Genomic DNA, 71,570 nt, shown 5'->3' with positions numbered 1-71,570 from the left:
GGGAAAGGAAAAGAGGGATCGGGAGAAGGGAAGAAAGAAAGAGAGAGAGAGAGAGAGAGAGAGGAAAAGAGAGGGAGTGACCGAGAGGGAGGGGAAGGCCACAGATCTGGCCGGAGGAGAAGAAGGGGAGCCAGAGGAGAGGGCCGGGAGGCACGGGCTTCGGTGGAGACGAAGGAGAAAAGAGAGGAGAGAGAGGAGAGCGGGAGATGAAGAGGCGGAAGCCTCTGGAAGGGGGGAGAAAAACCCTGATAACGGGTTCGCGGGTCGGATCCGAATCCGAACCCGCAACCCGTTAAGCCCAAAGAAAAAAGAAAAAAAAAAAGAAAAAGAAAAAGAAAAAGAAAAAGGGAAAGGGTTTAGCCAAATTTGACTAAACCCGAGCCCAATCAAATTGGGCTAAGTCTGGACAAGCCAGACTATAAATTTAACCAAAATTAAGCCCAAAGGGAATGAGGCCCAAACCCAATTCGGCTGGAATTGGTCCTAACAGACCAAACTAATGGAAATCGGCCCAATTAAAGCCCAATTCAAGCCAATGTAATTAATTTGGGGGGCAAATTGATCCCGGATTGACCCTGACTCAGGCCCAAACGGGTCACAGTGACCCTAAACCCGAAATTAAACCCAATTAAGCTGGGAAATTAAGCTTAGTGGCCAATCGGAAGGCCAATTAAGACTTATGAGCCCAGCCAAGACCCCAATACAGAGGAATTAGGCTTGGGCTAAATTTCAGGTAGAAAAGGAAATAACATATTGTTATTATGACATGATTGTAGGTGACTTAGGACTCGTCACCAGGACGCAGGAGACCTAGGAGAAAGGCAAATTACTGTAAGTAACTTGTTTTAATCTTGTTGTGAATCGTGTATGTAAGTAGCCTGCCCTAATCTTTATGGATCATACATGAAATTTAACATGTTATGCATGTACTGTAGGCTAAGAGCGATATGTGTATCTGACATGCTCTAGTTACACAAGATATGATGATATATGCTTTATATTCCGTTATGCCTACAAAATACTGGGATTACATTACATGCTAAGATATGAGTTATGAAATATGAACATGAGTGGCACATGTCATTCACATAATTCATAGTGGTGCACATATTATGTTTTCATAACTCTTGTGATATATGCAAAATGAATTGAATTCCTTATTATGATTAGCATGAGTGTAAAGAATGGTAATGATTTGCTCTAGCTGCATATTGCATTGTAAAAGGGTACCTAAGAACTCCTATTGCTACGGGCCGAATGCAACTGAGCCGGCCTTGCCAGTGGCCGATAATGACTGAGCCAGCCCCGCCAGTGGCCGACTAATAACTGAGCAGGCCCCGCCAGTGACCATTAATGAATTCGCCGTAGCATCTATGAGGTACTACCTATACGGAGCATTATTTATGAACTCTTAAGAGCTACTGACCTAATGTAACTGAGCCGGCCTTGCCAGTGGCCGAGAATGACTGAGCCAGCCCCGCCAGTGGCCGCCTAATAACTGAGCCGGTCCCGCCAGTGGCCAAGAAAGACTTCGCAGTAGCATTTAAGAGCATGACCACGGCAATGCCGGTGGCACGATTTTTCCTACATGTGCATATTACATGATTTCTTGACATTGTAGGATACTGTTTTATTTACTCAGCATGGATATTTTATTATGACGATTGATTTAGTAGCATACATGTCAGCTTCTCAAACTCTAATAAGCATGGTTAGCATTTTTAGTCGATTCGACAAGATTATGCAGGATTACTTACTGAGCCGTGTAGCTCATGCCTGTTCATTTACGTTTTTTTTTAGATCACCACCAGTGACAGCTGCCAGAAGCATTTTTCTTTTGCAACAGGGCTTCTTTATTTTTGGGGATGATATAAATAAACTTTTGTGTATATAAACTATGTAGAAGCTCTGTACTTTATATGAACCAGTGGGTTGTAATACCTCATTTTGATATATACAAGTTACACTGCTTTTGACTACCTGTTGACCATGTACGAGGCTGCGTGCTATTGTGGGCAGTAGTCGGCAATAGCACGGCCGTGTCACGGATCCGGATCCGGGGCGTGACATCTCGTGGTATCAGAGCAATAGGTTAATCATGAGTAAAAATTTTAAGTTTTAATAAGGGAATGGGTAGTTAAGTCTCATTCGGTGAGATTCCGCATAATTGGAAAGCAAGAAAAGATTTTATTAGTCGTATCATCGGTCAATCACGAAAATTGTTTGACACAAATATTTTGATAGGTGACAATGAGCAACAAAAAGAGAGAAGTTAGGGCTAATACACAACCATTCTAGGGGTATGATTGTGACTGGTATGGTATTAGAATTCAAGATTTAAGACTACTAAGGATTTTGGTGTTTTGAATCAGAATGCTAACGAGCCATGCCAAAATAAGAAAAAGCTATTTTGGAGATTTCTCGACGGAGTAATTTGTATTTTGGATTATGATTAAATTAGATTTTGACTGATGTTAAGTGGAATACTAGCCATGGAATATTAAAGTACATTGTGATTATTTATGTATCAGTATATAGGTGATATTGGAAGTTTAACCTGGTACTGGGTACTGTGGATGATACTTCTAGTTTGAAGTTAATTATTTTGATGACAAGATAGGGTTTATTCATAAGTTGTTTAAGGCTTGGACAAGGAAAGATATTTTTTTAATATTCTTCGAGGATAAAATCTGTATGACAATTATGCAGGCAACTATTATATAGAAAGAAAGTATATTTGAGAAATGAGATTTAAGAATTTCTCCTTTGTTTACTTGGAATGTGAAATATTAGATCTTTGCAAATTATAATGCAAGATTAATATTTCGATTGGAAGTCATTTAGTAAATTCTGAGAATAATTTTCAATGTTGAAGAATATTTTAGGCTCAAATGTTCTACTATGGATAAAGTGCAGTAGTTTGTGATCCTGTGATAAATCAATTAAACGAATATTAGTTGATGTTTTGACAAAAAAAAAAAAAAAAAAGAAGAAGAGAGAATGATGATCACATGGGGTCATTAGGAAATGCGAGCGGAATCAGCAATAGAGTTGATATGGGAACAGGCCCAATAGCACATGATGTTTCAGGGGTTTGTACTTAGTGACCCTGCTTCTAAGATTTGAAGTAAACTATTTCATCTCTAATAGAAGGGCAATTACTAAATGCCTTCGTTTATCATTGAGAAGCAAGTTTAAATTGTTTCATGAGGAAGGTGAAAGTAATGGATGATAATTTTACATATCATCGTCTAGTGGAAGGAGCACAAAAGAAGAAGATTTTTAAATAAAGATCTTACGACAAAAGTATGCATCTCTTTCTTTTAACGGATATGTGAGATCGAGAATCACCTTCTAGCAATGCTAAAATAGGGCAGATTATTGTTCATGCAATTTAAGGATACCTAATATAAGAGATTGGGATACTAAGGAATAATTTTCAGAAGTTTACATAATTTCGAGCTTAAAATGTTCTAAGATGGCTTGAGGGCTAATCTCTTATTAGGAAAGAAGGCTTATTTTCAATAAATGAAGTTGTTGAAAATGTAAAATTCATTTAAAGCGTTGTCGCTTATTTAAGAGGATCTTATGTTGGGATACCCTTTCTTTACTCGCTCATGGAAAAGTAAAAAGAAGTTTTGGCTAAGTAACATTCGATCAAGATGGAGGAAAGATTTGAAATGCAAATACAGATGAGGAATTAAATAGTTTTGTTTGTAGGCAAATAGTATGTTGATCAAAAGTTATTTGTGAATTCAAAGGAATTTGATCAGAATGCGCAGCGAAAACATAGTGATCTGAATTATTTATCTAAGTTGGCCAGAAGTATTATTCTTTTGATTCGGAAAGTTTTAATAACAAAAGATTTGATCTGTTTTCTTGTGTAGTAAGATTTTTCTGGATAAATAAAAGGAGAATGTTCTGATTTTTGGATAGCACTGTGCTATCCTAGATTCTCCAGTTTTATGTCATGCTAAGAAACTTCTTAGCATCTTTTGACATGAATTAATAGATCATCGATTTTGATCTTGGATCTAGAATACGTTGGTATGAACCTTCTCCCTCCTAAATTTGAAGCTTGAATTTTTTTTAATTAATATCCATCCTTTATTCGATTGAAAGAAATTGAGGTTGTCAATTGACTTTGATGAATATCTATCAAGGGTGGATTGAAGTTGTTTATGATCTAATCTTGTGATAGATCGGGTAATCGAGAGCAGTTGATACTTTGACAAAGAAACTCGAAGTTCTTATTCAGAATTGAGATGTAGATTTTTGTGTATAAGAGAAAAGTTTGATTTAGATCACCTACCAAAAGAATCAAATCTGAAAATGTTAGACCTTATTCTTTTGATAAGATCTAATGATGAAACTGTATTGATAAATAGAATTATTGAAAAATTTGAATTAGAATTCTAATGGAGAAAAGTGTTGTTGATTCTCTGAATAATCTGGAGACAGCTATATAATTTCACCAGTGAGTTTTTCTATTGTGGCAATTCCTGGAAGATTTTGAGCATCTTAAATTTAGTATTAACGGATTGATGGTTCCTTAGGGCTTAGACCTGGAATGGCCCCTACACCTAGCTATAACATTTTCAATCTTTCTCTTCGAAAAGGGGTTTGAGGTTTTGCTAGGATAAAGGTTGATCATTAAATTGTAAGCAAAGTTAAGAGAAGAAAGAGGATTATAGATTATGAAAAGTATTTGATGCTAATGCTCTCACCTATTTCTATTAACCCGATTACGACCGTTGTGTGGACTTAATCGAGAGCAATTAATTTCTTGGGCCAAGAATCATAGCATTTAAAATTTAAGGTTGGAAGATTAGTCTTCTTTTGAAAGAGATCAAAGAACTCCTATATCATAAATAGAAGGGATCAAGTTTTGAGATGCCATGATTTTGCCAAAATCTTATCAGCAAGCATTTTAAGAGGGAGACTAACCGAGAACTAGAGGGTGACTCGATGGTTGAATACTTTTAAAGCTTGAACCTTAAGGTATGACTAATTTCGAGGACGAAATTTATTTTAAGGGGGGTAGGATGTAATGTCCGGGCCCACAACCTACTAGGCCCAATAAGAAATGGGCCCAGTTAAGGGTTTGGGCCCAAATTTCACTGTGGGCAGTGCTGTTATAATGTTTAAAAAAAAAAAAAAAAACGAAGGGATAAGACCGACAGGGAAGGGTGACCCTCTCCCCTGCTGGCAGCCGATGCCGGCGCACCGGAGACAGGGGGGGCGGCGGCCAGTCCCGGAGTATGGAGGAAAGGAGAGGATGGGACCTCTCAGAGGGGGGTTTCATCCTCTAAACAATTATTTAAGCCTCTGCCGGCAACCCCAAGTCACAGACTCCCTAAACTTTGAACGAGAGAGAGAGCCGAAGCCCTGGAGCCTAAGGCCAAGGAGCCCTGAAGCTCTGAGAAAGGGGGGACTACCAGGGAGGAAGCACTGCCCGACTACACCCGGCTAAAACCAGGTATGGACCCCCTGTTAATAAAATTTTAAAGCATGGAGAAACCCTCTGTGGGGGATTCTCCCCTCTGTTTCAACCATGAAACAGAGAGGAGGAGACCGGCAGAAGGGAAAAGGGTCACGGGCCGGACCCATAGACCTCGGACCGGCCTGAGAATGGCCGCGGCCCAAGACCAGGCCCGATGACCACTCGGGCCGAGCCGCCTGCAGGGCACCGCAGCCTCGGCTGCGGCTACCCTAGGGCTCGGGGGGCAGCCCCGGGCCGCCGGTCAGGCCGAGCCGGCAACCGGCGTGGCCACAAGGCCGCCAGCCCCGGACGGACCACCGCCTCCTCTCCGGCAAGAGGTGGTGGTGCGGAGGGAAGGACCAAAGAAAAGAAAAAGAAAAAAAAGAAAGAAAAGAAGAAAAAGAAGAGGGGAGCCTACCGGTGTTTCGACCGTGGATCCGGCGCGGTGACCTTGGCCGCAGTCGTGGTCGCAGCATCGACGGCCGGAGGCCCTTCCTCCCCTCCCTCGGGCACGGTGAGCTCGACCGCCGCCTTCCTTGGTCGCGGCGAGTTCGACCGCAGCCATGGTCGCGGTGGTGGGTTTCTTTCCCCACCATAGTGGGAACGAGGGAGCCGTCGGCTCCGACCACGGGCTCAGCCGGGGACGCTGTGGGCTCGGCCTCGGGCATCGGCCGCAGGTACCGCCGGCCGTGGCTCGGCCCCTCCGGAGAGCACCTTCCTCCCTTCGCAGGAGAAGAAAGGGGGAAGGAAAAGAGGGATCGGGAGAAGGGAAGAAAGAAAGAGAGAGAGAGAGAGAGAGAGGAAAAGAGAGGGAGTGACCGAGAGGGAGGGGAAGGCCACAGATCTGGCCGGAGGAGAAGAAGGGGAGCCGGAGGAGAGGGCCGGGAGGCATGGGCTTCGGTGGAGACGAAGGAGAAAAGAGAGGAGAGAGAGGAGAGCGGGAGATGAAGAGGCGGAAGCCTCTGGAAGGGGGGAGAAAAACCCTGATAACGGGTTCGCGGGTCGGATCCGAATCCGAACCCGCAACCCGTTAAGCCCAAAGAAAAAAGAAAAAAAAAAGAAAAAGAAAAAGAAAAAGAAAAAGGGAAAGGGTTTAGCCAAATTTGACTAAACCCGAGCCCAATCAAATTGGGCTAAGTCTGGACAAGCCAGACTATAAATTTAACCAAAATTAAGCCCAAAGGGAATGAGGCCCAAACCCAATTCGGCTGGAATTGGTCCTAACAGACCAAACTAATGGAAATCGGCCCAATTAAAGCCCAATTCAAGCCAATGTAATTAATTTGGGGGCCAAATTGATCCCGGATTGACCCTGACTCAGGCCCAAACGGGTCACAGTGACCCTAAACCCGAAATTAAACCCAATTAAGCTGGGAATTAAGCTTAGTGGCCAATCGGAAGGCCAATTAAGACTTATGAGCCCAGCCAAGACCCCAATACAGAGGAATTAGGCTTGGGCTAAATTTCAGGTAGAAAAGGAAATAACATATTGTTATTATGACATGATTGTAGGTGACTTAGGACTCGTCACCAGGACGCAGGAGACCTAGGAGAAAGACAAATTACTGTAAGTAACTTGTTTTAATCTTGTTGTGAATCGTGTATGTAAGTAGCCTGCCCTAATCTTTATGGATCATACATGAAATTTAACATGTTATGCATGTACTGTAGGCTAAGAGCGATATGTGTATCTGACATGCTCTAGTTACACAAGATATGATGATATATGCTTTATATTCCGTTATGCCTACAAAATACTGGGATTACATTACATGCTAAGATATGAGTTATGAAATATGAACATGAGTGGCACATGTCATTCACATAATTCATAGTGGTGCACATATTATGTTTTCATAACTCTTGTGATATATGCAAAATGAATTGAATTCCTTATTATGATTAGCATGAGTGTAAAGAATGGTAATGATTTGCTCTAGCTGCATATTGCATTGTAAAAGGGTACCTAAGAACTCCTATTGCTACGGGCCGAATGCAACTGAGCCGGCCTTGCCAGTGGCCGATAATGACTGAGCCAGCCCCGCCAGTGGCCGACTAATAACTGAGCAGGCCCCGCCAGTGACCATTAATGAATTCGCCGTAGCATCTATGAGGTACTACCTATACGGAGCATTATTTATGAACTCTTAAGAGCTACTGACCTAATGTAACTGAGCCGGCCTTGCCAGTGGCCGAGAATGACTGAGCCAGCCCCGCCAGTGGCCGCCTAATAACTGAGCCGGTCCCGCCAGTGGCCAAGAAAGACTTCGCAGTAGCATTTAAGAGCATGACCACGGCAATGCCGGTGGCACGATTTTTCCTACATGTGCATATTACATGATTTCTTGACATTGTAGGATACTGTTTTATTTACTCAGCATGGATATTTTATTATGACGATTGATTTAGTAGCATACATGTCAGCTTCTCAAACTCTAATAAGCATGGTTAGCATTTTTAGTCGATTCGACAAGATTATGCAGGATTACTTACTGAGCCGTGTAGCTCATGCCTGTTCATTTACGTTTTTTTTAGATCACCACCAGTGACAGCTGCCAGAAGCATTTTTCTTTTGCAACAGGGCTTCTTTATTTTTGGGGATGATATAAATAAACTTTTGTGTATATAAACTATGTAGAAGCTCTGTACTTTATATGAACCAGTGGGTTGTAATACCTCATTTTGATATATACAAGTTACACTGCTTTTGACTACCTGTTGACCATGTACGAGGCTGCGTGCTATTGTGGGCAGTAGTCGGCAATAGCACGGCCGTGTCACGGATCCGGATCCGGGGCGTGACATCATACATCTTGTAAGTTTGGAAAATCTATTACACATCTTAAATTACACTTTTTTTTCAAATCTAGCATGTATAAACCTAAATGTAATACCTTAAATTTAAGCTATAAACTAGTGTTTAGAGCATTATAAATTCAATGAAGATACATATTACTAATGTGTGTGTGTGTATATATATATATATCAAAAGTTGGCAATTCAAACTTGAGGAACCAGCGACATTCCAATCTTAATCAGAACAAACCCAACTAGTTGTCCTCCTCTCAAATTCTAGACCACGGACCACCACAAATGTAATCTTGGAGGGATTCAACTCCATTCTAAAGCTTTTCACCAGCGACATGTACTGTCACGCCCCCGCCTCTGCGAGGCACGTGAGGCACCTAGTGCCCACGTGGGGGCCACATGAGGGGGGAACACGGGGCTCCCCTGCCAGATATTGTCCGGTTCTGGGGCTTCACGCAAGCGTCCTTCACCCCTCCCCGGTTTTGTTTTCCACCCAAAACGCGTCTGCAGGATTAGGAGACACCCGCCTCATATGCCCAGGCTTTGGAACGAGTCTTTCCGATGTGGAACTATTGGGCCTCACACCCTTCCCACCATCGGACAAGAGCCGTCCTCGGCTCTGATACCAAATGTCACGCCCCCGCCTCTGCGAGGCACGTGAGGCACCTAGTGCCCACGTGGGGGCCACATGAGGGGGGAACACGGGGCTCCCCTGCCAGATATTGTCCGGTTCTGGGGCTTCACGCAAGCGTCCTTCACCCCTCCCCGGTTTTGTTTTCCACCCAAAACGCGTCTGCAGGATTAGGAGACACCCGCCTCATATGCCCAGGCTTTGGAACGAGTCTTTCCGATGTGGGACTATTGGGCCTCACATGTACAAATTCCTTAATAACGGCAGAGTTAAACCACTTCTTCTTGTTTCTCTTTGGAAAGCCAATGACATTCCAGAAAGCTAAGATCTTCCTCAAGGATAGACTCATTCCTGTTGTCTCAAATTATAGTATGCAACATTCCAAAACTGGCTACCTTCGAACCTATCTATTATACCTTTTTCTTTTGTTGGTGACCTTTTAAAAGGCTTAAACCGGTTAACCAGCAATATATTAATGGGTTTTGCTCTTAATAAAATTTGAGCAGGGATAAAAGCAAAATGATGTAGTTGCGCATATCCATTCATTGTTCATATCTCAAGACTCTTTGGTGCAAGTGGCCGTAGAGTGATATTGCATTGAGATTGTCAATAAGTTATTAACAACCAAAATTCAAATGGGTTGGTCGGATCGGGTCGGGTTTGAATTCAGTAAACTCAAATCTGATTTGAAAAATGGAATTGGTCCAATTTTAGAACCCAATCTAACCTCGTGGGTCCTCCAAAATGGATCGAGTTGGGTCTAACCAGGTCGGGTCTGGGTCTGGGTCCTCTAAAATAGGCCGGAAATCTTGACCTATTTGTAGCCTTAGGGGTGGGCGATACATAGCCCCAGTCCACCAGCGCCGATTAGCATCCTTGACCCGCTTACGCTGGTTTTCCAACCGATTCCCAAGCCGACTTGGCACTGGTGGATCGGATAGGATACCAGTTTCGTCTTCACCTGATCGCTCTCTGCTCGTCAAGCGATGACGAAAGCCTCCTGTTGTTTTGGTAAAGCTGAAGCCTTCCTTTTGAAGATGCCAGGAGACGGTGGTCCTCAATCCTGATGCCAGGTGTCTCACGCTTTGGTCCTCGAGAGATGGAGATAGGCGAGCCAAGCGAGTCGGCCAGCATCTCTTTCCGAGAAGGAGGGAGTGGGTTGTTCAGGTCTCCCACTACCCACTAAGGAAGTAGCCGAGAGAATCCTACAGAAATGAATTTCCAAGCGAAGTTGGGGACCTTCCTCGACCTCTTGTGGAACCTGATAGGTGTTAAACCCAAAAATAATTCATTTGCGATGGAAAAGGCTCTAGGCAGAGGAACCCCAAAGAGGTAGAGTTCTCTCTTGAATGATCCTTGAACCCAGTCTTCAAAATCTTTGATTCCCAACTTCTATGCATTGTAGGATTGCAGTAGTGACAGGGGCCAACAAAGGAATTGGACTGGAGATATGCAGGCAGCTATCATCCAACGGAGTCCAGGTGCTGTTGACGGCACGAGATGAAGAGCGGGGGACTGCAGCTGTTGAGAAGCTTCGGGCTTCCGGAGCATCTGATGTGGTGTTCCATCAGCTGGATGTTACTGACTCAGTTAATGCTTCTTCCTTGGCGGATTTTGTCAGGAATCAGTTTGGCAGGCTTGATATATTGGTAAGATTGGAGATTATATCTCATGATCCGGGCCTTAAGCTATTGAATTTATTTGCTTATTGCTTGTCCATGCCGCCCTCCCTTTTTTCCCCTTTTTTTGGTACATGTCCATGGCCATTTTAGTACATATTAGAAGGGCACAAAAACTTCCAAGTTTCAATTGCCTATACGAATCATATATTCTCTTATTTTTGCATGAGAACTAATTCTCTTCCTGCATATGTTTGTATTTTGTTAGTTCTAATGATGAATGTTCCTCAACTAGGGGCTATTCTTCTTGTCCCTCTACTGTGATACCTTCTTACAGGTTGAATGGAATTACCTTACATTTTTCCGTCAAAGAAAAGAAGAAGAGAAAGGAACAATATCTTCTGATCATGCTATAGCTAATCAAGCTTGTCTATCCATCACCAGAGCGTTTTATTCCACAATATCAACAGACAGTTGTATTAGACTTGGCTAAAAGCCATTAAGAAGACAACTAAGATGTAAAGGTACTTGGACAAATATCTATTTTGTTGAGCACTATTTTATAAAAGAAACTGTGTGTATGTGGTTAGATGAAGTCAAATAGACATTTATAATGCTTTGGTAGGAATATGTGACATATCAATTCTGTGTTACTATTAGTTTGCCTCTCAACCTTCTTTTCTATCTCCATTTTGCTGAGATGATCAAGATATTACAAGTAACTCATATCTGTCTTTCATGCTTGGTTCTTGTTATGCTGATGAATGAAGGGATCGGTAATCATAAAATAAAAGAAAATCATACATGTAAAAAAAGGAAATCTAGGCTTCCTTGTTTTCCCAAGTAGCATTGCCTCACCTCTTGCTTATTCTGCCACCCAAAACATGAAATATGCTGCTCCATTTCTTTTGCTATCTGCTAGTTAATTTTGTGAGGCCCACATAGTATCATCGGTACTAGAAGATCATTTGGCATGGCAACAAGGCATGGATATATATAAGGATGGCAGGACATGGTAGGACAGAATTTATAAACAATGTATTAAATAGTTCAAATGATTGAGTTTCTTCTTGATCTCCTTTACCAAAGTTTTGTGCCTAAACAATGTATTTTTTGCTCTACTCCCTCAGGTAAACAATGCAGGGATTCTTGGAACAGAATCAGACTCTCAAAGAGTAAGTGCAGTCAATTTCTTTGGCATCACTTTTAAAACTCCTTAAAACTATGATTTGGCTAGTATAATAATAATAATACCTACTCTAGTATATTATGGTGTTTCCTGTATAAAATTGATGCCACGAGGTGTTGAACTTAGCTTGAAAATAAATGAAACGAAGAGGATGTTGACAGAGCCAATTGTAGCGAGGTAGAAACTCCATTACGGCGATGTCAAAGCCTAAATGGCAGGAGTGGTGAATCCACGCACCTATTAGCTTCCGATGACAATGGGTGACTGTTGAGGAGGCACAGTGGTCTCTCTCTTCTGAGGCCAAATCACCACCTAAGACGGCCACACCAAGGATAAAAATCTCACGAACAATCACTTACAAATCCTAGGAATCTACCAAAAGGAAGGAGAGAGAGAGAGAGAGAGTAGAGAGAAGAGGTGGCAATAATTCACCAATTCAATAACTCAATTACTCCAGAATGGGGGTATTTTTAATACAATAGAACCTTAGGAATCCTTTCCAAGTTGGGCTTTCTCCAAGTTTAGTATAACTTTAACTATTAAAATTTTATAATTATATCAAAAGTTCTCTAAAGAAAAGTTTACTAATATCAAAACTTCCTAAATTTTACTAACATAAAATTTTCCAAATAGATAATTGGCGCCCAATGTGGGGTAGCGCCTAATGTGGAACTAAAACCCGTGCAACCCCAGGTTAACCTTAGATGCTTCGGCGGCAATAATGGTTGTGGTTTTGATTCAATAATGTAAATATTGTCTTAATGATCTAATGGAGCAGCTTATATTATGTTTGTCACTGATAAATATTTCTTTTTATTTTTATTTGTTTTTGCCAGTGTTCATATCTGCATGTATTAATTGCGAATAAAGTATTAATTGCTTTGTTTTCACATAGAGCAGCGTGGTGGAGGTTCAAGCTTCTTTATGTCTCGAGAGACTTATAAGAAGGCAGAAGAATGTCTAAACACAAACTATTATGGAGCCAAGAAAGTCACAGAGGCTCTGCTACCTCTTCTTCAGTTATCACAATCTCCACGGATAGTGAATGTTTCTTCAGTTTATGGGAAGCTACAGGTATGAATACAACATGAGATTCTTTTCATTTAATGATAGCCATGATAAATGCATGTATAATGAAATATTCACCATTATAGTCTATAGCCTACTCTACCTTGATGGAAGGAATGAAACCAGAGTTCTAATCATATGATATGACATGGCATGGAACTGGATAAGTTTTTTGTTAGAGTTTCCTAATCAGAATTCTATCTATATCTATGAACTTCATAGCTTCATGGGATTTGAGGGTTTCTAAAGCACTTCTATTTGTCATATGGTATAGCCATTCATAGGAGAGAATGGAGGATTCGTGAGGCCAAGACATAATATATGGGATAACTGTTAAACTACTTTAAGCTTAGGATAATTGATGTAAGCTAGGCCTGAGAAATCAATTTGGATCCACTTGCACATGAACGTTATGCCATAAAGTAGCTGCAACTATTTTTTGTCAAGGTATCATCACCTATATGACGTTAAACTAATTATTTTCTAATAATCTAGGTTTAAGGAAAGACCAAACTAAGATATGAAAGAGATAATTTTTTAATTTTCTTGCAATTTTTGCAGTCATAAATATCTGGTACAAGGTTGACTGAACTGGTACTGGTGCCGATACCGGTCAACCACTGGTTCAGTATGGTATTGCTTTGGTATCGTACCGACACACGGTACGCTGTGGACCAGCACTCTTTTTTTTATTCTTTATTTTTTTTATTTTTTTAAATTTAATGAAGTGTAATCATTTTTTTTGGTTTTTTGAATAATTAACTCTAATTTGATATTTCTTGATGCCGTTTGATGTTTTTGTTAGGGTCAACATCCTAATTTAATGATTTACGATTTGGTATATCTTAAATGATGCTTTTGATCCTAAATAGACTATAATTATATCATGAAATTCAATTAAAGTAGATCAAGCAGTATATTTGTAAAAAAAATTAATGAAATACAAAATATACAATGATACAATGAATTAGATGTATTTAAGTGTAGCATACATACCCGTATCTAAAATTTGATGGAGTGTCGATGTCTCATAAATGTCAGGATCATTAACGTAATCAAAAGGTACATCAGTTCATCCCTCTATCTACATGGCATTGTAGTCCTATACGCCCAACCCCATAAGGTACGTGCCCTAGGTTATAATTGGTGTAGAATTTCTCACTAAAGCTTTGGCTCTGTGAAATATCATCTATCTAATAATACGACCGTGGAGAGACCATTGAAAGACACTAGTAGTAAATGCGACTCGTAAGATACTCTGGCAGTAAAATTGAGCAAACTCAAGCAGATATCAATTTGTTAATTATTTAAAAATAGTAAAATTTTGCTATGATGAAAAAATATATTATTTACTTCAGAAAAGACTTTTGAATTATCCATGTATAGTACTATTTTTATATTTTTATTAATTATATATTTTTAATAACTTTTAAATTTAAAAATAATTTTATATATCAGAAATTTAAAAAATATTTTCCACTTCAGAAAATACTTTTGAATTATCTAATATGTAGTACTAATTTTTCATGCTTTTTATTGATTATATATCTTTAATAATTTTTTAAATTAAAAAAATATTTTTGATTATAAAAATTTTAGAGAATTAATTTGAGCTCAGATTCATGTAGCATCCTATCATGGGTGCTACGTATATTTTTCTCATCCTTTGGGATATGCATCAAAGGCCTTCTCAATTTTATTCAAACTCGGGCTTAGGCCACCATGCACATAATCGTGCCCAACTTTGAATAAATGGATACTAAATTTAGGTTGACCGTAGCTTGCATATCTCTAAACTAGCTTCTAATTTTACAATTATATTTTTCATTTTATTTTATTTTTTAAATTTTAATTTAATATTTTAATATAAAAATTATAGATTTAACAAAAATTAAGATTTTAGTGTCATTATGTAGATCATCCATAGATTTACAGCATGAAATTTTACTAAGATTAAAAACTTGAGCATGACCTCTATTCTTTTCATTTTTCTTGCCGATTTTTGGCCTAAAAATGAAAAAAAAGGAAGAAATAGAGAGGGGGAGAATGATTCACCTTGAAAGAGGCTTGGATCTTGCATTTTATTATTGAAATCGGGGTTTATTTTTGAATTTTGTGGAAAATTTGCGAGAAATTTGAAGTGAGGAGCCGTGAGATGCAACGGAAGCTTCTCATGGCCTCTCTCTTCAATTATAAGAGGGGAGGGGGGGGGGGGAACAACACCAAATCGGTGCAAACCGGACGGTTTGCTCCGGTTCTCCTCCGAATTATGGTTCGGAGCGGTTTGCATTGCTTCGATGCTTTTTTCACTTTGTGGGAGGGAACCATGCTGGTTCCCTCCTGGTTCGGTTTGGTATGCCTTGAACCAGGCGGTTCGGGGCGGTATGGCATACCAAGTTTTGATACATGAGTAGGCAAACACATTATTTCGAATAAGTGTTGGTTACAAGTGAGAGCTTCAGTTGTTTCTTGACAAATTAGTCAGTGATGTAGGAATCGATTGGGACTCTAGTTTATTGCCCTTTCTTTTAATTCAATGGACTTTGTAAATGTCAGAAGACTTAGGCTAAACAAAAATCGCCATCCTAATGGTGATAATATATTATTTCATAATTACTTCCAATTCCTTATAACCAAGGATTGCTGTGCCAAAATTTGGACCCAGACCGGTTTGCCTAGTGGCACAGGTCGGTACGCCCCCGTGCTGTTCCGTGCCAAGCTCATACTGACAAAATAGAGGACGTGTGAAAGAGAGAGAACCGGAGAGAGGATAAGAGAGAGAGAGAAGGGGGAGAGGGAGAGAGAGAAGGAGGGTGGCAGAGGGCTAGGGAGCCGCGCAGAGGGGCATAGGAGGGGTTCCGCCTCCGGTTATTTTTGAACCATTTATTTTCGAACGAAATAGAAAAACTGGAGGCGGAACGCCTCGTCTGCTCCTCCGCACTGCTCTCCAGCCCTCCGCCGGCCGACCGCCACCCTCCCTCTCCCTCTCCCTCCCTCGCCTGCTCTCTCTCTTGTTTTCCCTTTTTCCTTCTCCTTCTCCCCGTCCATCCTACTTTCTCATTTTAGTTGCCAGAACTGTCCCGGTCCGCCACTGGTACTGCTCGGTATGCCTCGAACCAGGCGGTTCGGGACGGTTCCACCGACTATGCTTATAGCTATCACTTGGATGAGTGATCACTGGTAACATGCTTTTATTTTATGGCTCTATTTATTTTTCTTTAGAAAGTTTTCCTTCATCCCCTAAATCACTTGGGTCTTTGTGGTTTTTGACCTCAGTGATATAAATCAATGACTTAAGCGCTTAATTTGCTAAAAGATTGCACCTTAGCTTGACAGAAAATTAATTGGATATCGAAATGTGAATAAAAATTGTCAATTGTAATTTTTTAGTGCCTTCTGATATTTAGAATCATGCAGAAAAGAGATACCAATTGAATCTATTTCAGTTTTAGCAGTTTCAGAATTGCTGGTAACCTTGATCAGATGCTAATATTTAAAAATATTTAAAAAGTGGGAAGCTTTCAAGTACCTAGTGTATTCAAATATTTTCTTCATAACTTCTTTTTCATATATTTAAGGTTAAATAACTATTTAAGTGAATGCATGTCGTTGTACATTGTTATATTTATTTGCATATTAAAAATATCATTATGGCGAATAATGGTTTCTTTTATTCGATTTTTTTCATTAGTTATTATGATAACAACCTTTTCTTTGAGGCCTTGGTCATCAAGTCATGGGTTATGTTTATCAACCCATCCCCTCTTTAATTCTAGAACTAAAAGGACAAATCTACAAAAAGTTGTCATGACCTATGTAATTAAGAAACTCCAATATGATAGTAATAAGTAAATAAAAATTTGAAAGGGGATCTGTAGCTGGTTCCAGTTTGTTTCTTCTCAAACTGGTCGAGACCACTGAAATGGTTAGTTTGGTCTAAAATCAACTGTAGCTGATCAACACCCAAAATGGGGGATCAGTTTCAAATCAGTGTCAGTCAAAACTGATCTATTTTGGCTGAAATAGATTGGTTTTGTCAAAGCTTAGAACCTTGAAATAGATTGGTTCTGTCTTTCTCTAGAATTCTTACTTTGCACAATATAAACTAGTGGATTTGTTTTCCAACATATAGAATACACTCTATGTAGGAAAAGAATTCGAACTAGATAACTTCAAAGGTTACATGATTGCTTCAAAAGTAAAACAATGACCATGTAAGCTTGAGCCAAGATAAGTTCAGCACGTCAGTAAAATGAAAAATATGAAGAAATCCAAAGTTCTTGACTTATCAACCTTTAATAAGTGAGTTTTAAAGAAGTGAGAAAAAAGACACATCAACCTCTTTGACTTAGTAGTCCGAAAATCTATGAACTACTTAAGTTGAATTTAGAATATGTATGTCTCGTGTATCACTTCTCTGGGATCCAAAGTTTTGCTGATAGTATAGCATATCTGTCAATAGCTCACTTTAACACTCAAGCATTACTTTTAGAGTGATGCTGTTATAATTTCTATCTAGATAAATCGTGTCTTTGTTCATGATCATTGAATATTTTAATGCAATACAACATATATCAAATAAAATCTGATGACTTGATATTTTGATGTCAAGCTTCTTATTTATTCAACTCCTGATCATATCCGATCTTCTGTTACTAATAGTAATTATTCTAAAAGAATTTGACTTTGTTTTTTTTTCTTTAATATTCATTTCAGGGTATTCCCAATAGAAGCATCCAAAGAGAAATAGGTGATGTAAATAGGCTCAGCGAAAAGAAATTAGATGAACTGGTCCATTCCTTTCTAAATGATTTCAAGGAAGGAAAGTTGAGCAAAAATGGCTGGCCAACTAGCTTTGCTGCATACACAGTCTCTAAAGTAGCTTTGAATGCTTATACAAGAATTCTTGCAAGGAGGTACCACACAATCTGTGTCAACTGTGTGAATCCTGGTTATGTCAAAACTGACATAAATGGAAATTCTGGGATCTTAACCGTTGAACAAGGTGCTAAAGGCCCCGTGATGTTGGCTTTGCTTCCTGATGGCAGCCCTTCTGGCCTTTTTTATGATCAAACTAGAGAGACATCCTTTTAGTTATGTAATTATCTTTATAGACTTGGATTGAGCTTTGGCCCAATTCTGTACCTCAAAAAACGGAATAATTATCTCCATGAGAGGACAGAAAACTGTGTAGTAAGAGTAGCATATATTTTGCTCCATCTATTTTTCCTTGTGTATGGTGTTGCCATTGTTATTTATGTGATTAGTTGAATTGAATTACAATCAAGTCTTTAACATTTTAGCATACTATTATGTTATTTCTGTACATAATATATATGATGCTTCATAAAATTTTTTTAGGGTAAATAAGGGCAATTTCTTTAGCCTCTATTTTGTATATATAACTCTATATTTTCATTACATGGAACATCATATATTTATCATTCAGAGCTTTATGCAAATGGATGCGAGAGGCCAACATACACACTATTTGAATATGTGAAGTGATTGGAGGTCAAGATGACACTTTGATTTGAAACAATATGGCATGAGGGACTAGAAAAGAATAACAACTTTCACAATTTAATGATATGAATAATGGTGTTTAAAGCTATTTGAGAGAGAGCGCCGAAGGTCAGAGCTTGATGGTAGTCAAGCTTGACATGGAGAGAGCCTATGATAGGATGAGGTGGGAGTTTGTGATTCATTCTCTTGTGAGCTTTGGATTTCACCCTCTTTGGGTTAGGTGGATTCAGCAGTGCATCCAGCCTCCATCCTTTGCCATTTTAGTGAATGGTTCTCCTTCGCAGTTCTTTGAGTCTTCAGTCGGGCTAAGGCAGGGTTGCCCCTATCGCCGCTATTGTTTATCATTTGTGCCGATTTTTTGTCCAGAGCACTCTGCGGGGCGCAGCGCTGCAGGAGGTAGAGGCATATAGACCAGTGCCGGAGTCGCCTCAGATTTCGCACCTGCTTTTTACTAATGACTGCTTACTGCTGGCACGGGCGTCCAGATGGTCGGCTCAGGGTATTGGAGGATTTTGAAGGAGTATTGTGCGGCCTCTGGTCAGTAGGTTAATCTGTCAAAGTCAACTATCTGCTTCAGCCCGAAAGCTCACCTAGGGGTGAAGATGGCGATCACGGGCATCCTAGGATTGGGGAGCAGGAGGATACTCTGAGCTACTTAGGGGTCCCGGTCATTGGTAGACGTCTGTGTAGGGCGGAGTGCCCTCAGATGGAGCAGAGCATTAGGTGCAGACTGGAGGGATGGAGGCCGACGCTCTTTCCATGCTGGGGAGAGTTATCCTAGTACGTTCAGTTCTAAGCTCGATCCCTGTTTACTTGTTATCCTATACCATGATGCCGATGGTAGGGCTGCGGTGTATGGAGAGAGTTCAGGAGTTTCTTGTTGGGGCGACAGGGGGCAGGAGTGGTGTTGATCTACTAGCTTGGGAGACGATCTGTCGGCCGACTAGGAGTGGAGGTCTGGGGATCCACTCCCTAATTGAGCGACGGGAGGTTCTCGTGACTAGAGTAGCAGCCATATTTCTCTTGGAGCCGAGTAGCTTCTAGGGTGTCCTAATGCAGGGTAAGTATGGGGATCTAGTTGACACGACTGTCTTCTATAGTAGTCGCCGCAGCTCCTTTGTTTAGAGGGAAATTTGCACCCATGCCCTCCGGTAGTCTTACTGGAGATCAGATGGGAGATTGGGGATGGCCGGGGTATTGATGTCTTGGAGGACAACTGGTTCTCTAAGGTTTCCCTCCACGACTGACCTATCCTGATTGATGTTGGTTGTTTGGAGGGGCGCAGAGTTCATGATTTGTTCACCCCGAGGGGGCAGGCATGGAACGAGGATCTTGTTCGATAGACCTTCGGGGAGCACCTAGCCGAGCATATCCTATCTATACCGATTCCTGCTATGGGGCGGCAGATAGGAGGGTGTGGAGCATGACCGGGAGGCCAGAGGTGAAGGCCCGGGTGTTTGGGAGGTTCCCGACCCGATAGATTGAGGGGTGCTAGATCTGGAGGCTTCACATCCACCCACGAGTTGCCATGTTTGTCTGGAAGGTGGCTTGGGGGTACTTACCTACAAGAGGCATGCTGGCTCAACAAGGGATGCATGTCTCTCCCGAGTGCCTGGTGTGCCCGAAGGTGGAGTCCATTTTCCATGCTATCTTCGGATGCCCGAGGGCAGCCCAGATCTAGAGGTGTGCTTGGGGCCCCCACGATCCACGCTGGGGTGGTCGTCGACTGAGGACTTCCTGCTTTTCCTGGAGACTTCAATGCAGAGGCCAAGCCTGGAGGGACCGGTGATCAGGACTGCCTACCTAGCCTATCATTATTGGCTAGATAAGAATGCCCGGATCTTCGAGGACAGCAGAGCACATCCAAAATCGGTTGCGGACAGGGCCCTTCTTCATGCAGAGGAGATCTCTTGCGCTGCCACGCCGTTGCTCGTTGGGACGGTCGGAGAAATCTGGGGCTCTTCTTTCCCTCCTATAGCGTGTAGGACCATACAGAACTCCTGGGAGCCCCCATCCACTGGCTTTCTCAAAGTGAACTTCGACGTCAGTGTCGGTGAGGAAGGGTGTACTGGAGGCGTTGGCTTCATCATCAGGGACCACGAGGCTAGACTGGTTGCGGCGGAGGGCCGACGGATCTTCGACAGATGCTATGCTGAGCTTAAGGCGGCATGGGAGGGAGTTCCTATGCGAGGCGGGTGTTGGGTGCGGACCGTATTCTGTTTAAGGGTGACTCGACCATGGTGATAGAGTCGATACGGGGCCGGGGTCTCGGCACGAGTTCGAGCCTACTGCTACGCGATGTTCGCAGCTCTTAGATGAGGATGGTCTCTCGTGGGCCATACACGTCTACAGGGAGGCGACAGTACGGCCGACTGGGTGGCCTCATTTGCGGCCCACCACTCGGGAGGGTTCATTTGGGGGCGACCATGCGTCAGTTCTTCAGTCTCTTTGTTTTCTTTTTTTTTTCTAATTCTGTTGGCTGTATCCATGCCCGACGCATGTGAGCTGCCGTTGTACGAAAAAAAAAGCTATTTGAGAAGAATGAATAATGGTTTAGTCCATGGTTCGTCGTAACGTCCCAAACTGGATGGTATAAGGCGTATCGTACTGGTTCGGTATCGAAATGAAAGATGTACCGACATTCGGTATTCCGAAAAGATTCCGTACCTTATCAAACCGACATGGTGCTAGTGTGACACCAGTATGGGGTCCCGTACTGAGACGGTGAATCTTGGTTTAGTCTTTTCTCCTAGAGAACTAGTTAAGAATTAGAGTATCTTTTTGACATTTTTCTTATGTTAGTGTTGCTACAATTCCATACATGTCTTCCCTTAATGGAAGCTGTTTCCAGTTCTTTTTAACCAATCAAAATGATCTGCAACAGTCTTCGAACCATCTAATAGACTAATTGACTAAATTGCCAAAGTGTATTCAAGAAATAAGCCAGAAGGCCTAAAAATTACACATATATTGCAGTACATCAAGTAAAATGCATGGAAAAATTGTTGTATTTGCTGACTTCATGTAGGTGCCCTTCCTCCTGTAGATCTTTTCCTCCTGTGAATGCGGAGCCTCTTTAAAATTTTTCATGTAAGGAAACTTTTATTATCCTCTTGATCGGCCATCTTTTATACTTGTATAACCCCTTGAGGAAGATGCAAAATATGTAAATGTTCCTTTGGTTTTATTGTTAGAGGTAAGACCAATCCTGTAATATCCCTGCCCCAGATTGGTGTCAGACTAGTGGTTCTACAATGAGGTTACTTTGCTAGGGAAACACCTCTTCAGATAGCCTCGGAATTGGACATTAAGTCAAAAACTTTGAACACGATTACTCGAAGATTCTTGTAAAATCCCAATAATGGCTGAATTTTAAATGCATTTTGCTCATTTGTCATCTCGCAGTAACAGGCAACGTGATGATATTTCTAAATTTCCAAACTGAACTGACAAGTTGGTTTGGATTCAGGACATTACTCCCATGAAAAAACACTCTAGAATTTGGAAATTCTAGCTGTTTGGATTGCATGGAAAATTTTGTAAGAAATATTCCTGCTATCAAATTGGTTGTAAATTAGTTGTAAAGTAATCATTTGCTAACCACTACAAAGTGGCTAAAACACAAAAAGTAGCTATTGAAACAAATCATTAGCAATTAACCATTCCAACTAGCCAATGCAAACTGGTCGTCATTAAAAGCTAACCTTTGGCAACCACTCATTGGCATCGAGCTGTGGTGAAAAAATAAGTCATTAGTTACTAGCCGTTAAAGTAAAAGCGGCTCCCAAACATTATCATCAATTGTGACATTATGATTGTCTAGAAACCACTCAAACCCAATAATTTCTTTAGAAGCTTGAAGATTTTTGTTAGTTGTTTTTATTTGGTCTTCGATTTGCTTCATACTAAAATTTGATTTTGGAATTTAGTGTTCACCTCCTTTAAGATTCTATTCCTTATGTTCGGTATCTTGCAGTGTTGCGCTGAGGAAACCAACTCTGCCTCACGCACATCATCCCTGAGTTCTGTTTTTCTCTATTTTGTATCATTGGGCAATCCATATTGCCCTTTTGTTGTGAAACAACAATACATATTAATTTGTATTTCTTTGATCAAATTAAATTTATGGTGTAGAAGGCTTAGGGCGCCTCTAATTGATCGAGAAAAGGATACAGAACTCTACATAGCTCGTAGTCCACGGCAGGTCTCTTAGTTTAAGCGGTAGATGTTTTTATGTCGGGAAGATAAGATTAAAAATATACATTCAAAATACACTTATCAAACCTAGCCAGCTGCAAACCTTATATACGATGTAAGCACTGACGTCCAGGGATGGGGAACGTGGCACAAGAAGATAGAGAGGCTGGGTGAACGATGTTAGCATTGCCAACTCCTACACTAAGCAAATCATATATGAAGTAAGCACTGACGTCCCTGAAGTCAGGGATGGAGACAGAAAATTGAGAGGATGGATGTGTTGAAAAATCTATCAGCTAAAACTTTGTATATTTTCTTTTATGTAACTTAATTGTTTTATCTTTAATACTTAATTAATGACTTTCTGCATACACTAAATAAATAAATTAAAATTTAAAGTTATCTGATTCGAGATACACTATGAAAGACTTTTCTTTTAGAGTAGAATTTGTCCTGCCTAGGTGCGAACAATTGATGGTGGTCTATTCGCAAGATACAACGGACCATTTTGCATGCTCCTTGAAGTGCATTCTAACAAAGGAGAATCAGGATCGAACCTAAACTAGCCAAATTCAGATGTATTGAAAATCAACAAATTTGATTGAAGCAATCTCTCTCAATCCTCTTATATGTAGTCACAATTCTCTTCTCAAATGCTTAATGAGTGCACTTAAGTTCATTCATTTAATGCTTTTAATTCTCTTCTCTAGTTTTGGTGTTATTCAGATGGAAGAGGATGTTGTTCTGATGGATGGAAAATACGTTCTCTTTTCTATTTATAGATGTAAAAAAATGAGTATGATTAGATACTTAAGTTTTCTTTTGTTGAACGTATCCCTTCACATAATCCATCCATTCATCAAAGATTGTGTTCCTCGCAATGACCACGAGATCAAATGCATCTTTTGGATGCATCTCTTCATTTACGGAAGTCTTCCGAAGAGTTTGCTTATGAAGGATCCCTTCAGAATGTGTTGCCCAAGATGACAACCCAAGAGGGGGGGTGAATTGGGTTTTCTAAAAATTATGCTCCCTAATTTTTACTTTGAATAGAATGCAGCGGAATAATAAGATGTTATTTACTTAAGCTCTAGGCAATTATAAGTAAAGCAGTGGAAAATTAAGCTAGAGCAATTATACTATGGCTTTAGGGTGTAATTGATCTAAAATTAACTTATAGTTGTATGATCAATTTTAATCTATATGTATGGTAAGGATGGAATGGAAGCTAAGCAAATTCTAAACTATCACTTATAACTCTATAGAAAACAAAGCTAGAGATATTACACAATCAAGCATGAATGTAAGGCATGAAATACAAGAGATAAGGCATCACAAACACAAAGATGTATAGTGGTTCGGTGCACCCCAGCACCTACATCCACTCCCTAAGACCTCTTGGGAATTTCACTATAATCCCTCAGATTACAGTCGGTTGTTTTACAAGCTCACAACCCAACTTGTTGTTTTGCGAGATCACAACGAACTCGGTCGGTTTTCACAGGCTCACCGACTAGAACCAACCGATTGTTTTCACGGGCTCACAATCCAACCCAGTTGGTTTTCCCAAAGGCTCACCAACCACAACCTTACAACGATTGTTTTCCGGGTTCACAATCAACCCAGTTGGTTTTCCCCAAAGGCTCACCAACACAACCTTACAACGTTGGTTTTCCTTTTGGCTCACCAACAAACCTTAACACCGTTGGTTTTTCCTTTGGCTCACCAATAAATCTTAACCTCTTGATTCAATCCCTTGATTGAATCAAGTTACAAGATATTAGACTAAGAATTTAAAGCAAATACAAGCTTCTTAACTAAGCAAATATATCAAATATAAACAAATGGAGTAAAGAGAAGCTCTCAAACGAATTTTGAAGATGAAGGAACTCGGCTTCTTCTTTACTTGACCCTCTTCTGATTTGGCACGAGGTAGAGGATGATTGAGGCAGCACACGGATGGAGAGGAAGCTTTGGGATTCACTTGGATGCTCTTCTTCTCTCTATTTCGCTTTGGATGGCCCTTTTGTGCTTATGGAAGATTTTCCTTGTAATCTCTTTGAAATCTCTTCCCTAAATGTTTTCTCCCACTTCCATAACATCTCCCCTAGCTCTCTTCTTGTTTTTATAGCTTTAGATAACGTGGAAACAAGAATATAGCCGTTAGAGACAAAAATAGAGCCGTTGGACACAGTCTGCACTTCCTGACAATATTACCGTTGGGATCGGAGTCGACTCGCGCGATCAGGAGTCGGCTCGCCTGTTGCAGGAGTCGGCTCGTGTTTTACGGGAGACGACTCGGCCACTGTTCCAAATTTGAATTAATGTGCTTGCCTCGACTGGGAGTCGACTCGACTTAACCCGGAGTCGACTCGCCAACTTCTGGAGCTGACTTGGCAATTCTGGAGTCGGCTCTTCCACTGAAGTCCGTGGATCCAATTTTGAATTTTGTCCACTCGAGTCGACTCGACTGTCCTGGGAGTCGACTCGAATCTCAGAGCCCGAACTCCCGATCCTCTGTCTTTTGGCTCGTCCAGTCTTGGAGTCGACTCGAACTTCCTCGGAGTCGACTCGGCTCTCAGTTTGCGAAACACAGCCTTCTGCCATCTTGGTGTAGCGCTGCCTTGGAGTCGACTCGAGCTGTCTGGGAGTCGACTCGAATCTCAGAGGCAGTAACTTGGTTTTCTGTCTGTTGATGGTCGCGGAGTCTCGGAGTCGACTCGTGCAATGCGGGAGTCGACTCGAATCTCAGAGTCCCAAAAATGCTCTCTGACTTTTTCCTTGTGTTCCGCTGAGAGTCGACTCTTGCTTTCTTTGGAGTCGACCTACCAACCATCGGAGTCGACTCGCGTTCCACTGGAGTCGACTCGAATCTCAGACCCGAAGACTGCTCTCTGATTTTCTGCTTGTGACTCCTAGGAGTCGACTCATACTTCTCCGGAGTCGACTCGAATTCCACTGGAGTCGACTCGAAGACTGTTCTTTTGAATTTTTCTTTTGATTTTACTCCTCCAATTTGAATCCTTTGAACTTTAAACTTGGGCCAATAAATTGTAGCTTTCTTCCAACTTGAGAGCTTTGGAGGCCTTCTTGTGTTCTTCCAACTTGCTATGTTCCTTGCAAAATAAATATCTTTCTCCTTGCAATATAAACATTAGTATCTATACTTCAAGGTTTTGTGATCATCAAAATCAATCTATGAATCAATCTTTGGGTCATCAATCTCCCCCTTTTTGATGATGACAAAACTTGGAGTATATGCAATATAAAAGATATTGTTTTCTAGAAGTAATACATAGCAAAGTTGCATGAAGTAGAAAACATATATATTTAAAAAACATACTTCATGATAATGCTTTAGATTTAATCAACTTAAGATAATCAATATATGTCAATTCCAGCTGATTTGTATTCAATTCAAAACATAAAGCATTATGAGCATATACTTAGATATTTCTCCCCCTTTTTGACAACATCAAAAAGATAGGGAAACATTAAGCACAAAGATCAGAATACTCATATATTTCTTTTCCTTATTGTACTCTGATTTGAATGTTAAATTATTGCAAGGATATGAATCATATAACTCAAGGCAATAATATTGGAATCAGATTAATGAGCACAGATCAGAGCCAATTAAGATAATTTCAGAACAGAACACATTAAATGTGATTTCAAGAAGTTTTCTAATTTGATACCACAGATAGTTTTCTATTCAAGTGTAGGTGGAATCTTCCTTAGGTTAATCCAAGAAATACTACAAATGATATTCAAAGAAAACACGAGTGGAAATCTAACCTCTCTTCACTGAGTATGAAAGCTTGTTCATTTAAGACCTTTTGCCCAATCTATTAAGTATTTTATCAAACATGAGAGCAATTTTAGTTAATTTTCAGAGTAAAAGATCAAAACTTATATATTTGAGAGACATATCATCATGTTGGATCATTAATTTTTAATGTCTTCAAAGTTCTTTTATTCCTTTAGAAAATAAGCACAATTTGATACATATATAAAAATATGAATTGGCACAGAATTGACGTTCTAAAGAGCAAGCTAATTAGGACTTATTAGTGAATTTCAAAATAAATTTTCTAAGAGATACTCAAGACCATTCAACACGTTATTCTCCCCCTTTGTCATTAAGTTAAAGGCTCTTAAGATCAACTTGCAATTTGGTTCATGATTTATGCATAAGATATACTAACCAAATAACACGCCTCAAGGTGTATCATAAAGGTTTTCAGATTTAAATTTCAGATGATACATATTGGAGAGTATTAGGATCACTTTTCATTTAGTATTCTTTCTCTCTCCTTTATAAATTTATGCAATTAAGTTCCATCAGACCTCTCCTTCTGAAATTTTCTTTCTCCCCCTCAATTGATCATTCCATCTAAGAGTTTTAAAATTTGAAGATAATATTCAATAAAATCGTCAATCTCAAAAATATATTTTCTATAAGTTTCAGCTTATTTTCACAAGACTCAAGGTTTGAGATAAGACAACCTTTATAGAACTCATCTCAAGGTAATTAAAGCATGTCTTGCAATATAAGGAGGTTCATCAAAATCAATCCATAAAGTGCAAGGTATGCATCAAATTGAAGTGACTTTAGGATAAGATACTGAATATCTAAAGCTCCCCCTTAAAAGATGCATTCTTCTTTAATCTTTCTTTTCTTTTGTCGAATTTCAGATTTTAATGATAAACGTGAATAGAGCTGAAACTTTATGATATCAAGAATGTAGAGTGATCTAGAAATATTCACAATTTATAGTAATCACTCTTTTTAATCTTTTAAGAACAAGTTATGCTTTCTCCTAATCTTAGAGAAAATGTATGAAAATATTAATCAAAAGTAATTCATTTGAGGCTTAGTTTCTTTCAAAAGCATTTACATTTTCTTTCTTTTAGATCATTCACTCTATTGATGAAAGTCTTTAATGATATAAGAGAGAAAAAACATATAGATGATCATGGAAGTATATGTATTTATAGAACTCAATTTCTTAATCACAATTTTTCAGCAATGTATACATGAAACTCAATAAATTTTTAAATATTAAAATAAAGTCATATATTTTAAAAATATTTACTTGCAATCAAGATCATTGAAAGACACATCATTTAGACCAATATTGGTACATTTTAATGATAAGAAAAGATATGTTTCGGATGCGTATCGGAGCAATCACCAAAGGCATCAAAATTAATTCTGTTTTTCCTAAAGTAAGACTTTATTTAAAAAATCACATTTAGTTTAAGCTTTTATACAAAATCAGATTCTGAATTACATAGGATTTTCAATAAAGGCTTTCAAAATCACATTATAGCTCATCTTAAATGATTACGATTGAAAATACATATTTCAAACATATAAGAGCATATTCAGAATCTTTGTATTAAATGTTGAGTTTTGGTACTAAATGGAGGATTTTTTAACAAGTATTAGGGTATTATGTATCAAAGTTAAGCAAGTTGATGGATAAGACAAACTCAATTCATTTTGCCTAAATAGAGATATCCTTCTCTTCTCCCTTTTTTTTACAAATTTATTTATCTTTCAGATTTTAACGATGATTGTGAATAACAAATCTGAATTTTCTTTTCAATAAAACCAAACAAAAGATGTTATGCAGCATTTCAAACATTCAATCAAATTGTCCAAGTATGGGGTACTACAAAAGATATTGAGAACCCATAATTTAAAATATCATGCCACATGCAAAATATAGTGTGTGTTGAGTCATACATTAAAATATTAAGAACAAGCATGTCAAGTATCAAAATCAATTCTTTTCAAATAAACTCCCCCTATTTAAACATAATTTTGCACTGATTTCATCCTTAAAGTGTGTTTCCATGTGACTAAAAATTTGAATTGATTCTTTCTTGTATACTTTCATTTACTTTGTCTTTCTTTTAACTTTCTTAAGCTCTATACTCTATTTGCACCCTATCCGGTGGAGTTGGGAAGGGGCACGAGGTACTACTACTAGCCTCCCCATTGGCACCATCCCTATGATGAGCAATATAGAAAGGTTAAAATGTTTACTTCAAACTCTCCCTGTTTGAGTGTAATTAATTATAGATTTTATCCCTTCCAAATGTGCCGAATATATTATGCTTGTTTTGCTTTTCCTTAAGATTGAAGTACTTGCCTTTCCTCAGATTTTTCATCTCTTGAACAATGTCCATTTTCTTTTCTTTATCTCTCTCTCTTTTTGTTATTCTCAAGTAATCTACATGAAAGAGCAGAATAAAGAAATAATGAAATGTATCGTATAGAGGTATATCATGCAAACACTATTTTCATTGTGCCCAAGAATTCGTAGCTTCTCACAAGTCATTCTAAATCAGAGTTTTAATCATATACTTGTGTATTTCATGGTTATGATACAGCCATAGAAATATTTTAGATTGAGCAAACCATGAAACAATTTCTAAAAGTATAAGTCAGTCAATACACATATAGACATGATATCAAAAATTAATAATTAAAGAATTTAATCATGCCATAATAGGATTTAAGTTATTGACCTTGCTCAATTAATTTGTGAGAAAGGTATCTAAAATTACCTATTCATTATATGTTCTTCAAGCCAAACTAGATTTCTTATGTGTGAACTTTTGGCTGAAGAAGATCCTCTCTCTTGTTTGCATGTGAATGTTTAGTGTATCTTACATGAAGATATCCTTCAAGTTGAAATTTCTCATTTTTCTTTCTTGAAGGAAGGTCATTAGTTTCTTTAAGATACAAAGCATTCATCCAACATATATATATATTTTTTTAATTAGATGACTCAATATGAGATATGACAATAGTTGCATGTTGAGTCACTTTACACAAGAGATTGCCTAAATATAAGCAAGCACATATCACTTGAACTAAAGAGATAAATTCATTAACCAAGATAGTTCAAGGACAAGCATGTGAGGCAATAGACAGATTTATCAAGGTCAAATCAATTTAGTTTAGATTCTATTTGCTTAAGATAATTATCAATAAGATGTGTTAACTAAGTTTTAATCAACTTATCTTAAACGTTTGTTTCTATCAAAATTCAGATTGTGACGTATTTGTTATCAATAAAATATGATTAATTAAAGTTAGATTGAAGTCTTGCACAATGTCACATAATGAGCATACAATCTGGTCTACTAGCTGTATGATAAAATAATTATTCTATCATACTTCAATACAGCTTTAAACAATAGATCTACTTTGCTCATCCTTTACAATTTCTACAAGATGGGGTCATAGATATACCTTCTTCACGCCAATCTTCTATAGGAGTTTTCTTGTGGACTAACGTTGGTCAATGAAGATCCCCTTTTCTGTTTGTCTTAATTTTGGAGTTTGAGAGAAGATGTTAATTCATTCATCATACGTATTTCAAACTCTCCTTGCATGAGCTAAGTAAAGTCTTCATATAACTCTTTATTAGTAGAACCAAAAATGATGTCATCAATGTAAACTATGAGCAAGTAAGATATCTCAAATTCTTCTTTTTGATGCAAAGATTTATCACTATTACTTTCTATCAAAAAGGTTGCTTAAGCTTTTGTATCATGCTGTTGATGCTTGTTCCACATTATATATTGCTTTAACATATTTGTAATGAGTGTTTTCAAATATGGTGGTTATTTTTCATAGATCTCCTTTTTAATGAAGTAACCACATAGGAGTGAATTCTACACATTCATTTGACAAAATATAAAGCTCATGAAGCAAGCACATGATAATGATGATCTTTACTTCTAATCATGCAAGAATCTTTATCAAGATCTATTTCCTCTTTTCTTGATTTAGTCTTTTAGTAGTCATCAATTTTTCTTCATTAAGTGCATATCTGAAAAATCCAATTTTGATTCTAATTATTAACAAGTTTTCAGATTGTTATATGTAAAAGATTAACGGTATACATATATAATTTAATTTTAGTATCTTCATAACAAATCATTAGTCTCATAAAGAATAAAATGAAATGATACTTCTACAACTAGAATTTTTCATGAATGTTCTATATGCATTGCTTGATGAATGGTATCCAAGGATAGAAATATCTTTATTAGATTTGGCATTCCTTTTCAAGAGAATATATCAAGCATAACATGTACGACTGAAAAATATGAGAGATACGCAATAGTTCATTTTTTTTTTATTTTTCAGAAGATCAAAAGAAGTTTTCATCAAAAATAGATCTAATAGAAGTCATATGTATGACAAGTATTGATGATAGCTTTTAAAAGGCATTTAAGTAGATGGCTATCATACAACATTGCCTTTTTCAATTCTTCAAAGATTCTATTAATCCTATTTTACTTATAGTGTTCTTGGTGCAGAAACAATTGTATTCAATATTATTTTCTGTGCACAACTTAACACAAAAATTGGTTTTCAAAACTATGCCGTGATTCATAGTTTGCAAACCTTTATCATTTGATCGCTTTTTGTGAGTTTGTGCCAATACAGAAAATATTTCAATTTGAGTGCCAAGAACAAGGCTAATGTAGACTTTTGAAAAATTAGTGTTGGAAACAACATCTCTAGATTTAGAAATTATTTTTGTTTGTTTTCTTAGTTAGCATGCATAGTAAAACTTTGACCTTTAAGAGGATAATCTAAGTGAGCCTATGGCAAGGTTTTTGAGATTAAGTACATACTAGCATGAGCTGATTTCATATGCCAAATATGGTTTCTTTAATCTTGGTATTCATAGTGCATATATTCAAAAGCATACCAAGTACACATTATCATATCTATGATCAATAAACAATAATGCCATAGATAAAAACTTTCAATCAAGCATATAGAAAATTCATAGAGTTATTCTTAATAAGTTGATTAATCATTTAGCACCTTATCCAATAGTGAGTAGAATGAAATGATTTGATTATATTTCCAAAAGTATTTTCTATATCACAAAATTGGTCACTAATAGCAAATCATATCAGATACTAAAGGACAAATAATGATGAGATGCAAGAATTACTGATTTCATTATTTTTTTGTTAATAACTTTTTAAGTTTCTTTATGTTCCATGGGTACCTTGGTACACCTATGTGTACATCCTCATTTTCTCATTTTGGGTACCCAAGCTTGCTTGAGTCCTTGAGAGTTAGGACATATGGTTCCTTTTGGAACCCATATCTGTTTAATAGTAATAACTTTACCATTTGATTTAATTATACTAGAACGATAGGTAAAGTTGTTATTCCCATCCTTTTCATTTTTGAAATAAGTTATCTTATTTAATGGTTTGCTTGATGAATTGATAACCTTTTTCTCTAGAGATTTATTGTTAAGTAAAGGAATCAAGCCAAGTTTTGATTTATCACAAGCAACATATTGGCTTTCAAACATCATTTTTAATCGTTCTGAACTTACGGTGAATTTGTTAATAAAAGATTTTAATTGATTAATTTCTTTACTTAAGTTTTGATTTTCTTTAATTAAGCTATGATTTTTCTGAATCAATTCTTCTGAAAATGACCTCAAACTTTTATTTTCAGAATTTAGTTTGTCTTGTATTTCAGTAATAGAATTTCTTTCTTTTGAAATTTCCAAATTTAGCTTTTTAAGATTTTTATTTTTCCTAGCTAATTTTCTACATTCACTATACAAATCATGAAAAGCATTTAAAAGTTCATCATAAGAATATTCTTCATGAAAGTCATTTGGTGTAAGATTAGATTCAGATTCTACTTTATCTTCTTGTACCATAAGACATAAGTTAGTTACCTCTTGTAGTTCATTGTTGCTCCTAACTTTCAATTCCTTGTCTGACTTTCTCTTGGTCAAGGCTTTCTTGCGCTTTACCTCTTTCTTCCTTTCTTCTTGCTTCCTCTTCTTCTTTGTCTTTAGGAAGCTGATTTGCCTCGGAGTCGACTCGGACCTTATTGGAGTCGACTCGACTAACTTGGGAGTCGACTCTGAGCTACTTGGAGTCGACTCGACTGAGGGAGATTCATCACCCTTTTCTGCAGTCTCATTGTTAGTATATAATTGAAGCATATGAGAGCTAATCTGAGATTTATCATAAATATTTTCTAAAGTATCCCAGATCTCCTTAGCAGATAAGCATGCAGAAATTTCATTAAACTTTGTTTCTTGAATAGCACAATATAATATGTTCATAGCATTAGCATTTAATTGTGCTAAGTCCTTCTCATTAATATGAGAGAGTGTGTGAAGGTCATTTATTATGATTTTCCATAGATAATAGTTTTGTGATTGAATGAAAATGCGCATGCGTATTTTCCAATGTGGGTAGTTTATACCATTAAACAGTGGAGGTGTATCAATTGATTGTCCTTCTCCTAGAAAACTATCTATTTGAGTTGTCATGATCTTTGGCTCTAGTCGGTTAAGACTACAAATAATATTTGAGCACCTGCTCTGATACCACTTGTTGCCCAAGATGACAACCCAAGAGGGGGGGTGAATTGGGTTTTCTAAAAATTATGCTCCCTAATTTTTACTTTGAATAGAATGCAGCGGAATAATAAGATGTTATTTACTTAAGCTCTAGGCAATTATAAGTAAAGCAGTGGAAAATTAAGCTAGAGCAATTATACTATGGCTTTAGGGTGTAATTGATCTAAAATTAACTTATAGTTGTATGATCAATTTTAATCTATGTGTATGGTAAGGATGGAATGGAAGCTAAGCAAATTCTAAACTATCACTTATAACTCTATAGAAAACAAAGCTAGAGATATTACACAATCAAGCATGAATGTAAGGCATGAAATACAAGAGATAAGGCATCACAAACACAAAGATGTATAGTGGTTCGGTGCACCCCAGCACCTACATCCACTCCCCAAGACCTCTTGGGAATTTCACTATAATCCCTCAGATTACAGTCGGTTGTTTTACAAGCTCACAACCCAACTTGTTGTTTTGCGAGATCACAACGAACTCGGTCGGTTTTCACAGGCTCACCGACTAGAACCAACCGATTGTTTTCACGGGCTCACAATCCAACCCAGTTGGTTTTCCCAAAGGCTCACCAACCACAACCTTACAACGATTGTTTTCCGGGTTCACAATCAACCCAGTTGGTTTTCCCCAAAGGCTCACCAACCACAACCTTACAACGTTGGTTTTCCCTTTGGCTCACCAACAAACCTTAACACCGTTGGTTTTTCCTTTGGCTCACCAATAAATCTTAACCTCTTGATTCAATCCCTTGATTGAATCAAGTTACAAGATATTAGACTAAGAATTTAAAGCAAATACAAGCTTCTTAACTAAGCAAATATATCAAATATAAACAAATGGAGTAAAGAGAAGCTCTCAAACGAATTTTGAAGATGAAGGAACTCGGCTTCTTCTTTACTTGACCCTCTTCTGATTTGGCACGAGGTAGAGGATGATTGAGGCAGCACACGGATGGAGAGGAAGCTTTGGGATTCACTTGGATGCTCTTCTTCTCTCTATTTCGCTTTGGATGGCCCTTTTGTGCTTATGGAAGATTTCCCTTGTAATCTCTTTGAAATCTCTTCCCTAAATATTTTCTCCCACTTCCATAACATCTCCCCTAGCTCTCTTCTTGTTTTTATAGCTTTAGATAACGTGGAAACAAGAATATAGCCGTTAGAGACAAAAATAGAGCCGTTGGACACAGTCTGCACTTCCTGATAATATTACCGTTGGGATCGGAGTCGACTCGCGCGATCAGGAGTCGGCTCGCCTGTTGCAGGAGTCGGCTCGTGTTTTACGGGAGACGACTCGGCCACTGTTCCAAATTTGAATTAATGTGCTTGCCTCGACTGGGAGTCGACTCGACTTAACCCGGAGTCGACTCGCCAACTTCTGGAGCTGACTTGGCAATTCTGGAGTCGGCTCTTCCACTGAAGTCCGTGGATCCAATTTTGAATTTTGTCCACTCGAGTCGACTCGACTGTCCTGGGAGTCGACTCGAATCTCAGAGCCCGAACTCTCGATCCTCTGTCTTTTGGCTCATCCAGTCTTGGAGTCGACTCGAACTTCCTCGGAGTCGACTCGGCTCTCAGTTTGCGAAACACAGCCTTCTGCCATCTTGGTGTAGCGCTGCCTTGGAGTCGACTCGAGCTGTCTGGGAGTCGACTCGAATCTCAGAGGCAGTAACTTGGTTTTCTGTCTGTTGATGGTCGCGGAGTCTCGGAGTCGACTCGTGCAATGCGGGAGTCGACTCGAATCTCAGAGTCCCAAAAATGCTCTCTGACTTTTTCCTTGTGTTCCGCTGAGAGTCGACTCTTGCTTTCTTTGGAGTCGACCTACCAACCATCGGAGTCGACTCGCGTTCCACTGGAGTCGACTCGAATCTCAGACCCGAAGACTGCTCTCTGATTTTTCTGCCTGTGACTCCTAGGAGTCGACTCATACTTCTCCGGAGTCGACTCGAATTCCACTGGAGTCGACTCGAAGACTGTTCTTTTGAATTTTTCTTTTGATTTTACTCCTCCAATTTGAATCCTTTGAACTTTAAACTTGGGCCAATAAATTGTAGCTTTCTTCCAACTTGAGAGCTTTGGAGGCCTTCTTGTGTTCTTCCAACTTGCTATGTTCCTTGCAAAATAAATATCTTTCTCCTTGCAACATAAACATTAGTATCTATACTTCAAGGTTTTGTGATCATCAAAATCAATCTATGAATCAATCTTTGGGTCATCAGAATGTTTTGTAAAAAGAGAAAGCATCTCCCCGTTTGTTTTTAAGATACCGCATGAGAAACAATTATTGACATGTTCATAAAATTTCCGTTGAATTTTAGAGAGGAGAGAGAAATAAAGATAAAAAATAAGTCTTATTTTTTGAGATAAAAAATTTATTTGGGAGTCTAAATTAAATATTTATATTTGAGTAGGTTTATGTTTAGATAAATATTTAATATTAAATTTTAAAATTTTATATTCTGAATTAAATATTTTATTAATAAACAACAGGCAAACAATGTTAATATTGCCAACTTTTATATTGAGCAAACTATATTTATAGTAAGCACTGACGTCCCCGATAAAATTGAGGGATGGAGGCAAGGATGATGGTGCGGGAAGATGGGAGTGGATGGGTGAATGCGTTAGCAGTTAGCCTTGCCAAGTCCTACGCTGAGCAAAGTATATATAAAGTAAGCACTGACGTTTTCCTTAGTGAAGTCGTTTTTTTTCTTTTTCAAAATTCTTTTTCTTTGATCCTAAATCACTTCTCCTTTTCTCTCTCTTGGCGTTCCGATGCATTTATACCACCAAGGAGTAGTTCAAAGATACTTTTAGCAATTAGATAGAACGAAATAGCCGTTGAGATATAAAAATGACCGTTCTGATTTATAGAAGAACTAGTCATTCCTGTTGTCAAGCATAGACGAGTCGACTCGACTTCTTTAAGGGTCGACTCATGATCCTTATGGGTCAACTCATAAACTTCAGACGTTGACTCGAAATAACTGTTGTTTTTATTGAGCTCTATCTTTCTCCTATGGCCATGATGGGGTCGACTCTTTTGGTTTAGGGGTCGACTCGTCCATCGATAGGGGTTGACTCGTTATCTGCATAGGTCGACTCGCCAATAAGCTATTTTTGACTGCTCTCTGTCTTCTATCTGTGGCTATTTAGGGATCGACTTGTTTGCTTCTAGGATCAATTCTTGTTTAATTGAGGTTAGCTCGTGAACTTCATTGGTTGGCTCATTAATATGCTATGTTTACTTGCTTTTTGTCTTGTGTTTGTGGTCATTCAGTGGTCGACTCGTTTCAAACGGGTGTCAGCTCATGAACTTCATGGGTCGACACATCAATAAGTTGAATTTTACTGCTCTCTGTCTTTCTTCTAAGATTGTTCTGGGGTCGACTAGTGAAGGCATATCAGTCTATATCAATGTGCTAGGGTTAACTCTTGAGATAGCTCAAGTAAAAATTTACTACCATTGTATGAGTGTTAAAGGGTCACTTCAAGTTGTTCCTAAACATGAATCTTTTTGTGCGGAGCTTTAGATAATTAAGTTTCATTTCTTCATATTGAAAGTTATTAAAAAATTTCTTCTTGGCTTTCTGCAAGCATTTTAATACACTCTAAGCAACTGATTAGTAAATTTTTTTACTCAATTATTTTGTATCATCAAAATCAAATCATTTGGGTCAACATCAAATCATGTCAAAAGCAGCCATGCCATATTGATAATCACAAAGGAGGATTTTCCGACTCTTTTCCACTGACGCTATAAAATAGCGTCGCTAATTTAGCCACCGTGCCAAATTTTATCCGATGGTAGTGGCTAGCGTTGGTATATTACGACGCTTAAAAGCGTCGAAAGTGAAAAGAGAGATACGACGATGCTTATAAGCGTCGTCGAAAGCCTAACCCAACACGATGCTTTATAAAAGCATTGTCGGAAACCATAGTGACTAAGGTGACGTTTTAAAAAGTATCATCAAAAATTTTAGTACGCTAGGGCGGCACTTTAAAAAGCATCGTCAAAAATTTTAGTACGCTAGGGCGGCACTTTAAAAAGCATCGTCGGAGGCCTAATCATCCCCCCCCCCCCCAAAAAAAACATAAATCCCAAATCATCCTGCCCCCTATTTTCTTCCTCCCACCTCCCCATCAAAATCCCTCAACTTAGCCACCATCATCCCAAACACCCCCCCCCCCCCAAAACATAAATCCCAAATCATCCTGCCCCCTATTTTCTTCCTCCCACCTCCCCATCAAAATCCCTCAACCTAGCCACCATTAGCCACCATCATCCCAACCCCCCCCCCCCCTCTTCCCGATCCCAGCCCCCTTTGCATCTTCCAAACCCTGCCTTTTCTGTACTGCCTCCATCAGCCGGAATAAGGACAAGGTAGTGGTGGACGTGGAGGAGGGCCGCCGTCAGAGGGAGGAGGAGAGCTTCCAGAAGAAGCGCCGCAAGGGCATGCAGGCCCAGCCCTTCCCCCCCTCCTCGATCCACACCTCTGCCCTCGAAAAGAAGGTGATCTACTTTGCCCTTTTGATCTGTAGTTCTAGGATCCTGGATTGCTAGATCGGCTCGACTGATGGGTTTGCTAGGGTTTTTCTAGTTGTAGGTCTAGGGTTTGGGATTTGGAGCTCACAATTCTTTCTTGTTTTGCTGTGAATTTGGAGTTGGAGAACCTAGGATTTTGTGGTACCTCTTGTCAAGGAGTGGGGAGGAGGAAGAGCTCAAGGAGTGGGACAAGGGCTTCGTCAAAATAGAGAAGCAGGAGCTGTTGGAGATTGCCATAGTCGCCCCCTGCCTCAACTCCCAGCCGCTGTTCGATCTCTACTGCCAGGCGGTGGCCAACACCATCAAAAGGGGATGCATTTGTTTTCCTGAGGTAAGGGTCCTCGCAAGAAAGCATTTTGCCTCTTCTTTTTCACCATTCGTGTGGTGTCAACTGCCGTGTGCCAAGCCCTTAGACGTTGGATGCGTTTCTACAGAGCAGCAAAGCATGATTCCAATATCAGTGATATATATCGAGCCAGAGTATGCATCTTGGAGTGCTTGTAACTGCATCGCATGCTATTTCAACTGGTAGTTTATTCATCGTCTGCTACAAACCAAGGTTGGAAATGCTCCTTCAGTTTGTCACCAGGAGGCCTGTTTGCTCCAATTGTCTTTTTTTGTTTTCGTTTTTGTGAGCTGATGTAATTATTTGCACAAACTTGTGCCCCGCGTCTATGTTATTCATCGTGGGTGTTAACAAATACTTGGAAGCTGTTAAGAACGGATTCACGGTTGGGATGAGATGCAGAATGAGATTTGAGGATGTCCAGTTTTAAAATGAGATATTGGAGTTGTAACTCTAGTTTCCAGTTTGAAATTTTTTCTAAATATATTTTTTAAAAAGAATAATGACCCTTTAAAGTGTCATGCAAAAGCTTCAAATTTGTCGAGCAAAAAAAAAAAAAAGAAGCTTCTGTTTTAGCCGATGCTTTTAATAAGTGTCGGTAAAAAAAATTTCCACTCTCACCTTGCCGAAGTTTTTGCGACATTTTTGTGACGCTTTTGCAACACTTTTGAAAGCGTCGGTATCAAAATTATCAATACTTATATGCGTCGGTATAGGCTCTAAAAAGCGTCAAAAAAGACTATTTTTTGTTGTAGTGCTCTTGAATCTAATTGAACAGTGATTACTTTTACTTGCTTTCCTCTCTATTATCTTTCCACCATCCATTGAAGTTTTGTCACTAATGTCTTCCGTTTCTCAGATGAAAAGAAAAGAGAAAGGAACATAAGAAAGATCTGGCCTGCGCCACTAGGTTCGGGTGCAATCATACTAGCACTAATGCACCGGATGCAATCAGAACTCCGCAGTTAAGTGTGCTTGGACGAGAGTAGTGCTAGGATGGGTGACCCCCTGGGAAGTCCTCGTGTTGCACAAAATTAAATATGTGAGGACCCGTGCGGGCGTGTGTTTAGTTCCACATCGGTTATTTGCTGGGTAGATCTTGGGTACTTATACAGGATCAAGGAACCCAAATAATACTTTTCAGCTAGCCATATTGGGTGAGGTCCTGGGTTGTTACAAATAGTGCCAGAGCTGACCCGGCTATAACCTATGTGGACTATGAGACACTACAGCACGGATCCATCGAGACTGACCACAGGCCGATCGTGGTTTTGTGATTAGATTTGAATGGATTTGAACCCTTAGTTTAACGATGACGTTAGAGCTTAAACTGAAGAGTATGTGAGGATTCGTGCGAGCATATGTTTAGTTCCACATCGGTTATTTGCTGATAGATCTTGGGTACTTATATAGGATCAAGGAATCCAAATAATGTCTTTTGGCTAGCCATTTTGGGTGAGATCCTGAGTTGTTACAGGCCACACGTCTTGCTCTTCCACAGGTGAAAAAAAAAGAAAAAAAAGAAAGTAGGGAAGAAACACAGGAAGGATGCTTTATTTCTCTTTTCTCTCCCTCCGGCACCCCTGTCCGTCTGCCGCCTCTTTCTCCTCCTCCCCACCTTCCCCTCTCTTCTTCTTCCTTACTTCCACCTGAACACACACACACACTCTCTCTCTTGCCAAAGTTCTGAGAAAGGGAGAAAAGAAAGAAAAGAAAGAAGAAAGAGAAAAAGAGAAGGGAAGGTTCCCTCTCTCCCTCTTTAATCCAGGTATTCGTACTCACTCTTTGCTAGACCTAGAGGGGCCTATAAGAGTGCCACAATGGTAATCAGTTGTATCTACACAGTAGGAGTATAAATGCACCGCAGTGAGGGCTGTAAAGCTAAAAGAATTAGGTACCCAGGTTCAAATATATAAACATGAGTATAATTATGATATTAGACATGTATCGGACTCTGATATGCTGTATTGATTCTCTATGTCGATATGATTGAAAAGATCACATATAATTTAGTACATGAATATTATTGAAAAAAATGATATAAACTTTACTTGGAAAGATGTGTTATATCTTATGTGATTTAATTGAATTGCATTACTGAACTAGTTTTATAAAATGAATTTGTTACTTACTAAGACGTGAGGCTTATAATCTTCAGTTGATATAATAATGTGTTATATGTGGATTATATATAAATGGTCTAAATACTGTAAGTTTTGAGATGTAAGTATAATAGTTAGTTATTTATGGTAAACACCTTTGTATGTGTATGTAATATAGTATTTTCCAAATTATATTAGGTTGATTGATAGGTAGAATACCTTGCACGCTTATATGGTAATTCCCTATGAGCATGCGGCGGCTGTTTGCACCCTCGAATAGTAATTTTAGGATTAGGGGCATGATGGTTAGAGGTTTCTGAATGATGTATAAATAGCTTAAATACTATAAGTTTGGATTGTTAAATTTAGAAGAAATTTTGTGGTATGACTTGTATGGTATATATAGTATATGTGATATTTTGGGTTAATAGCTTAATTATTCTGATATTCATTGCCTTCTACATATGACTTGTATAATTTATATAATTTTCAAGTTATATTGGATTCATAAATAGGTGGAACGCATTGCTTTCGAATTGTGATTTTATGGTTGGAGGCGTCATGTAAGCACTGACGTCTAAGGACGGTGAAGGTGGCACGAGAAGATAGAGACGATGGATGAATGATTTTAGTATTGCCCACTCTTATGCTGTGCAAATTATACGTGAAGTAAGCACTGACGTCCCCACCATGAAATTCAGGTACGAACGCGGGGAAGATTAAGAGGATGGAAGAATGGTGTTAATATTGCCAACTCTTATATTGGGCAAATTATATATGAAGTAAGCACTGACGTCCTCCATAGAATTGAGGGACGGAGGCAGGGAAGATGGCCCAAGAAGATAGAGTGGACCGATGACCGATGTTAGCACTGACCGGGTCCATCTAATATTTTCTAATCTAAAACACCTGCAGCCGCACCTGAAGCATGACTGTCAGCTGAGTAAACAGTGCCTGCGTTGGTCACTATATATATCCTGGATAACCCACCATGCAAGGCAATAAAAACCCTGGCATATAACTAATCCAACCCACGAGCAAGGGAAGAAAACCTACTCTTCTGATCGGCTTCAGGCATGGAAGGAACCATTTGCAGCCCCACAGAGAAGAGGTATGCACTCATCTCCTGTTACTCAATCCCTTCGCAAATTAAGCTCACTGCTAAGAACAAATTAAGAGAGCGCTAAGCTTTGATGCATACCTTGTTGCTGCTATCAGGATTGCAGTTGTTACGGGAGGGAACAAAGGGATTGGGCTGGAGATATGTAGGCAGCTGGCTCTTAATGGGGTCAGGGTCATACTAACAGCCAGAGATGAGAAGAGGGGTCAGGAGGCAGTGGAGAAGCTCCGAAAGTGTGGGCTCTTTGATGTACTCTTTCATCAGTTGGATGTGACCGACTCTTCCAGCATTGCTTCCTTTGCGGATTTCGTCGGAACCGAATTTGGCAAGCTTGACATTCTAGTAAGCTCTCCTCTCTCTCTCTCTCTCTGTGTGTGTCTCTCTCTCTCTCTCTGTCTCTGTATCTCTCTCTCTCTTGCATAACCTCTCATAAATTGATATCTACAGGTGAATAATGCGGCTATTGTAGGACTGACAATAGACGTTGAGGCTTTACAGGCCTCAAAACAATCAAATAATGTGGTAATCACTTGTTTTTGAATTCTTTGTCAATTTCTTGTAGAACTAGAATTAAGTAGTTTCTGGTGATAATCAAGTTGTAGAAATTCAGTTCTTATGATACATTGCATATTGATAATCAAGTACTAAAAAATTGAATATGTAAATAGTACGATACAAGATAAAATTGAATTGTCCACCACACTGACTATATGTTGCGGATATCATCATCAATTGAATTATGGACCTTAAAATAGTGTATAGTTTAGATAACATTATTTCTCACATAATATGGTTGAGAAGTTTTGTTCATGTGCAGCAGGAAGCCAAAGATGTTAAAGATATACCAGATTGGAAGAAACCTTACATGCGAGAAACTTTAGAAAGAGCAGAAGAATGCTTCAAGACAAATTATTATGGCACCAGAGATGTTACAGAAGCATTAATTCCCCTTCTCCAGTCATCAATTTCTGGAAGAGTAGTAAATGTTTCTTCTAGCCTTGGGCAACTCAGAGTAAGCAACCTACGCCATCTTCTCGTAATATCATACTCAACAGAAATGAACATATTACCTATTCCTTAAAATATTAGGCTTCTATTTTCTTTCTTGCTTGACAAACCCGAGATTATGCAAAAAGTTTGCCATAGTTTGTCAAATCCTTGCAAGGTCCATCATGGCCTGAGTGAGGCATGAAATCTTTACTCTTTTGATTGCCTAAAAACTGTGCGCTATATATTTTCTTTCTCATTCTTGGTTTCCAGGTTATCTCAAATGAAAAGCTTAAGCAAGATCTATCAAATGTTGATGGCCTAACAGAAGAGAGATTGGTCGAGCTGTTGAATTTGTTTATCAAAGATTTCAAGGAGGGTTTCCTGGATGCCCATGGTTGGCCAACCATTGCTTCAGCATATAAACTATCTAAAGTACTTATCAATGCCTACACCAGGATTCTTGCAAAGAAGTATCCCGCCCTATGCATAAACTGTGTGAATCCTGGTTATGTCAAAACTGATTTAAACGGGAATACCGGGATCCTAAGTACCAAAGAAGGTGCTGAAGGTCCTGTCATGTTAGCCTTGCAAACTGGTACCGGTCCTTCAGGCCTTTTCTTTGACCAAACCGAAGTGTCAACTTTTTGAATGAGATTAATAATACTTTGTGGATGGGAAGATGCGAAAGAAGCCTGTATAACATTGCATAAGCTCTCCCCACCAAGCTCAATATGTTGAAATGAAGAGATCCAATTGTTAGATGTATGTCCTAGAAGCCAATCTGGCGGACACATTATTAATTCTGGGACATAAATTTGCACTTGACTTTATTATTATTGAATAATAAATGGGCATCTTTTCATTCATATTGTTTATGTGTCTATGAATCGTCCAAGAAATTAATAAGATGATGATACATATTCTCAAGAGTTGAGAATTTGAGCCATGTATCATTGATGATTAATTTCTAAATGCTCCTGATCAATGGATCATCACGAGGACGGTGATCGATCCGATCAGTGCACAGATCGCTTCCTTAAGGATGGACGAGACTCGAGTCCACAGTGTAGGGACACTGTTGCCCAGATAGACAACCCAAGAGGGGGGGGGGATGAATTGGGTTTTAAATTAATTTGGATAATTAAAACGTTATGGATGATTAATTAAAAACTATTGCAAGTTATTTAATTAATGCTAAGTGCTGTGAGTGATGTGAGAGGAAGAAGAGAAGAGACAATCCAATGCAAACACAGAGTTTTATAGTGGTTCGGAGCTACCCCTTGCTCCTACGTCCACTCCCCAAGTCTCTCTTGGGAATTCACTATAACCCCCTTGGATTACAGCCGGTTGTTTTGCAAGCTCACAACCAAACTTGTTGTTTTACGAGCTCACAACGAACTCGATCGGTTTTTCCAGGCTCACCGACTAGAACCAACCCCGATGATTTTTCCGGGCTCACAATCAAACCCTTACACACGTTGGTTTTAACTTGGCTCACCAACCAACCTTAATCCCCTTGATTCAATCCCCCGATTGAACCAAGTAAATACAGTGTGTAAAAGAAAACAGAAAATAGCTTCTCAAAAAGCAGATAAAAACAATATGAACAATAAATGAAGTTAAGAAGCCTCAAACGCTTTTAGATCGGAGATGAGGAATGGCTTCTTGAACTTCTGGTCTCCTCTTGAAAGAGTGGTCGACTTGAATGCAGGAGGAGGAAGCTTTTAATGTTGAGAAGATGTAGTTGGATGCAGTTATTGCAGATCTTCCCTCTTTTTCGTTGAAGAACAAGTTGTAGAGTTGAAAGCTTGAATGCTTGGAGTGGAATGGTTGTTCTCTGCCTTGCTACAGTCTTCTGTGGCTATTTAAGCCAACCCCCACGGAAACTAGCCGTTACACTGCTTTTTCTGTCCGTTCTGCACACTCTGCGCAGCCTGACAATATGACCGTTGGTGGGTTGGAGTCGACTCGCGCGATCAGGAGTCGACTCGGCTGTAGCGGGAGTCGACTCAAGCTTTTCCGGAGTCGACTCGGCAACTGTTCCAAATTTGAGTTAAAGTTGCCGTCACGACAGGGAGTCGACTCGTCTTGACCCGGAGTCGACTCGCCAACTTCTGGAGCTGACCTGGCAATTTTGGAGTCGGCTCATCCACTGAAGTCCGTGGATCTAATTTTGAATTTTGTCCACTCGAGTCGACTCGACTGTCCTTGGAGTCGACTCGAATCTCAGAGTCCGAACTCCCGATTCTCTGTCTTTTGGCTCATCCAGTCTTGGAGTCGACTCGAACTTCCTTGGAGTCGACTCGGCTCTCAGTTTCCGAAAGTTGGTCTTCTGCCTTTTGACATGAAGCTTGTCTTGGAGTCGACTCGAGCTGTCTGGGAGTCGACTCGAATCTCAGAGGCAGTAACATGGTTTTCTGTCTGTCGATGGTCGCACAGTCTCGGAGTCGACTCGCGTATTGCGGGAGTCGACTCGAATCTCAGAGTCCATAAAATGCTCTCTGACCTTTTCTTTGTGTACCGCTGAGAGTCGACTCTTGCTTTCTCTGGAGTCGACTTGCCAACCATCGGAGTCGACTCGCGTTCCACTGGAGTCGACTCGAATCTCAGACTCGAAAACTGCTCTCTGACTTTTCTTTGTGTACCTCTTGGAGTCGACTCTTACTACCCTGGAGTCGACTCGTTGAACATTGGAGTCGACTCGCGCACTTCAGGAGTCGACTCGTTGACAGGTTCTGAGATGAGGCTTTCTGTTCTTCTTTCTGTTCTCAGTCGGAGTCGACTCGTACTAGTCTGGAGTCGACTCGAGCTCGTGCCAGTGAACTTGATACGCTTGGAGTCGACTCGTGATACTCGGGAGTCGACTCGAGTCTCAGACTTTGGTTCAGCAGACTTCTTAACTTATCCAAAATACTATGAACCAAATCTAGAGACACTTGGACAGGATTTTCACTGAAACACTCAATTGAATTCATTAGTAATCACAAGATATACTCAAATGCTTTGAGCTCATCAAAATCAAATGGGGTTTTAATCAATCACTCCACAATCTCTCCCTTTTTGATGATGACAAAACTTTGAGTATATGTAAAATGACTTGCTCAATAAATAATGAAATAAAATCCATAAATGAATTCAAATGTCTGATAATTTAATTTATCCAAGTTTGAAAGGAGTGAAACAACAAATTTCGGAGTTAAAGCTCCCCCTTTCATTTGGAATTATATAAGCCTTCATATTATGCAATCAATTGTTTGGCTTATATGTCATTAATGATTTAGCTTGATTAAAATTCAGATTCTCCCCCTCAACATATGCATTCAACTATGTTTTGATTCTCTGAATTTCCTTTTAATGCTTTGAAGTTTTTGAACTGAATTTTTTGTTTTTAGAGGAAAAATCTGTCAATTTGTTCTTGAGTAGGATTCAGCTAATCTCCGAATATCCCTTGAATAGATTCTGGAGATTACTCCATTAGGAGCCCCAAAAGAGAGATAATGAGCCTCGAGGTACCGAATCCACTTAGAACAAATTTGTGTGTGTTTTTAAGAGTTTATCTTTTTATTTATTTCCATTGATTTCTTTTACATATTTTTTTCATATTTCTCCCCTTTTACACATTTTATACATATTTCTCCCCCTTTTTGTCATCATACCAAAAAGGAGGTAATCAACCACAATTAATGGTACAACCAATCATCAAATGGCACATAATTGAAGATAAGATGTCTACTCATTGTATTGATATGAATTGAAGTAGATTTGAGCATACAATAAGTAAAGTAAAACAATACAAAACAGAACTCAAACACATCTATGTCCTCCTCGAGGATGAAGCTCCCCCTCTCGAGGATGCATCTCCTCCTCTAGAGGATGTGGCTCCTCCTCTCGAGGATGTGGCTCCTCCTCTTGAGGATGGTGCTCCTCCTCTCAATCGGCTCTGCTCCATGAGGAGGGTGACTGCATCTGTGACATGGCCAAGCTGTGTGATGATAGACGTGGTGGCTCTGCTATGTGTAGTGGAGAGCTCTGTCACCGACGCCTGAAGCCCAGTCACCGATGTCTGAAGTGCGTCCAGCTTGTCGATGAGTACATTCGACAAGCGCTCGGCCCCCTCGGTGGTGGTGTGCATGTCACGACCTATCTCCTCTCGCATCTGTCGAGTGGAGCTCGTGACCTCACTCATGCTGTGGAACTGGGCCTGGACCAAACTCCGGACATTGTAGATCTCTTTCCGTACATGAGCCGTCATGTCAGTCACGGCTGTCAAGGAAGGGACCAACTGAGAAGATACGGGTGCAGGAGTGGGAGCAGGCACCGCACCTCGGAGCTCCCGAAGCAGCTCATCCCTCACCTCTCTGACTATCTCCTGTCGCAGCTCCCGGAGCTGCTCAGGATCAATCCGGACTGCCATAGAGGGTGGTGCCGAGGAGGAAGGTCCGGCGAAGGTGGTAGGAGCAGGAGGAGTGGATGGGAGGTCTGGATGGTTTGGAAGGTCTGGGTAGTCTGAATCGGGCTCAGGACTAGGTGAAGGTCTGGTGGTCTGAGCGGTGAGGGACGACTTCCTAACCCAGATCCCTTCTCTCTTCCGAAACCCCATCCTGTGCATGGTCCCCGTACACAAGCGATCTGTCCATCGCAATGCACGAGAGGGTTCCCTCTCAGGAATGGGAATCTCGTACTTCCCTAAAGAGAAGAGTAAAAATCATGCCGTATGGGAGGGTGAGCCTAGGTCTATCTAGGGGCTCACACATATACCTATAGATGAGTTTGGGGAAGTTGACCGGGGTGTCCTGAAGAATGTAAGACATAATAGCTGTTAGATGTATGCCCTAAAAGCCAATTTGGCTGACACATTGTTGATTCTAGGAACATAATTTTGTACTTGACTATTTATTATTGAATAAATAAAAGGCATCTTTTTCATTCATATTGTTTATGTGTCTATGAATCGTCCAAGAAATTAATAAGATAATGATACATATTCTCAAGAGTTGAGAATTTGAGCCATGTATCATTGGTGATTAATTTCTAAATGCTCCTGATCAAAGGATCATCACGAGGACGGTGATCGATCCGATCAGTGCACAGATCACTCTCCTTCTGGATGGACGAGACTTGAGTCCACAGTGTAGGGACACTGAAGTGATAGTGCAGGTGCTTGTTAGAGAACAAGGGTACTGAGCGTGACCAATACAAGAAGTCACTTGGATGTCTATCCACTCGTCAGTGACTTGCTTGATGTTGCAGTAGTGTGACTGGTCCTTTGACCTGCGGTGCTTCGGCTACTCACAGTGAGGTTATTGTAGTTTGACTGCACACATACATGGTCTCTAGCCATATGGGTCCATGCAGTGTAGATTGGCTGCAGTAAGTTCACTGTAGGAGTAGGGTATGCACCTATATGGAATCTATCGACCTTGATAGATAAGGAGAGATCCTATGTGATTTATAAGACTGAGTTCGTAAGACCTCGGCCGGGGCAGTATACACAGTGGAGAAAGAGTTTTTCACTATCGAACTCGAGTCGAATAAATCTTGACATATGACAGACGATGGGGTTTGACGAGTTGTCCATGACCTCCGTCCTGTAGGGATCCACGATAGTAGGACTGTATCACATGTTAACTGCACCTAGAGGTTCATCATTCCATTCTGCTGGGTAGCCACTACATGCTGCTAGGTGTCACTGGTGGATGGTGGGACTCATAGGGATTATCTTGATGATCGATAAACCCCAATGAGTTGAGTTGGAATCGTTCCAACCCATTGAAAGGAGTTTTCAATGATATAGTGATAGAGATCACAATATATCTCACTACCAGTCAGAATAGAACCTATGGGGTCACACACACTAGAAGTATTGACCGATCCGATGGTTGAAATCGTGATTAGGAATCACAAGAAATCAATTTGATTGATAAAAGGTTGAAGAAGGAAAAAGGAATTAATTAATTGGACTTGAAACAAGAATCCTACTTCGGGTAGGATACCTAGAGTTCTAATTGGATTAGGACTGGGATTCCTACTTGGAATAGGATTCCTCAATCCTAATGAGATTAGGAATTTTGAATCTAAATCGGATTCCTACTTGGAGTAGGATTCCTAGGAATCCTAATTGGATTAGGACTTCGGATTCAAATCTAATCCTAATTGGATTAGGACTAAATACATCCTAATATGGATTAGGGTTTCTTAAGTCACAATTAATTATTAATCTAATGAATCAATAAGACTCCTAATTGGATTAGGATTGAAGAGTTCAATTGAGTCAAAATTGATTCAAGTTCTAATTGGATTAGGACTTACCTAGATTGGATCCATTGGTTCACCCTTGGGCTAAACCTAATAGGATTAGGGCTTGACCACATTAGGGCAATGCAAACCCTAATGTGGACTAGGTTTACCAAGAGGGAGGGGCGCAAGCCCCTCCCCCTTGATCCATTGGTGCGGCACAAGAGAGGGGGCCGGCGCCCCCTCTTTGGAAAGATGTCTAGGGCTCCTACTTAGTAGGAACCCTAGATGGCTATAAAAGGAGGTGTGAGGCCGGCGCCCTAAGCATAGAAGAACTCCTCCTTCTCCTTGCCGTGAGCCTCCCTCTCCTCTCTTCTTGTGATCAGCCGCAAGCAAGGAAGACCAAGGCCAAAGGTTGGCGGCATCCTCTTCCTCCCTTCTTCCTTCCAACGCAGGGAAAAGAAAGAAGGCTGCGTGGGGATTCTTCTTCTTCCTCTTCTTCAACCTTCTTCTTCCTCCTCTCAAGCACTTTCAAGAGTTGAAAGAAAGAGAAGAGATCAGCCATCAAAGGAGTCTTTGCAAGGGAGCTAGCACCCCGGGAAGACAAGAAAGCTTTGATCGGTTCTCTACTTCGTGTGGATACCCGTAGAGGCCGGACGTTTGAACGGCTTCAAGCGAACCCTCTCCCATAACCACGAATTCAAATTCGCGGTGATCGTCTACCCGCGCAAGGTGAAGATTTGATCTTCCTATTGTTTTAAAAGCTTTAATTCTTACCTAATTACGAAAGGTCTCGAAACAAGCGTTCATGCGATGAACGTCGAACCCGTGCATGCCGATTCCGCTGCCATCTGAAATTTTTTGAAATATCAGCGGCATGGGCGGGTTCCCAACAGTGGTATCAGAGCCTAGGCTTCGTAGATTAAGGTAAGAATTAAATATCTAAAGGCATATTAGATCTGAAAATTAAATGATCATGCATGCTGAAAAATTCTGCATGCAGATTTTTTCAGGGGTGCTGATTTTTACATGCTGATTTTTATGTGATAAAAAGATGATTCTAATTGCATTGTTAATGGGATTACAAAGTTTAGAATCATGATTAGCATGATCAGCGACCTATGTCATGATATAATCAGTTAAGTTTCAGATCTGAAAATTATAATTGTAGCATACGGTGATGATCATAGGATTCAAACCCTTTTGGTATCAAATGTAATGACCTGCGATGTGATCTGCGATGTCATGTAATTTTTCAGATGCTTGCATGCATCTTATTTGATGTTTTGAGAGGCCTGCGTGCCTCCTAAAAGGAGATGTAAATTATTTTTATTTTTATTTTACATCTGGTTGTATTTCTGTGATGTGATGTACATCAACGATCAAGTTGAAGCAAAGGCATGAGATGAAAGGTGATCCAAGCGGTTGATGGCGATGGGATCAAGGGTTGATCAAGGATCGAATCAAGGAGGCTTGGAACCAATTCAAGAGTTGAAGACCACTTGATCAATTGATGTGCATGTGCTTGTAATACGACCTAATTAGAATCCATGATCATCACCTAGTTAAAGTTTAGCTTTAATTATTGCCGCGATTATAACTGCCTGCAATGCGCCGTTTGCATGTGATGTGAATGAGAGTCGGATAGATAGGTCTACATGTGATGTAGCAAACCCAATTGAGACCTAAATCAAAAACCTCCTCAATCAAGTCGAGAGTGAACCGACATGAGCAAGTCATATTAGATTAATTGATCTAATTGGTGTCTAGGAAAGCATGAAAGGTGGTTACTTAATTAGGACCTTACTCTCTGAGTAAGGGGAGCCTCCCACCTGCTTACCTGGCCAATTGTTCGATTACCTCTTATGAAAGGCTCAAGTTGCAAACACTAAGACCTGATTAACCAATATTAAGTCAATAGGTCTTCCACTGTAGTAGAGCTGCTAAGGCCTTTCTGATGTTGACTTGTCTCGGCTGGATACAGTGGTCAAGTTGCATTGGGGGGCTGGACCTCTCTATAGACATGAGATGTTGTAGGGTAAAGGTGGGGTTGGGCACCAATAACTGTTAGGTGAGGACCCAATGACGACTTTATTCCTACGGTTATACAGTGGGTCTGACTTAACTAAGAAATGGGACCAATAACTGTTAGGTGAGGTCTTCATGGCTTAGAGACCAAGTTGCACTGCAACATGCTTGAGAAGCATTGTACAAGAGTTGTACACTCATCCATCTATGTGTCACCAATAACTGTTAGGTGAGGTGGCATGTAAATTGGTGGGACCGCAGTACCCACTAGAAACCCTAGTCGTGTGGGATTTTCGTTTTCCTACCAGGGGAGTGTGAGGAATTCGAGAAAATAGTGGGAGTCACATTTGTTCTAAAAGACCTTAGGACAGATTAGGATCAAGTACAAGAGTCTAACTAGAATCTTTACTCTCTGCAGATACAATGTCGGCTTCAAACCCTTTGACCCGTATTCTTGAGACCAACCGACTGACTGGAACCAATTACAAGGACTGGCTTAGAAATCTCAAAATAGTTTTGGACTGTGAGAAGATAGGCTATATACTCGATTCAGATATCCCCACATTACCAGCACGTCCCACTGATGTTCAGCGTGAGATGCATAAAAAGTGGTTGGACGATGACATTAGAGTAAAATGCTATATGATGGCATCTATGTCTAATGAACTCCAATGCCAGCATGAAAATATAAAGACTGCTAGGGACATACTGGCACACCTACAAGAGTTGTATGGTGAGCAGAGTCGCACAGCTCATTTTGAAGTGTCCAAGAGGCTTTTCAAAGCGAAGATGCGCGAAGGGCAGTCTGTTCATGATCACGGTCTGACCATGATCAAGGACCTAGAGGAGCTTGAGAAGCTCGGTATGGACATGCACAAGGAATTGCAAGTGGATTTGATCCTACAGTCACTTCCTGATTCATTTGGTCAGTTTATAGTAAACTACCACATGAATAAGATTGAATGCACTAAGACTGAACTAATCAACATGTTGGTAACTGCTGAGGGAGCCTTGAAAGGTTCAAGGGGCAATGTCCTCGCTGCTGAGTTGACTTCTGGTTCCAAGAGAAAGTCTACTTGGAAGAAAAAGAAGCCTGCAAAGAAGCAGAAGAAAGACAAGAAGCCAAAGAAGGAAGTTCAAAAGAAAAGGGCTAACGACAAAGGAAAATGTTTCCACTGCAATGTCGAAGGCCACTGGAAGAGAAACTGTCCTTCATACCTCGAGAGCCTGAAGAACAAGAAAGGTGACACACCTTCAGAAGGTATAGACTTGCTCATTATTGAAACTAATCTAACGGTTTCTTCTACTTCTAGTTGGGTTATAGATTCTGGTTCTAGTGCTCATTTGTGCACTACCATGCAGGGTCTAAAGGAAAGTAGAAGGCTGGCAGAAGGTGCGGTAACCCTTCGGGTTGGCAACGGGGCAAAAGTTGCTGCTGTGGCTGTGGGCACCTACCATCTGCGACTACCGTCTGGATTTAGTTTAATACTTAGAGACTGCTATTATGTACCTATTGCTAGCAGAAATTTGATTTCTGTTTCATGTCTAGCACAGGAAGGTCATGTTTTTACATTTGACAAAGACTGCTGTTCTATTTATTTGAGAAATAAAATAGTCGCACGTGGTTTTATGATTGACAGTCTCTATCATTTACATATGGATGTATCTGTGAATGTTACCGAGCAAGATGTGAGTGCCAAAGGATCCAAAAGATCCAGAGATGAGATAAACCAAAGATATTTGTGGCACCTCAGACTTGGCCATATTGGAGAAGATAGAATGAACAAAATGGATAAAGATGGGCTCTTAGGCTCATTGACTTCCGAGTCATATCCAGTTTGCGAGTCCTGTCTTCAAGGAAAAATGGCTAGACTGCCCTTTGTAGGACATGGGGAGAGGACCATTGAAATACTTACCCTAGTACATACAGATGTATGTGGCCCATTCGATGTGCTAGCCAGGGGACGTTATTCTTACTTCATTACCTTTACCGATGATTATTCATGGTATGGGTATGTGTATCTTATGAGACACAAGTCTGAATCCTTTGAAAAGTTCAAAGAGTTCAAGAATGAAGTAGAAAAACAAACTGGAAAACCTCTTAAGGCTCTTCGATCAGATCGAGGAGGAGAATACCTTAGTGGAGAATTCCGGGACTATCTCAAAGAAAACGGCATAGTCTCACAATGGACACCTCCGGGTACACCTCAACTCAACGGGGTGTCAGAGAGGAGAAATCGGACCCTATTGGATATGGTCAGGTCCATGATGAGCTTCACTGATTTACCTATGTTCCTTTGGGGAGATGCCTTACTCACAGCGATTTATTTATTGAATAGAGTTCCCTCTAAATCCGTTCCTACCACACCGTATGAGATATGGCATGGTAAGAAACCAAGTCTGGGTCATCTCAAGATTTGGGGATGTCCGGCCCACGTCAAGCGACTACAGGCGGACAAGTTAGAGGCTAGGACCATAAGTGCTCGTTTTATAGGATATCCTAAAGAGTCATTAGGATACAATTTTTACGTCTCAGAGGATCACAATGTGTTTGTGAGCCGTCATGCCATCTTCTTGGAAAATCAGTTTATCCTTGATAGAGGCAGTGGGAGGAAAATTGAGCTTGAAGAGAAAGTCTCTGAAAAGCAACGAGTCATGGATCCTAAAGAACCTATTCATAAGGAGCCAGTACACGATGTCCCTCAACCACCTCGTAGATCTAGTAGAGTCTCCCATCCTCCCGATAGATACTTAGGTATACTTGAAGAGGATACTGAGGAAATGTTCCTAGTGGGAGATAGGGATCACATACAGGATCCCAAAACCTACAACGAGGCGATATCTGATATCGATTCCGAGAAATGGCTGGAAGCTATGAAGTCAGAGATAGACTCCATGCATTCCAACCAAGTCTGGACCTTAGTAGATCCACCAGAAGGTATTGTACCTATTGGATGCAAATGGATCTACAAAAGGAAGATAGGTTCGGATGGAGAGGTAGAGACCTATAAGGCAAGGCTTGTGGCGAAAGGGTATAGTCAGCGCGAAGGCATTGACTATCAGGAGACCTTTTCACCTGTAGCCATGCTAAAATCCATCCGAACATTGCTTGCCATTGCAGCATTTCATGATTATGAAATCTGGCAGATGGATGTGAAAACTGCTTTCCTGAATGGATATCTTGATGAAGATATCTATATGGAACAGCCTTTGGGTTTTACTTCCAGTGATGGAGATCACAAGGTCTGCAAGCTGCAAAGGTCCATCTATGGACTAAAGCAAGCATCTCGGAGTTGGAACACTCGTTTCGATGATACAATCAAAACGTTTGATTTCATCAAAAACGAGGAGGAACCATGTGTTTATAAAAAGGTTAGTGGGAGTGCTGTCGTTTTTCTCGTACTGTACGTAGATGACATTCTCCTGATTGGGAATGATATTCCCATGCTAACCTCGGTCAAGGTCTGGTTGTCAAAAGAATTCTCCATGAAAGACCTTGGGGAAGCATCCTATATTTTGGGAATAAAGGTCTATAGAGATAGATCTAAAAGGATGCTTGGCCTGTCACAGAAAATGTACATAGAGGAGGTGCTGAAGAGGTTCAGCATGGAAAACTCCAAGAGGGGTCTCTTACCCCTAAGGCATGGAATTCATCTCTCCAAGAAGATGTGCCCCAACACATCTGAGGAAATTCAACGCATGAGCAAGATTCCTTATGCATCGGCAATAGGAAGCCTCATGTATGCCATGTTATGTACACGACCTGATATAGCTCTTGCTGTGAGTGTCACAAGCAGATATCAGTCGAATCCAGGTGAAGAACACTGGACAGCTGTGAAGAATATTCTTAAGTACTTGAGAAGAACTAAAGATTTATTCTTGGTTTTTGGAGGATCATCAGAGTTAAAGGTAGAAGGGTACACAGATTCAGACTTCATGACTGATGTCGATGACAGGAAGTCAACATCTGGATATGTGTTCTTGTGCAATGGTGGTGCGGTAAATTGGAAGAGTTCTAAACAACCGATCATTGCTGATTCTACTATGGAAGCCGAATACATCGCCGCCTCTGAAGCTGCTAAGGAAGGCTTCTGGTTCAAGAAATTCATTGCAGAGTTGGATGTGATGACATCAGATGCCATAACACTCTACTGCGATAATAATGGCGCCATAGCCCTTGCTAAGGAGCCAAGGTCTCATCAGAAGTCTAAGCATATAGAGCGGCGCTTTCACCTCATACGCGACTATGTGGAGAAGAAATATGTAGAGGTGCAGAGAGTAGACTCCGCGGATAACGTGGCAGACCCTTTCACTAAGCAGCTGAGTCAGCAAAAGACTGAAGCCCACCTTGAGAAGATGGGCCTAAGATATATGACCAATTGGCTTTAGTGCAAGTGGGAGATTGTTAGATGTATGCCCTAGAAGCCAATTTGGCTGACACATTGTTGATTTTAGGGACATAATTTTGTACTTGACTATTTATTATTGAATAAATAAAAGGCATCTTTTTCATTCATATTGTTTATGTGTCTATGAATCGTCCAAGAAATTAATAAGATAATGATACATATTCTCAAGAGTTGAGAATTTGAGCCATGTATCATTGGTGATTAATTTCTAAATGCTCCTGATCAAAGGATCATCACGAGGACGGTGATCGATCCGATCAGTGCACAGATCACTCTCCTTCTGGATGGACGAGACTTGAGTCCACAGTGTAGGGACACTGAAGTGATAGTGCAGGTGCTTGTTAGAGAACAAGGGTACTGAGCGTGACCAATACAAGAAGTCACTTGGATGTCTATCCACTCGTCAGTGACTTGCTTGATGTTGCAGTAGTGTGACTGGTCCTTTGACCTGCGGTGCTTCGGCTACTCACAGTGAGGTTATTGTAGTTTGACTGCACACATACATGGTCTCTAGCCATATGGGTCCATGCAGTGTAGATTGGCTGCAGTAAGTTCACTGTAGGAGTAGGGTATGCACCTATATGGAATCTATCGACCTTGATAGATAAGGAGAGATCCTATGTGATTTATAAGACTGAGTTCGTAAGACCTCGGCCGGGGCAGTATACACAGTGGAGAAAGAGTTTTTCACTATCGAACTCGAGTCGAATAAATCTTGACATATGACAGACGATGGGGTTTGACGAGTTGTCCATGACCTCCGTCCTGTAGGGATCCACGATAGTAGGACTGTATCACATGTTAACTGCACCTAGAGGTTCATCATTCCATTCTGCTGGGTAGCCACTACATGCTGCTAGGTGTCACTGGTGGATGGTGGGACTCATAGGGATTATCTTGATGATCGATAAACCCCAATGAGTTGAGTTGGAATCGTTCCAACCCATTGAAAGGAGTTTTCAATGATATAGTGATAGAGATCACAATATATCTCACTACCAGTCAGAATAGAACCTATGGGGTCACACACACTAGAAGTATTGACCGATCCGATGGTTGAAATCGTGATTAGGAATCACAAGAAATCAATTTGATTGATAAAAGGTTGAAGAAGGAAAAAGGAATTAATTAATTGGACTTGAAACAAGAATCCTACTTCGGGTAGGATACCTAGAGTTCTAATTGGATTAGGACTGGGATTCCTACTTGGAATAGGATTCCTCAATCCTAATGAGATTAGGAATTTTGAATCTAAATCGGATTCCTACTTGGAGTAGGATTCCTAGGAATCCTAATTGGATTAGGACTTCGGATTCAAATCTAATCCTAATTGGATTAGGACTAAATACATCCTAATATGGATTAGGGTTTCTTAAGTCACAATTAATTATTAATCTAATGAATCAATAAGACTCCTAATTGGATTAGGATTGAAGAGTTCAATTGAGTCAAAATTGATTCAAGTTCTAATTGGATTAGGACTTACCTAGATTGGATCCATTGGTTCACCCTTGGGCTAAACCTAATAGGATTAGGGCTTGACCACATTAGGGCAATGCAAACCCTAATGTGGACTAGGGTTTACCAAGAGGGAGGGGCGCAAGCCCCTCCCCCTTGATCCATTGGTGCGGCACAAGAGAGGGGGCCGGCGCCCCCTCTTTGGAAAGATGTCTAGGGCTCCTACTTAGTAGGAACCCTAGATGGCTATAAAAGGAGGTGTGAGGCCGGCGCCCTAAGCATAGAAGAACTCCTCCTTCTCCTTGCCGTGAGCCTCCCTCTCCTCTCTTCTTGTGATCAGCCGCAAGCAAGGAAGACCAAGGCCAAAGGTTGGCGGCATCCTCTTCCTCCCTTCTTCCTTCCAACGCAGGGAAAAGAAAGAAGGCTGCGTGGGGATTCTTCTTCTTCCTCTTCTTCAACCTTCTTCTTCCTCCTCTCAAGCACTTTCAAGAGTTGAAAGAAAGAGAAGAGATCAGCCATCAAAGGAGTCTTTGCAAGGGAGCTAGCACCCCGGGAAGACAAGAAAGCTTTGATCGGTTCTCTACTTCGTGTGGATACCCGTAGAGGCCGGACGTTTGAACGGCTTCAAGCGAACCCTCTCCCATAACCACGAATTCAGATTCGCGGTGATCGTCTACCCGCGCAAGGTGAAGATTTGATCTTCCTATTGTTTTAAAAGCTTTAATTCTTACTGTTGCTGGTGGTCCAAACCGAGAACGATTGACACAGCGGTGTGAACGGGGTTCCGTCTGAGTTGTCTTGGTTGGTGTTGGTTACGCTCCACCTTCCACCGGAAAACCTGCAAGCAAGCCTCGCACCACCACTGGGGTAGTGGGGGCCCTCCGACGATCAAGTCAGAGGAGATTGGAGGAGGAGGAGAGATGATAATTGCAAGCAAGAGAGTGCTCTGGAAGATATTGCTTACCCCCCCTTCTCCCCCCAGCCGCATATATACCTGGCTGGGGGGTCTCTCAGGGGGGTTTGTCATCGTGGGGCGCGATGGAGTGGTCACTGACATGGCCGTTACAGGGCGTCGTGGAGCAGCGCTGGGTACGGCCATGACAGGGCGTAGTGGAGTTCCGCTTTGTACGGTTGATACAGGAGATCGTGGAACAGCATCGGATACAGCCGTTGCAGGGAGTAGTGGAGCAGGAGGCCTCGGCGTGCCTCTGGGAAGCAGCCTGTCGTTATCAAGAGATCTCCGACTCGGGGTCGGAGTGCTGGATCAGGGGGCAGCCGACTCGGGGTCGGGCTGCGTTGCTGAGGACATCCGACTTGGGGTCGGATTGCTAGATTAAGGGGCAGCCGACTCGGGGTCGGGCTGCGAAGCCGAAGATGTCCGACTCGGGGTCGGATTGCTGGATCAAAGGGCAGCCGACTCGAGGTCGGGCTGTGGAGCCGAAGATGTCCGACTCGGGGTCGGATTGCTGGATCAAAGGACAGCCGACTCGAGGTCGGGCTGTGGAGCCGAAGATGTCCGACTCGGGGTCGGATTGCTGGATCAAAGGACGGCCGACTCGAGGTCGGGCTGTGGAGCCGAAGATGTCCGACTCGGGGTCGGATTGCTGGATCAAAGGACAGCCGTAGTCTTCATGGGCGCGCGTGCCGGTCACGTGGAGCATGGCGGCTTAGTTCCCCCGTAACAGTAGCCCCCCACTTCCGAGCCTGGAACCAGAAGGGGAACGGGTGAAGGGAGTGATGCTTCGAGATTGCCGCCATCCCTCGGAGAGGCGCGCGCGCTTCGAGCTCCCCGCCTTCTTTATGGCGTATGGCGGTTGTTGCTGATCTGGCAGTCTGAGGATTTCGGCGGACATCCTTCCTTAATGGTGTCGATTCGCCTTTGGGGCGCGAGCGACCCTTCGGCGGCCAGGCGTCCTCTGGCGTCATCGAGGCATCACCCGCCTTTCCGCCTATTTAACCGGGGACCCTCCCCCGTCCGTCTTCCTCTTTACAGACATTTTCGAGTTTCCCCTTTGCGCCGCCGTTGTTGCCGTCGGACTGTTCGCTTGCTTCTCCTTTGACGCTCTCGGAGCCGTTCTTCCTTCTCTTCCGGTGAGTTACCCCATTCTTCTACTTAGGGCTCTTCATACTTTCTCCTTTTGTACTAGTGTACCCCAGTCGTCCCGGTCTTTCCCCCCTTCTTGTCCCCGTCCTGACCGTAGGTTTATTGGCCATTAGGAATGGGCGAAGTGAGAGCAGACCACATTAAGTCGGAGCTGGTCGCCGAGGACTTAGACAAACTCGTGGCTCGGTACCACCTTCCCGAGGCCTGCAACGTTACGCTCCCGGGGCCTGAGGAGAGGATGTCCCATCCTCCTCCAGGGAAGATCGCCATCAATGAGGGCATTCTCCAGGCTGGGTTCCGCTTTCCCCCTTCGGACTTAGTCGTGCAGGTACTCCGGGGTTTAAGAGTTGCGCCGACGCAACTGGTGCCGAACTCGTGGCGTGCCCTGACGGTCTTCCAGGTTCTCTGCCGCATGCACGAGATTCCCGCCACTCTGAATGTTTTTTGGGAGTTCTACAGCCTGAGTGGCCACCCCCAGGACAAAGGGTGGTGGTGCTTTGCGGCGCGGCGAGGGTGCGGCCTCGTCAAAGAGGCTCCTTCCTCCATTCACGGCTGGAAGGAGCGTTTCTTCTTCATCGATGTAGATCCCTCTTGGGAAATCAGGGCGACCTAGGAGACGCCGATGAAGTCCCCGATCGGCCTATCGAGACTGTCGAGGGAGGAATCCGATGGCTTGGCCGCCTTGAAGGGGTTGGTTGCCGAGGGCCAGCTCCCCCCGGTGGCCCGCCTTATTTCCGAGGATACCTTGGTGAATGTCGGTCTGAGCTCGGTCCCCACCGACCGTGAGCCCGCCACCATTTCTTTTTTGACTCTTTTCTCCTCTTTCGTCTCGTTCTTTCCTTCGGTTTCTCAGCCCTCGACCATCTCGTTCTTGTTGCAGAGATTGACGACGTCATGCGGTCGGACAAGGGACCGGCTGTTGGTAGGTCGTCCCTACTGGAAGCGGTCCGGAGGAGGAAACGAGCTCCTCCGAGCGGGGCCCCGCCGGCGAAGAAGTCCCGCAAGGAGGTGCCTCCGACGCCGACCGACGAGTTCGGGCCCACCGATCAGGGAGACGCCGTGGGCACGGACCGGCAGCTGACGCTGTATCAGCCCTCCGGTGGTGAGACTGCCGCTATTCCGGAGGTATCATCCGAGCCCGCTCGAGACGGACGGGTCGGACGTGATCGGTCCCCGGCCCGGCCTTCGACTCAGCCGGCTCCTGATGATCCGAGGAGGGACGCGCCGAGGCCCCGGCCGAGCGGGGCCCTATCAATTCCTGGAGTGACCCCCGCCCTGAGCACAATCAGCAGGACTCTTCCCCAGGCGATGGATAAGGGTAAGGCTGCAGAACCACCATCCGGCTCCGGGGAGAAATCGGGGTCGGCCTTCACTACCGATGGCGCCCGAAACCTCATCGAAACAGTGCTGCTGGAGAAGGACCGTCGGCGGGTCCGGGAGTTGGGGGTCTCTGACGTCGGGGCTGCCAGCTGTGTCTGTCTCATGTCGGTGAGTGTTCTTCTGGCCGCTTTTCACCATTTATTAGCTCTGTTGTTCTCCGCCTGACGCCCTCACTTTTCCTATCTCTTAGCTCGCCCAGTACATGATCCGTCTAGAGGAGTGCTACAAGGAACAGGCGGGGCTTCTGGCGAAGGCCGAGGACCGACTGAAAGCAGTGGAAGAGGGAGGCCAGGCTGTGGCGGGCAGGACGACCGGGGACCTCGAGGCGAGGCTCCGGGAGGCCGAAGAGCAGGCACTCGGCTTCGCCGCCCTCGAGAAGCAACTGTTGGAAGCTCGGGAGCAACTCAAAGTCGCCTCGGGCCTCGAAAGCAGGGTTAAGAAGGCGGAGGAACGAGCTGAAAAGCAGTCCCGGAAGGTCGCGGACTATCGAGAGAGGTGGGAGAAGGCTCAGCGGTCTGCCGACAGCGCCCGCAACCGAACCCGGTCTCTTGAAGCCAAACTGGGCGAATTGGAGTCAGCCTTGGAGAGGTCCCGCGCGAACGACCAAGAGCTCCGTTCGCGCCTGGAGGAAGCTGAGGCCGCTCGCACTGCTGCCGAGGCGGAGCGTAAGGAGGCTCAGGCTAATCTGCTGAGGGTCTCCTCCGAGGCTGAGGACCGGATTGTGGCGAAGGTCTTGGAGGCTAAGGCTCAGATTACGGAGCGAGCAGAGGCGGCGCTGACCGAGAAGAGTGCGGAGATCGGGCGCCAGGCGGTACAGGCTTATCGTCAGTCCGCCGAGTTCACCCGTGATATGTCGGAGGCGGTACGGGCCTATCGTCAGTCTGACGAGTTCGTCCGTGACGCGTCGGACGCGGGGTCCGAATCCTTCATCTTAGGCTTCGAGGAGGGCCTGGCAAGGGTGTCGGCTAAGTACCCCGAAGTTGACCTGAGTGGGATTTCCCTTCTCGACTCCTCTCCGGCGCCATCGCCTGCTGATTCTCCTACCGCCTCCCTACCCCCTGCGGACGAGCCCGACGCTCCCGACCCGGGGGTTCCTCCAAGCTGACCTCTTGTACCTTTCGTTGTCCTCTTTTTTTGTATGTCGGCATTTTGCCAAATTGTATGGGCCTTGGCCCTGAAACAATGAAAATTAATACAAGTCGAATGTTTCTTCATCTCGCTTTCGTCCTCCTCTTTTTTTTTTTCTTTTTAACCCTTGGCAGCGTCTTGCCGACTCCTGACTCTCGAAGTTCTTCCGGCCCTAAGCCAGGCATCCGAGGGTTAGGCCTCAGGAAATTCTTCCGGCGCTAAGCCAGGCATCCGAGGGTTAGGCCTCAGGAAATTCTTCCGGCACTAAGCCAGGCATCCGAGGGTTAGGCCTCAGGAAATTCTTCCGGCGCTAAGCCAGGCATCCGAGGGTTAGGCCTCAGGAAATTCTTCCGGCACTAAGCCAGGCATCCGAGGCACTAAGCCAGGCATCCGAGGGTTAGGCCTCAGGAAATTCTTCCGGCGCTAAGCCAGGCATCCGAGGGTTAGGCCTCAGAAAATTCTTCCGGCACTAAGCCAGGCATCCGAGGGTTAGGCCTCAGGAAATTCTTCCGGCACTAAGCCAGGCATCCGAGGGTTAGGCCTCAGGAAATTCTTCCGGCGCTAAGCCAGGCATCCGAGGGTTAGGCCTCAGGAAATTCTTCCGGCGCTAAGCCAGGCATCCGAGGGTTAGGCCTCAGGAAATTCTTCCGGCACTAAGCCAGGCATCCGAGGGTTAGGCCTCAGGAAATTCTTCCGGCGCTAAGCCAGGCATCCGAGGGTTAGGCCTCAGGAAATTCTTCCGGCACTAAGCCAGGCATCCGAGGGTTAGGCCTCAGGAAATTCTTCCGGCACTAAGCCAGGCATCCGAGGGTTAGGCCTCAGGAAATTCCGCTCGTTGGTCGGCCAAGGCTGGCGCAAGCCAAGGCGACCGGTCGGGGCTTCAGGCTAGTCTGCTCCCGGGATGATCATCGGGTTAGCCTGGCATCCGAGGGCCGAGCCTCGGGAGATTCCGCTCGTTGGTCGGCCAAGGCTGGCGCAAGCCAAGGCGACCGGTCGGGGCTTCAGGCTAGTCTGCTCCCGGGATGATCATCGGGTTAGCCTGGCATCCGAGGGCCGTGCCTCGGGAAATTCCGCTCGTTGGTCGGCCAAGGCTGGCGCAAGCCGAGGCGACCGGTCGGGGCTTCAGGCTAGTCTGGTCCCGGGATGGTCATCGGGTTAGCCTGGCATCCGAGGGCCGAGCCTCGGGAGATTCCGCTCGTTGGTCGGCCAAGGCTGGCGCAAGCCGAGGCGACCGGTCGGGGCTTCAGGCTAGTCTGCTCCCGGGATGGTCATCGGGTTAGCCTGGCATCCGAGGGCCGAGCCTCGGGAGATTCCGCTCGTTGGTCGGCCAAGGCTGGCGCAAGCCGAGGCGACCGGTCGGGGCTTCAGGCTAGTCTGGTCCCGGGATGGTCATCGGGTTAGCCTGGCATCCGAGGGCCGAGCCTCGGGAGATTCCGCTCGTTGGTCGGCCAAGGCTGGCGCAAGCCGAGGCGACCGGTCGGGGCTTCAGGCTAGTCTGCTCCCGGGATGGTCATCGGGTTAGCCTGGCATCCGAGGGCCGAGCCTCGGGAGATTCCGCTCGTTGGTCGGCCAAGGCTGGCGCAAGCCGAGGCGACCGGTCGGGGCTTCAGGCTAGTCTGGTCCCGGGATGGTCATCGGGTTAGCCTGGCATCCGAGGGCCGAGCCTCGGGAGATTCCGCTCGTTGGTCGGCCAAGGCTGGCGCAAGCCGAGGCGACCGGTCGGGGCTTCAGGCTAGTCTGCTCCCGGGATGGTCATCGGGTTAGCCTGGCATCCGAGGGCCGAGCCTCGGGAGATTCCGCTCGTTGGTCGGCCAAGGCTGGCGCAAGCCAAGGCGACCGGTCGGGGCTTCAGGCTAGTCTGCTCCCGGGATGGTCATCGGGTTAGCCTGGCATCCGAGGGCCGAGCCTCGGGAGATTCCGCTCGTTGGTCATGCGCCTGTCGCTTGCAGCCCGACGGGGTTTCTCCGTGGCCAGCTGCGATCGTGTTTCTCCTCTTCTCCAAGCGTTGCCTGGGGAACACCAGAAGGGCATTAAACGCTAATAGATGCGTTACCTGGGAAATCGGATCGCCAGTTGCTGCTTGCGAGGAGTGTCAGTTAAGCGGCCGCGATGCGCGCGTTCTTCGAAGCGGATGCGGCCTGGGCGCGAGCGGAGATACGTGGACCTAGGGGTACAGGCCACCCGGAGTGTCCTGCACAAAGAATGCGGTTAAGGAGAATGACGCTTAGGAAATCGCGGGAAAATACGCCTCGAGAGTCAGAACGGCTCCGGATTCAATGCGTCCGCATTTATGGGAGCCACCCGCATCGGAACGACCGGGGGGCTGCAGTTTGGCTATAAATACAGGTGCAGGTGCGATGGAGTTTGCCAAGCTGGAGCTGTTCAAGTTGTCATGGATCGTGGACCTTCTCTCTGGCGCATGGCTGAGAGACTCCTGCCGAAGGAACGGGAGGCGCGCCCCTCGCGACTTCAGCCAACTAGCCGTTTCATCTGGGATCAGCAAGGAGGGTCTCCCCGGCGGAACTCCGCTCTAGGCGTTTCATCCGGGATCACATCTCCCCTCCTTGAAGTTCAGCCTCCCGATTGAGCTCTGCACCAGACGCCTGATCCGGGACCGCGCCTCCATATGCTCTTCCCCCTTGTATTCCTTCTCTCCCCTAACACTGGGAAGGACCGGAATATCCCTTGGAGGTGGCGTTCCTCTGGAGGCAGCGGGAGCTTCGTCGGCGGCGGCTCCTCATCCTCTTCATGGGGCGTGGATGGCGCCTCCGGTTGGAGGCAGTGTGGACTTCTCCTTCGTCCACTTCTTCTTCATCCGCGCCGGCTCCTCGTCTCTTTCGTGAGACGCCGATGGCGCCTCCGGTTGGAAGCACCCACTTCCGACGGGATTGCAACCGCTTCAGATGGAGGTTTCGGGATCCCAGATCTTCAGCTCCTCGGAGTCTCCACCTCTTCTTTACTTTCTTTACACCCTAATTCCCCTCTGGGAATTCCTTGTAATCACACGAGCACGCCGTTGTAACCAGAAATTATTGAAATGCAAAATGTTATACATTTTTGAACTGTCTTTCTGGCATCGTCGTTCTACTGGTGATACATCCGCAGGTTAGCGGAATTCCAGCTCCTTAGAATTTCTCGACCATCTAGGGCCTCCAACTGGTAGGAGCCAGGTCGGTTTACCCAGCGAACCTTATATGGGCCTTCCCAATTTGGCGCTAGCTTCCCACCTTCCGCAGGTCGAGACGCTTTAGCTCGCCTTAGCACCAGATCTCCGATTCTGAAAAGCTTCGGTCGGACCTTGGAGTTGTAATATCGGGCCACCCTCCGCTGATACATCGCCATCCGAACCTGCGCCATTTCCCTCGCTTCTTCCAAGAGATCCAGGTTCCCTCGGAGTTGTTCCGAATTGGCCTCGGGTCGGTGCGCGGCCACCCGAGGTGAGGGGAGTCCGAGCTCCACGGGGACAACGGCTTCCGTGCCATAGGTTAGGCTGAAAGGCGTCTCCCCGGTAGGGGTCCGATGCGTGGTCCGATACGCCCAAAGGACATTCTCGAGTTCTTCGACCCAAGCTTGCCCCGTCCGACCGATTCGCGCTTTGATTCCTTGGAGGATTGTCCGATTTGTGACCTCGGCCTCGCCGTTGGTTTGGGGATGCGACACAGATGTGAACCGATGCTCGATCCCGAACTCCTCGCAGAAGTCACGGAAATGCTTGTTGTCGAACTGTCGCCCATTATCCGAGATGAGGACCCGAGGTACCCCAAATCGGACAATGATGTTCTTCTTCACGAACTTCCGGACTTGCACCTCCGTGATAGTGGCCAGCGGCTCTGCCTCCACCCACTTGGTGAAGTAGTCGATTGCAACAATCAAAAATTTCCGCTGAGCTGAAGCGACGGGGAATGGTCCGAGGATATCCATTCCCCACTGGGCGAAGGGCCAGGGTGCAGTGATTGGTGCCAAGGGGACAGAAGGGACTCTCTGGACGTTGGCGTGGCGCTGGCAGGCGTCGCATTTCCGCACATGATCCTTTGAGTCCTCCAACAAGGTAGGCCAATAATAGCCTTGCCTCATGATCTTATGCGCCAAGGACCTAGCCCCCAGGTGCGATCCGCAGATGCCTTCGTGGACTTCGCTGAGGGCATAGGCCGCTTCCGAGGGGCGGAGGCACCTTAAGAGGGGGGCGGTGAACGAGGTCCGATACAGCCTCCCTTCATAGAGTACGTAGTGGGCGGACTTCATGACGAGTCGCCGAGCTTGATCTTCGTCCTCTGGGAGGATCCCTTCGGCGAGGTAGGCGACGAGCGGGTCCATCCAAGATGGCTCCGGATCAATCGCCATCACCGCTCCGGCCTCGCCGATGCTCGGGGCATCCAGGGTCTCCAGGTAAGTCGCCCTCGACAAGTTGTGCGCGTCTGCGCCCACCAAGCGGGACAGCCTGTCGGCCCTGGCATTTTCGCTTCTTGGGACCTGCTGAATGTCAACACTGCCGAGGTCGGGAATGAGTGCTTGCACCTTCCAGACATAGCTCTGCATGGTTGGGCTCCGAGCCTCGAACTCCCCTCGGACCTGCCCGACCACCAGCTGGGAGTCGGTGAAGACCTTCAAACGCCGGATGCCGAGCTCCTTGGTGAGTTTGAGTCCTGTGACTAGGGCCTCGTATTCCGCCTCGTTGTTGGTCACTGGAAATCCGAACCTCAAGGCATACTCGGCTATCACTCCATCGGGACTGGTAAGGACCAGCCCGGCCCCTCCACCTTCGGGGTTCGACGACCCATCAATGTGAAGCGTCCAGATTGGGAGGTCGAGGCTGGGTGTTTCCGGCGGCCTAGGTTCCGCCTCCTGCACAGTGCACTCAGCGAGGAAGTCCGCGAGCACCTGGGCCTTGATGGCGGGTCGGGGCTGGTAGCGGATGTCGAACTCACCAAGTTCTACTGCCCACTTCACCAGCCGTCCCGCATTCTCAGGATTGCTGAGGATCTGCCGCAGTGGTTGATCGGTCAAGAGGGTGACGGGATGAGCCTGGAAATAGGGGCGAAGCCTCCTGGCCGCGGTGAGCAGCGCGAAGGCGATCTTTTCCGCCTTCGTATACCGCGTCTCGGCATCCCGTAGGACCCGGCTGATGTAGTACACAGGCTTCTGGAGCTTTGCCTCTTCCCGAACCAGTACTGCGCTGACTGCGGTTGGGGAGACCGCCAGATAGAGGTAGAGCATCTCCCCCTCTTGCGGCTTGGACAGCAGGGGAGGAGACGCCAAGTACTCCTTGAGTTGGTCGAATGCCACTTGACATTCGGCCGTCCAAAGGAAGTCTTTCGGGCGCTTCAACACCTTGAAGAACGGTTGGCAGCGTTCGGCCGATTTTGCCACAAATCGTCCGAGCGCGGCGACCCTTCCAGCGAGCTCCTGAACCTCCTTCACTTTGGTCGGAGGGGACATATCTTGGATGGCCTTGATTTTGTCAGGGTTGGCTTCGATCCCCCGCTGGTTGACAATGAAACCGAGGAACCTCCCGGCCGAAGCGCCAAAGGCGCACTTCGCTGGGTTCAGCTTCATGCGAAACTTCCGCAGGGTGGCAAAAGTCTCCTCCAGATCCGCGATGTGCTGGTCGGCATGGCGGCTCTTCACCAGCATATCGTCCACGTAGACCTCCATGTTCCGGCCGATTTGCCCTTTGAAGATTTTGTTGACGAGGCGCTGGTAAGTGGCGCCAGCATTCTTCAGACCAAAGGGCATTACCTTGTAACAGTACAGCCCCCGGTCTGTTATAAAGGCAGTTTTCTCCTCGTCCTGTGGAGCCATCATTATTTGGTTGTAGCCGGAGAAGGCGTCCATGAAAGACAGCAGCTGATATCCGGAAGTCGCGTCGACCAGTTGGTCTATCCGTGGAAGCGGAAAGCTATCCTTGGGGCACGCCTTGTTCAGGTCGGTGTAGTCGACGCACATCCTCCACTTCCCGCTCGCCTTCCGGACAAGTACGACATTTGCCAGCCATTCGGGGTAGCTGACCTCCCTTATGAATCCTGCCTCCAAGAGCTTGTCTACCTCCTGGTCGACCACTCGGATCCGATCCGGGGCACAGTGTCTCTTCTTCTGCTTTACTGGTCGGTGGGTTGGGTCGACGTTGAGGGCGTGAGAAATGACCTCCGGGTCGATCCCAGGTACATCGGCCGCCGACCAGGCAAATACATCAGCATTGGCTCGGAGGAATTCCACTAACCTGAGCCGAGCTTCCGAGTCGAGGTTGGCACCGACCCGGACCGTACGGTCCGGGCGACCCTCTTCAAGGGGAACTTCGATCACACCCTCGGCCGGCTCCCCGTGCCGCAAAGCCACCTCGTCTCTGGCGTCAAGGGACTCGACGCTTAGGGCCTCCACGGGCTTCTTCCCTTTGAGAGTTGCTAGGAAACATTGCCGTGCGGTCGGTTGGTCACCTCGGACCTCTCCAATCCCGGCCGCCGTGGGGAACCGCATTAGCAAATGGTATGTAGAGACTACCGCGCGAAGGGCGTTCAGTCCGGGTCGTCCGAGGATAGCGTTGTAGGCCGAGGGAACACGGACGACCAAGAACCCGAGCCGCACCGTGGCTTCTGCGGGTGCAACGCCCGCAGTCACAGGCAGCTCAACGACACCTTCGGCCGAGATAGCGTCTCCAGTGAATCCTATGAGGGGGGTGGATGTTTTGTGCAACACTTGTCGGGACAAGCTCATCTTTTGGAAGGCCTCGTAAAACAAAATATCAGCTGAGCTTCCACTATCCACAAGAACACGCCTTACATCATAGTTCGCCATAGTGAGGGAGATCACCATGGCATCATCATGGGGGGTCTGAACCCCCTTTACATCCTCATCACAAAAAGTGATTACATTTCCGACCCGCTGCCTCTTCGCGACGGCCACCCCTGATGCTTCCACCGAGCCCCCTGCGTTCCTCACGGGCCGAGAGCAGCCCCCAGTGATGGTGTGGATCACGCCCGCGACGGGTCGATTCTGCTCCCGAGGCTCCTGAGGGGCCGGGTCGGCCGGACGCGGGTCTGCGGGGGGACGTCGGTCGTTTACATATCGACCGAGACGCCCTCGGCGGATGAGAGCCTCGATCTCGTCCCGAAGCTGGAAGCAGTCTTCGGTGTCGTGGCCGTGGTCTCGGTGGTACTCACAGTACGCTCGAGAGGGCCTCCTCCCAGGGATTTTCTTCATCTGCCTCGGGACCGGGAGGTTCTCCCGCCCCTTGACCTCCATAAGGATCTGGGCCCGGGGGGCCAGGAGTGGGGTGTACCGGTTGAAGCGTCGGTGCGGAGAACGAGGGCGTGGGGCGCCGTGGTTCCTCGTCGGTGACGGGCTTCTGCGCCGATGTTGAGGCGTCGGGCTCCTCCTCTGGGGTGCCTCTTTTCGCCTTTTCTTCCCGAGCTTTAGAGGGGCCTCGGCGGCCTCCTTGTTCCGGTGGGCGGCTGCCTCCTCGGCGTCTGCATACTGGTTCGCCCGAGACAACAGCTCCGGAAAGCTCCGCGGCAGGCGTTTGTCCAGGGAGAAGGTGAGTCTGCCCTTCCGGAAGCCACGCTTCAGGGCTGAGAGAGCCACCTCCTGGCTCAGGTTCCGGACCTCCAATGTAGCCTTGTTGAAGCGGGTAAGGTAATCCCGCAGGCTTTCTCCCTCGTTTTGCCGGACATCAAAGAGGGAGTCGGAAACCAATCGCCGCCGGCTACTGACGGCGAAATGGCTGATGAAGAGGCGAGTGAACTGGTCAAAGGACTGGATAGAGTCAGCCTCCAGGCCGGCGAACCACGCCCTGGCTGGGCCACGGAGGGTCGCCGGGAAGGCCTTGCAGAGGAGAGGATCTGATGCTCCATGGAGGAGCATAAGAGTCCTGAAACTCTCCACGTGATCCCGCGGGTCCGCCGCCCCGTCATAGGGCTCGATCGCCGGCATTTTGAATCCCGGCGGATTTGGGGTCCGCAGGATCCTCGAGGCAAGCGCCGGTTGGGAGGAGATCTCCAAGTCGGCGAAGGGATCTTTAGAGTGGCCCTTCAGGACCTGGAGTTGTCGGTGGAGATCGTCCACCCGCCGGTCCAGGGAGCGCGACCGATGGGTGGGGGACAAGGAGCACCGAGAGGGGGACCGACTGGAGCGCGGGTTCCTTGAGGACTGGGGGGTCTGGGAACGCGCCCGGGCCCGCCTCTTGTACCCCGCGCAGCTTCGATGGGACGGTCCCGGCAGAATGGACCGTGCTCGAGAATCTCCCTCGCGCCGGCGCTCCTCCCCATGGGAGAGGAAGGAGCGCGGGTTAAGGAGGACAGGTGAGCGCTCAGGGAGCAGCGGCTCCTGGGCCCGCTGCGGCGCCCGAGACATCACACCCTGCAGGTTCTGCACCGCCTCCGCGAGGGTGCGGACCTGCTGGGCTAACTGGTCGAACTGAGCGGCTTCGACCATTTGAATCGGGGGTGGAACGGTGGAGTGTTGCTGAGAATGTGTTGGAGACGCAGCGGCCTTCCCGGCCGGAGGCGCGAGAGGCCCCGCGACCGGAGGCATTGGAAGCTCCACGACCACCTCGCCGTGCCATTACGATCGCTCTGAGATCAGGCCCTCCTTCTAGCGCCAACTGTTGCTGGTGGTCCAAACCGAGAACGATTGACACAGCGGTGTGAACGGGGTTCCGTCTGAGTTGTCTTGGTTGGTGTTGGTTACGCTCCACCTTCCACCGGGAAACCTGCAAGCAAGCCTCGCACCACCACTGGGGTAGTGGGGGCCCTCCGACGATCAAGTCAGAGGAGATTGGAGGAGGAGGAGAGATGATAATCGCAAGCAAGAGAGTGCTCTGGAAGATATTGCTTACCCCCCCTCTTCTCCCCCCAGCCGCATATATACCTGGCTGGGGGGTCTCTCAGGGGGGTTTGTCATCGTGGGGCGCGATGGAGTGGTCACTGACATGGCCGTTACAGGGCGTCGTGGAGCAGCGCTGGGTACGGCCATGACAGGCGTAGTGGAGTTCGCTTTGTACGGTTGATACAGGAGATCGTGGAACAGCATCGGATACAGCCGTTGCAGGGAGTAGTGGAGCAGGAGGCCTCGGCGTGCCTCTGGGAAGCAGCCTGTCGTTATCAAGAGATCTCCGACTCGGGGTCGGAGTGCTGGATCAGGGGGCAGCCGACTCGGGGTCGGGCTGCGTTGCTGAGGACATCCGACTTGGGGTCGGATTGCTAGATTAAGGGGCAGCCGACTCGGGTCGGGCTGCGAAGCCGAAGATGTCCGACTCGGGGTCGGATTGCTGGATCAAAGGGCAGCCGACTCGAGGTCGGGCTGTGGAGCCGAAGATGTTCCGACTCAGGGTCGGATTGCTGGATCAAAGGACAGCCGACTCGAGGTCGGGCTGTGGAGCCGAAGATGTCCGACTCGGGGTCGGATTGCTGGATCAAAGGACGGCCGACTCGAGGTCGGGCTGTGGAGCCGAAGATGTCCGACTCGGGGTCGGATTGCTGGATCAAAGGACAGCCGTAGTCTTCATGGGCGCGCGTGCCGGTCACGTGGAGCATGGCGGCTTAGTTCCCCCGTAACACTTACCTAATTACGAAAGGTCTCGAAACAAGCGTTTATGCGATGAACGTCGAACCCGTGCATGCCGATTCTGCTGCCATCTGAAATTTTTTGAAATATCAGCGGCATGGGCGGGTTCCCAACAATAGCTAGGTCCCTCTCATTTACAAAATCAAATCTTCCTGTCTTAGGAAAGATGGACCTGGACAGAATACTCAAAAGGATTCTCACTTCAATAGGAAGTGAGCTAGCAGATACCTCGTATAGGGGGGACTGAGGTGGATGCCCTAAGACGACCGTAAGGGCCTCAACTCTATCCTCAGGGTGTGCGGGAGCCACCCCTACTAATGGAAGGTGGAGGATGTGGGCAATGAGATCCTCCGTGACACGCACAGGGACACCTACTACTGTGCCCTCGATACCTCCATCTCCCCGATGGACGGTACTATAAAACTCTTGAACAAGGCCAGGGTAAGTGGGAAGGTCCAAAGTGAGGAAGTACTCTAGGCCCTGGGCTCTAAGCCTATCACCTATGGTGAACCCTTCCCGGGAGAGATAGTCAAAGTCGACATACCTCCCGGGGGTGACGGCCTTCCCGGCCAACGGCCTTGCGGGAACCGCCCTAGGCGGGGAACGAGCCGGAGGTGGTTGCCTCGCGGGATCGTGCCGCGCCTTGGAGCGCCGCTCGGGACCGGCCTCGGGACGGGACCTCTTCCTAACCACGGTCTTACGAGGTATCTTGACCTAAACGGGAAGAAACACCTAAAGGACGGAGAAAGGTCGACGGAGGAGACTCGGGACGGACCGGAGACGACCTAGGAACGGACGAAAACCCTAAGAACCGGTGAAAAATCGATCGAACAGAGGTTGGAGACGATCGGGGACGACCTAGGAGTCGGCTCTAGGGCTTTTTGAACAGTGGCGGCTTGAAAGAAAAGTGTTTGCGAAACGACAAACCTAGGGTTAAAAAGTCGGATCCCGACTGCGAGTCGACTCCCCTGAGTCGCGAGTCGACTCGACCTCGAGTCTACTCCAGAATATGCGCGAGTCGACTCTCCTTATGCACCTGTAGACTTCGAGTCGAACTCCCGACAATGTGCGAGTCGACTCCCCCTCAGCTGCCATCTTTGCGAGTCGACTCCCGCAAATGCGCGAGTCGACTCCCCCTTAGAGCCGGCTCTGAAACTTACTCGAGTCGTCTCTAACCTTGGCACGCACCTAAAAGTCATG

At 44.2% G+C, this 71,570-nt stretch overlaps 2 protein-coding genes, 1 long non-coding RNA gene and 1 pseudogene across 4 annotated transcripts; all 4 read left to right on the top strand.

Moving 5' to 3' along the window:
• Window positions 1-9,842: 9,842 nt before the first annotated feature.
• LOC120108631 ((+)-neomenthol dehydrogenase-like) lies at window positions 9,843-18,077 on the top strand. The gene is made up of 5 exons (XM_039122288.1): window positions 9,843-10,253; window positions 10,327-10,570; window positions 11,671-11,715; window positions 12,630-12,803; window positions 17,514-18,077. Exons 1-5 carry the CDS (start codon window positions 10,135-10,137, stop codon window positions 17,889-17,891), a joined length of 960 nt encoding a protein of 319 aa, XP_038978216.1. The 5' UTR covers window positions 9,843-10,134; the 3' UTR covers window positions 17,892-18,077.
• Window positions 18,078-37,176: 19,099 nt separating this feature from the next.
• Window positions 37,177-38,299, top strand: LOC103699156. Its single transcript, XR_602829.4, has 2 exons — window positions 37,177-37,847; window positions 37,951-38,299. It is a non-coding gene; the product is annotated as an uncharacterized LOC103699156 (long non-coding RNA).
• Window positions 38,300-38,776: 477 nt separating this feature from the next.
• Window positions 38,777-38,895, top strand: LOC113461715 (annotated as a pseudogene).
• A 2,036-nt stretch (window positions 38,896-40,931) lies between these two features.
• On the top strand, window positions 40,932-42,892 carry LOC103699859 (salutaridine reductase-like). Of its 2 annotated transcripts, none has more exons than XM_039122290.1 (5): window positions 40,932-41,075; window positions 41,183-41,426; window positions 41,532-41,606; window positions 41,905-42,096; window positions 42,345-42,892. In XM_039122290.1, the coding sequence occupies exons 1-5, from the start codon at window positions 41,041-41,043 to the stop codon at window positions 42,720-42,722; spliced, it is 924 nt and encodes a 307-aa protein (XP_038978218.1). In that variant the 5' UTR covers window positions 40,932-41,040; the 3' UTR covers window positions 42,723-42,892. The 2 variants fall into 2 exon arrangements, with proteins under 2 accessions (XP_038978218.1, XP_038978217.1); XM_039122289.1 differs by having other exon boundaries at window positions 41,902-42,096.
• Window positions 42,893-71,570: the final 28,678 nt, after the last annotated feature.

The sequence above is a fragment of the Phoenix dactylifera genome, unplaced genomic scaffold (assembly GCF_009389715.1).
Source record: "Phoenix dactylifera cultivar Barhee BC4 unplaced genomic scaffold, palm_55x_up_171113_PBpolish2nd_filt_p 001448F, whole genome shotgun sequence".
In the NCBI taxonomy this organism is placed as follows: Eukaryota; Viridiplantae; Streptophyta; class Magnoliopsida; order Arecales; family Arecaceae; genus Phoenix; species Phoenix dactylifera.
Note: the sequence above shows the minus strand (reverse complement) of the source record. Positions and strands in the feature narration are given on the sequence as shown.

Excerpts from the sequence above, each read along its gene's own strand:
- LOC120108631 (XM_039122288.1), top strand. The coding sequence starts at position 10,135 with ATGAATTTCCAAGCGAAGTTGGGGACCTTCCTCGACCTCTTGTGGAAC. Across the intron at positions 10,254-10,326 it reads GGCAGAGGAACCCCAAAGAG|GATTGCAGTAGTGACAGGGG; the intron begins GTAGAGTTCTCT and ends TATGCATTGTAG. Across the intron at positions 11,716-12,629 it reads CAGAATCAGACTCTCAAAGA|CGTGGTGGAGGTTCAAGCTT; the intron begins GTAAGTGCAGTC and ends CACATAGAGCAG.
- LOC103699859 (XM_039122289.1), top strand. The coding sequence starts at position 41,041 with ATGGAAGGAACCATTTGCAGCCCCACAGAGAAGAG. Across the intron at positions 41,427-41,531 it reads TTGGCAAGCTTGACATTCTA|GTGAATAATGCGGCTATTGT; the intron begins GTAAGCTCTCCT and ends TGATATCTACAG. Across the intron at positions 42,097-42,344 it reads CTAGCCTTGGGCAACTCAGA|GTTATCTCAAATGAAAAGCT; the intron begins GTAAGCAACCTA and ends CTTGGTTTCCAG.